The sequence below is a fragment of the Dysidea avara genome, chromosome 1 (genome assembly GCF_963678975.1).
Source record: "Dysidea avara chromosome 1, odDysAvar1.4, whole genome shotgun sequence".
NCBI classification, from domain to species: Eukaryota; Metazoa; Porifera; class Demospongiae; order Dictyoceratida; family Dysideidae; genus Dysidea; species Dysidea avara.
Window position 1 is genome coordinate 40,615,367 of NC_089272.1, and position 72,089 is coordinate 40,687,455.

The 72,089-nt window shown below is 37.9% G+C and overlaps 1 protein-coding gene across 1 annotated transcript; it reads left to right on the plus strand.

Annotated features, from left to right (window-relative positions):
• Nucleotides 1-6,179: 6,179 nt before the first annotated feature.
• LOC136264500 (uncharacterized) lies at nucleotides 6,180-50,175 on the plus strand. The gene is made up of 8 exons (XM_066059260.1): nucleotides 6,180-6,297; nucleotides 10,531-10,638; nucleotides 21,133-21,246; nucleotides 23,026-23,071; nucleotides 39,368-39,410; nucleotides 41,997-42,044; nucleotides 47,921-47,947; nucleotides 49,965-50,175. Exons 2-8 carry the CDS (start codon nucleotides 10,557-10,559, stop codon nucleotides 49,968-49,970), a joined length of 366 nt encoding a protein of 121 aa, XP_065915332.1. The 5' UTR covers nucleotides 6,180-6,297; nucleotides 10,531-10,556; the 3' UTR covers nucleotides 49,971-50,175.
• The last annotated feature ends 21,914 nt before the right edge of the window (nucleotides 50,176-72,089 follow it).

Consider the following 72,089-nt stretch of genomic DNA (forward strand, 5'->3'; position numbering starts at 1 on the left):
CAAGGTAATTTGTTTGTAGCTGAACTATCTATAAGGTGATTTGTTTGTAGCTGATCTCTCTGCAGGTTGATTTGTTTTAGCTGATCTCTCTACAAGTTGATTTGTGTGTAGCTGATCTCTCTGCATGTTGATTTGTTTGTAGCCGATCTCTCTACATGTAATCTGTTTGTAGCTAAACTCTCTATAAGGTGATTTGTCTGTAGCTGATCTCTCTGCAGGTTGATTTGTTTGTAGCCGATCTCTCTACATGTAATCTGTTTGTAGCTAAACTCTCTATAAGGTGATTTGTCTGTAGCTGATCTCTCTGCAGGTTGATTTGTTTTAGCTGAACTCTCTACAGGGTGATTGCTTGTAGCTGAACTCCTTACATTGTGTCTAGTTTCTAGCTGATGTCTCTACAGGGTGATTTTTTGTAGCTGAACTCTCTACAGGGTGATTTGTTTCTAGCTTATCTCTCTACAGGTAGATTTGTGTTGATTTGTTCATTGCTGATCGCTCTAAAGGTTGATTTGTTGCAGCTGAACACCCTGCAAAGTGTTTTGTTTGTAGCTGATCACTCTAAAGGGTACTTTGTTTGTAGCTGTACTCTCTCCACAGTGACTTGTGTGTAGCTGAATTCTGTGTAACTGAATTCTCTAGAGAGTGACTTAATTGTAGCTGAATTCTCTACACAGTGCATGACTTGTTTATAGCTGAACTTTCTTCAGTGTGACTTGTAATGTTCTGAATCTCTATAGTGATATATTTGCTTAACTCTCCACATCGTGACTGTCTTCTTACTGAACTGTCTATAAGATTAACTGTTTGCAGCTGAACTCCCTACAGAATAACTTGTGATGTAATAAAATTCTATAATGGAATAAATAAATTAGCCGAATGCTCTATTAGGGTGACTGTTCTATTAGAGTATCTCGATCTCGCATTTGCTACACGGAGTTGGCTTTCGAATCACAACTCAGTGGTTTGTAATCCGATTCTTCTGTACTACTGCAAGGACTTTCAATGAAGATTATTCCAGCTATACACCGATTTTAAGCTCATTGCTCTAAGCGGTTTGCCTAGTAGGCGTGAAAACTAATACTTTTATATTTATAAAAAATCGATCGCGTAATTGTGACACAGGTTGGGGTTTGTGTCATATCTCCATGGTCTTTATCTCGATTCCTTTCAAACCACCAAAAGGCACTCCTACGATGGTTACTCCATCTACATAGCAATTTTCAACTCATTCCATGAAGCGGTTTACCCTGTAGGCGTGACAACAAATCGATCTTGTTTTACGCGAATAATCGGTCATAACTCCTCAACCATTCATCGGATTTGTACCAAATTTGATGCTAGGATTCGCCTTTGGACTCCCTTTCTGTGTGCCAAATTTCAAGGCGATCGGAGTACGCGTTTGCTTGTTATAGCAATTTTTGCAAGTGTGCGAAAAGACGAAGAAGAAGAAGAAAAAAAAAACGAAACTTTGGCAGCTTGTATCTCGGAAATGGCTGGAGCGATTTCCTTCAAATTTGGAATGTAGACTCCCTTGGCTGGTGGGCAACTGTGTAGCAAATTTGGTTCCAATCAGATAAGTGATCACCGAGATACAAAGGTGTGAAAATGACGTTTTCGTTCTTCCTGTCAATATACTCACGGTGTGGCGCGCCGGCTTCTTGGGCTGCACGACACACTACCGTGTGTCTTGATACCTTACTATAGTGTTTCCCTGGTTTAATAGTAGGATAGGTGTCATTGTCTAGGACCCTTTCCATGCCTCTGCAACCTATCTACATTCTTATGCGATTAAATATTTTATTCGGTTGCTGTCAATGTAACTTGTAATATCTCCAGTATGCACCAACTGTTGCATACCTATATATCTCAATGGCTGTCACTTTCCACAGGCATGCTCCATACTCAGGCTTATGCATGTTCATTGGTGGTTGCATGCAGGTAGGAGGCTGGGTGCGTATATCCATACCAAGGTTGCACATCCCCTCTCCATGTACATATAATAATACCTTACAATAGTGTTTCCCTGGTTTAATGGTAAGATGGGTGTCATTGTCTAGGGCTCTTTGCAAACCTTCCATGCCCTCTGCAACCTATCTTTAAATATTTACAGCTTGTTTTGAAGTACATACCTCTAGTCACTTTCCTTCATCAGTGCATAGTGTTTGTGTGCTCAAGAGTTCTCTTGTACTTTAAACTTGAAAGCATCTGCCTACAATATAAACTGCTACATATCTATGCGAGTTATGCGATCAGTGATAACCAATGTCTAAAATCTTTGCAGGCTTATGTACTACATATGTAACCTCTTTAGCTCTAGTTGCAAGTTTACTCGTGCTTACCAATGTCTGTGTGTGTAGTACTTGGCTGTATTCAAACTTTGAATACAACTGTTGTTGCTGTTTATGGGCTTTTACGTTTATGTTCTGCTTATGTGCTTGCACAAAAGAGAAAAAAAGTTTTGCTGCATACAGTGCATAGTGATATTTGCAGACTCACTTAATGCTCACTATTGTGTGTACATTTGTTGCTGCATACAGGTAGCTGACACTTGCATACAATCAATTGGCAGACCTACTGTGTACATGCATTCATGCTATATTTACACACTCCTTTATACTTATGCTATACTTGAACACTCCTTGGTACTCATAAGTTCACAGGCATTAGTCCCTGCTGGTCCTGCAACAACTCTCTTAGTAAGATACTTACCGCTATCGGTACACATACAGGCTCACTTAGTTGTATGCTCTTTTGTTATTGTCATAATTTCTATATACCATTGGGATGTTTCATATGCTTCATGCATACCTGTGCTATGTGTGGTTATTATAACTAGCTACAATAATATAACAGTCTGTGTACTATCATAATTTTTAGATGTGGAGTATGGCAAGTGGGGAGATTTAGAGGAATTTGGGTGAATTAGATGCGAGTTATGTAGCTGTAATGCTTTATCAATTGTTGCCAATATTATTGTTCATGACATAGCTTTATTGTTCATGACATAGCTTTGTCTGTCATTTTGGTTGCTAGCGATCAATTGCTGCGATTTGATGTGTCTTAGCAGTTTGCTATCATCACTTGCAAATGCCATGTTCATTCATCTACCCTATTTATGGAAGAACGTACTGCCAGCCCTATGACTTCCTCGGTTGCCCGTTATTCATCCAAACTCATCCTCTCTATATCATATAATATATGATCTATATATTGTCATGTCATGCATGATCTCATGTACATATAATCTCATTTGCTATTATGGTTTCATTGTGTTCTTGTTGCATGATTGTTGAACTTGTGTATTGTCATGTACACTACTGGTTTTGTTGAAATTTGTTATGTGATTAGCATTAGGAAAAAGAGTAGACAAAGTAGAGCTTGGTGTGGTGGAAGGTGGATAGCTAGACAATCTACTACTTTATGCCCTATTATTATGTTAGCCACAAAGAATTGGAATCACAACAGTATTGGCTTAAATATATAATCAGACGTTAAAGATTTACACACATGCAAAATTTATACACACACACAACACACACACTTCCCATTATGTTGGACCACAATGTACGCCATCTATCATACCTTTACTTCCAGCTATCTCGTCTACAGCATATCTTGGAGGAGTTTTTGCTCATTTGATGATCTCTCTTCAGTGATTTTTCTGGATATGCCATACCTGTGAATTATCACGCAGTCACGTACTGAAACAGTGACAGGTATGTGCAAACTGCCTTATGTTTCTTATCTAACCATTCTTTCAGCTGTGCTTTTTACCACTTCTGCTTTGGTTGCTCCTCCAGGTGGCGACTGTAGTTAAGACAGTAATGTTTACAGTTGACAAATGTGAGACTTACTTATGGTAACTGGCATTGTCCATTACAATCAGACAATTGGCTGGTAATGCTGGAAGTAACTTTTCTTGAAACCATCTTTCGAAATTCTCTGCATTCATTTCTTAATAGTAATTTGCTGCAGATCCTTTCTTAGCTTTGAAAACCCAATCACAACCTGAAACAACAACGGCATTTACTTGTTACTTCACACCATAGAAAATTACCGGGAGCCCATCCATCTTTGCCACCAGCATGCAAGATAATAAGGCGCTCTCCTTTATCTGATGGCTTGCAGTGCATAACTTAAGTTAAACAGCAGAAATTTGAAATCACTTGACCAACTTGATTCCTCCTACAGTCACTCCCAGTGGTCTTATCAGCCACTACCCAGGCTCTGGACCTTCCATTGTGTGCATTAGCCCAACAAGTACACAACTGGTCTTCTTTCAGTTCTGTTGTGCCTCATTCGTCTTAAATATTTATGATGCTAATGGACTATGCAAGCTGCTATGAGTATACCCTGCATATATGTGTAGTGACATTAAAGCACAAACAATGCTAACCTAACCTCTTGTCATTAATCATCCTGTACTTAAATCCCATATCACTCAACACCCTTTTAAGTTATGTTCTCCTCCCAGAGAAAACACCATCATTCTTAAGTTTGGCCTAAGACAGAGTATGTGACAAAGGTTCCAGTGTTCAAAAACTTACCAAAGTCTTTGAGAGTCATAGATTTTCCTTCCTTTCGTACAATGAATGGCTCTTACACCAGGTGGCATCTCAGTCAAACGTTTGTACTTGATTACAATTGAGTGGGCTTTTGCTAAGTGCATTTTGTACCTTTTTCTTGGCATAGAAAAACTGCCTTTCTTGCAGTACTCCATTCTATCTCTTACATTGGATATCTTTGAAATCTCTGCATGGCGTAATGTATGCCAAAACCCAGCAAAGAATGTATTACGAGTGGCCTTCGAGATTCTCTCCTTGATGTTGACGAAAACTTTAGACTTCTTCACTTCTTGCTCAAACTAGTCCCATAGTTTCATAAGTAGATACTTCATTTGGCTGTTTAACCTCTTTCCAAGCGGGTTTTGCTCTGCACTCATCGACACTGCACTGGATGCCATATTCTCAACAATTAAGTGCACGCCCATAACTTAAGCTTATGGATAAATGCGTCATTAACATCATGTTCAAAGTCTTTGATCTTGCATGGCTTCTTAACCAACAACCCAGGGTCCAGCTCAACGTGTACATACTATACGTGTGTTTTTTAGTTATTGTTTTTTACTGTGAGTAATCCACTGGTACAATCATCTAACCGGAGCCACATAGCTAATGAACCAGATCTTGAAAGTGATTCATGATCACAATACCTGTTTTTTAATTCAACACGCTGCATTCATATGTTATACAATTTCCACTATTACTAAAAGCCTTGTCAGCAAGAAGTTGTCCTGGTATTCAAATGACATGCTAATTTATATTTGTATTCAAGCATTTAACACATGAAATTATTTGAAATATACTGCATTGTACGTAGGCTCTATCCAGTTTATATTTGGATATTCTAATCCTGGTCTGTGGCTCCTTCAGGTGAGTTGGCAGCTGCCACAGGAACTGAGGAAATCCTGTGGTGAATTAACACGGATCCATGCACCATTTCCAGTGTTACAGCTGAGAGATGGCATCTACAGGTTACACTTGTCATGATCCACAGTGAAAGAACACAGCATACTTAATTATATGAGCAACTGGGAGCCAACTCATGGAATAATTTTATATATAGCTACTGTACGTAGACTCAATTCAGTTCCTAAGTTTGGTCTATGGCCTCTTAAGCTGCCACTGGTCATGATCTACAGTGAAAGAACACAGTACTTGTAAATTTTGAACACCTGAGAAGATTTTACATGCATGCTACAGGCTGCTCACATCGCACTCGTAGTCATGTGGCCAGTTGCTGCCTTTATGCGTGTGCGTGTTGAGTTCACGTCTGTGGCAATACACACAAAACGCAGTTATATTTGAGTGATACTGTACCAACCTCATAATCCTTGCTATTAATATAGATGCTTTATAGATGAATTCAACATGTAAATGATCTATGAAACAATCAAATAGAACATGTGGTAAATTTGCTACATGTACACTTTGACAGGTGAAGGCTAGTAAATTTCTTAGGAGCTAAAGTAGTATCTAGTGGTGGTACAGTTTGTTACGTAGTTTGCTACTTTTTGCCAGGTTCACATTTTTCTGCATACATGTAAGGATTTTGGGTATTGTGTATTATATGTATGTACCAGTACATGTTTCATTGTAGATCCTCCTCCACCTAAGGAGTGTTTTGATAAGACTTGGTGCATTATTGTTGTGGTGTTATGCTGTATACTGGGTGGTAGCTGTATAATTTCCTGTACATCATCTTCATTCATCTTTATTTGTCTGAGGAGAGAAGAAGGTAGAGCATATACTGCTATATACATTTCCAAGTGTATGTATATGTCACACTTAGTGGAATAAAATGTGTTGGTTTTAGTTAATAGCATGTGAAATCTTAAGATTAATACTTAATATAAAAATAAACTTACTCTGTAATTACATGTATATATCTTATCCCTATCTATACTCAACATACAGTAGCATGTGTGTTGGAATGTTTACAAGGATAGTATTATTTTCATCATGCCATTACTATAAGTTAATGAAAAATCTTGCATTATCAAATGCCACGTACTGGGGATTATGTACACTATTTACGTACTTCATGATATTTAGCTGATTTTAAACTTTGTAAAATGTCACTGTTTAAAGTCATTTCACAGAAAACTGACTGATAGATCCATACATGTATCTATCAAATTTTGAGGTACATGAATTAAGTGAAATGTGAGACTGTGTGGCAAATTAGGGCACACTATAATAATAATAATATATGTAAAAGCATAATCACCCATTTAGACTGCCTGTTGTTCTCTCTTAAAATATAGCAGAGGTTTGATAAGATGATGCTTTGTATCAGTCTAATGATTCACTATATTTCAAAGCATTTGCTTTGTGGTTTTCCCTTGTTTTGCACATGACCATAACCTGCTGTCCTACGCATATATCAACATTGTATTAATTACTTTGGTACCACCTTTATACACTGTTCATGCAATGTTCATTTCTCACACACTCCTTTGTGATATATATCCAACTTCAGATAGTAACCACAGATTAACAGTTGACTGTATTATCAAATTGAAATTGTTGTATTAGTTGATAATCAGGAGACTGTGAAATACCCATACTTTTTTTTTTAAATAATGAATACCGGGATCAAAAATGCCATATCATCCAGTACTAGAACCAGGCATGTATCCCAATGTTGGTCTGCCCACAGCCAGTTTGTGGCCAGCTGTGGGCATGCACGTAGTGTAATATGAGTTCACAATCCCAATTAAAGCCTGGCTTTTGGGCCATAAAGAACACAAAAACAAAAAGAAAGAGGTGTGAAAAAGGGTGCAGCCTTCAATAGGCTGGGTGAAAAGTTGTGAAATCAAAGATAACAGCCAAGAAATGTGACCGAATTTGGGAAAACCGTCGATATACGCACAATAGTACTTTTGTAATAAAATGCATTTAAAAATTATGGGTAAAAAATGCAAGCTCCAAAAAAAAATATTACTCAAGTTTTTATTGCCTCACTGGTAAGCGAATTAAGCCTCTAATGGATAAATCCTGGGCATCATTGTGTTCGCCTGTTCATAGGGAGTACAAAAAGCTTTGTTTCATCTCCACACACGAAAGGATTTCAAAGTTACAGACGTTTGTTTATGTTGCGGTGACAAAAGAATTTACCGACGATCGCTTTCAGTGAATTTGCCTTCCTTCTCGAACACAGAAGCATGCCTGTGGAAAAAACTATACCTTGGTGGATGCACAAATTCATGGCGAATACAATAAGTGAAGAGTCAATTCCGTACGTCGTTGTATCAGTAAGTTATGATGGTTTATGTAAGCGCCTGTAGATTCTTTTCTCGATAGCTTCTGTACATATCAATTTTTTGCTTGTCCGGCTGTGTAGTGCTGTATTTCCAACGTTGCTTAACTTAGGAAGCTGAAACTTAGCTAGTCTATTCCTCTGTCCCTGTAGAAAACAAAGAACAAATAAAATGCATTTTGAAAATTGTGCGGATATCGACGGTTTTCTAAAATTAGGTCACAAATGGTGTATTATTATCATTTATTAGCATTCAGTCTTTTCTTGGCTGCTACCTTTGGTTTTACAACTTTTTTCACCCAGACTATTAAAAGCCACAACTTTTTCACAGCTTGGCTGTTTTTGAATTTGCACAACTTAGTCAACTGGTTTTGCATTTGCAATTTATTTGATGATCCATACCAATTGTACGTACATGTGTACTGTAGATACATTCTTAGGTACATTTGTACATGCATACATGCGTAAGTACCTGTGTATACGTACTAGTGCTGGGACGAATGTGAAAGATTCGAAGCTTCGTCCGAATGTTATGTAATTCGAATAGAGATACACGTGATTCGAATCCATTATCCATTATGAGTCACGTGCGCATTGTTTACAACCGAGTAAAACGCCATGGCATCTGGTTCAGGCGCCGGCTTGGATTTAGGTGACTCTTCCCGGCGTAATAGGTCGGATGTGTGGCAGTACTTTAAGAAGGACGGGAGCAGAAATGTTATTTGTACTCTTTGTAAGGGCAAGTTTGCTTACCATGGCGGCACGTCAAATTTACGGGACCACCTGCAAAGAAGCCATTCCACTGCGTACGCTCGTGATTCTGGACAGCCCAAGATTGATTCAATAATGAAAGTACAGAAGTGTAGCCCAGCGCGTGCGAAGATTCTAGACAACCTGATAGTTGGATTGACCGTTCACGATTTACGACCAGCGAGAATGGTTGAAGGACGGGGATTTCAAGAGCTAATGGAGTACTGTGAGTCTGGATACACTGTACCATCACGGAAACATATCAGTAAGCTTATGTTCGATCGATACACAAGTGGAAAAGCATTACTCACTGACAAACTTCAATCAGACGCGTTCTCACTCTCCCTCACCACCGATATATGGACGAGCAGTTCTACAGAAGCTTACATTTCACTTACTTGTCATTTCCTTACTTCACAGTGGGAATACGTTGATTGTGTACTTGCTACAAGATCATTTCCTGACCACCACACAGGAGAGAACATTTCTTCTACTATAAAGGAGGTGCTAGAATCTTATGAAATTGCTGACCATACAGTCAGTAGTATTGTACGTGATCAAGGATCAAACATGAGACGGGCCACTGATCTGTTGCGAATTGAAAAAGGATGGGCCGGAGTGAATTGTTCAGCTCACATCCTGCAACTTTGCATTAGTGATGGATTTAAAAATAATACATCTATTGATAGAGCTCTTGGTGCTGCCCGTAAATTAGTAGGCCATTTCCATCACAGCACATTGGCAACAGCTGAATTATACAAGCAACAGTCTCAAATGAATATGAATCAACAAAAACTCAAAATAGATTGTACAACGAGATGGAATAGTACTCTATATATGATTCAGCGTTTAGTAGCTAACAGGTGGCCAGTCTCTGCTGTACTTTCAGATACTACCATTACAAAAAGGCAAGACCGTACCCTCGATCTCACAGTTCATCAGTGGGTTTTACTGGAAGAGTTAGCTAAATTGCTTGAACCATTGGAAGTAGCAACCGTTTTCTTTTGTACAGAAAGAAAGGTGTCAATATCTTGCATTTTGCCAATAATGCATAATGTGTTTACTAGCATGGACAGTGAGGAAGGTGATTCAGCAAGTATCATTGCATTCAAGACAGCTGTTAGAGAATCCATCATGAGAAGGTGGAGCTTGGATGGAATTGAACCGGATTCACCACTTGTGTTAGCTGCTGCGTAAGATCCTCGATTCAAGAGCTTGAAATTTCTTACAGATGACTTGAAACAATCAGTCAGAGAAGAGCTGTTGCAACGGAAGGATGCTGATTGTGGAAATTCCACTTTTCAGTGTGTTGCTGTCAAAGAGAAGGCGCCATCTGAAACTCCACCTGCAAAAAAGAAAAAAACAGCATTGGATATATTGTTAGGAGATGACAATGACTCAGAGGGCTCTGAAAATGATACAGAACTTGAAGAATTTTTGCTTGAGAAGTCACTACCTCGTAATTCTGATGTAATGGTTTGGTGGAATATGAATGAGCACAGGTTTCCAAACCTAGCTAAACTTGCTAAGGTTTACCTTGGCATACCTGCTACATCTGCCTCTTCGGAGAGATTGTTTTCTAAAGCAGGAATCATAACAGCTAAGCACCGAAATTGTTTAAAAGCCAAGAATGTTGAAGCCATTGTTTTCTTGAACAAAAACTCAAAGTTTCTTAACCAGTAGGCAGTAGTTACTTATTAGTTAGCTGTATTCTTCAAGTTCTTAAGTTGTAATTATGTATAGTTTTGTATAGTACCCTTGACTCACTTACAGCTTTGAAACAGTTTTAAAAGTGTTTTGTTATATGAAATGTAAGAAACAAATAATTTGAACATTCGTTTACTTTATTTATAGAATATTCAAATGTAGAAAATTGACATTCGTCCCAGCACTAATACGTACATGTATATGTAATGATTAAAGTGCAAAATTATATACATATGTGTACTGTTTTTGTAGATTCAACCATTACTATTAACATCTTTATGGTTACAATTGGCATATTATCATTTGGAACAGCAATTCCAGTGTGGTACATTTATGACAATTGCATAAGAAACAAAGAAGGTATTAACTTTAATAATATGCATTGGGTTGATATTATTAGTATGTACATATAGAACATACTGCTATTTTTGTAGCTGCACTATAGACTGGATTACATGTATCAATATTTACATTTCAGCCTAAAATTAACTTCACAGCCTTTTCTGGGTACGTTTGGTAATTATGATCATCTTTGTCCATATTAAAGCATTACTGTGCAATTATGGGTCAGCAGCAACTAACATTGTGAGTTACAATGAACATGCAGGTCCTAAGGGTATCACAGGAAAAGTTCAATTAAGCGATTTTACAAGTATTTTAATGCTGCTGCATTGTTTACAGACTGTTTACAACATTTACTAAACATCTAGAGGGATAGGCTTCACTGTAGGTTGGCTATCTTAGTGGGCATGGTCCATATTTGAAAATGCAGTGAACCTCCAGTGAATGTACTATAGCACTAGTTCTCACCTTAATACAGTGTTTCAACTCATAGGATGGCAAGGGTGACAAATTCTGTCCAAGTGCTGTAGAATCCAAAATTGGACACATGGCCTTCATCACGTGAGCAATAATAAACTCCCACAATTGATTTTTCAGCTGGAGTTTTTATTACAAAAAACTAGCAGCACTGCTCCCACATCAAGGCCATGGTACTTTTAAAATGTACTATAGCCAGCCATAATTTAACTTAAAAATTTAACTGTAAGTAAGATGGTGTGTGTCATTTTTGTGTTATAGAGTTTAGTTTTACAAGGCATGCATGTGATCCAACTTACTGGATTATGCATTTTCAGTGTTTGCGTTTTGTAAAACAGCTGCGGGTTTAAAGGTTAAGGCTTTATAGTACAAGTGCTGAAGACCTGGTCCTACAGCCTGTTTAAAGGTGTTACAGAAAGTGTGTTTGAAATGTTACAGAAAGGAGAAAAAAATCCATGACTGGACTTAGGCAGCCTTGATCCTGTAGCCATCCAATTTACACTACACATGGCTGGCCATAGTACATTTAACCCTTAAACCTGCAGCTGTTTTACAAAGTGCAAGCACTGAAAATGCATAATCCAGTAAACTGGATCGCATGCATAACGATGTACAAAAGGCCATGACTCGACCGTACTTCGTCATATCAACTGTTGCTTGGTGTCATGTTACTCCTCACATGATGGCGATTCAGTTGATATATAGATATCACATGATAACGTCACTGTCGGACGAGCACAATGACGATACGAACGTGGAAGGATGCAAAATGATTCAGCGCGTCGTAGTGGGTGAGTTCCTTGTTTGTATGTTGAAAGTTTATATACAGGCAGATAGCTTACTCTTTGCCAATTAATAAAATCTGTTTTTCTAAGCAATCAGATAAACGCTTCATGAGATATGCTTGTTTGTAAACACCTATGTAAATTGGCAAAAGTATTGTGCATGTTCAATTCGTTTTTATCGAATCCAGTTTTCTGGATTATGCGGGTTTAAAAATTAATAAATAAATACCTCTGTAGTTAGGTGGCTTCATATTACATTGCAAGTTATAAGATAACTAACTGTATAATAGTCTTTTGCAAAGTTTTTAGTAGCTGAAAATTGGTCTGGCCAAAGCTAAACCAGGTACTTTTTCACAGTTCAGCTGTTTTGGTCTACTGTGGACTTACTACGGGCTCTATACAGTCTTTAATTTTCCATTTAGTATAAAATGTTTATCTCACATGGATGCAGATAAAGTCCATGTAAAAACAGCCAAGCTGTTAAAGAAAATGCAGCCGTCAAAAACCTTGGTAAAAAAAGTTGTGAAATCAAAGGTGATGGCCAAGAAATCACTGCAGTACGGCTGTGATGAAGCTTTGAATGTTTCATGGGTTCAAAGGTTAAGTAAACTTCGAATTATAAAACCACCCTTCGAAGTTTCGTAGTGCATTCATAGCCTACGAAAAGATTACAAATAAACATCGGTATCTTCATTGCAGCTGCTTATTCATCCATGTTCATCTCTTCGCCATCAATCTTCGTGTGTCACACCCACTTTTATCCATCGAAGTTTAGCTTACAACCGTAGTTGTAGCCTTAAAACACCTTATAAAGTGATAGATAAAACATCCTTTTAGCCATTAGTTGGTGTTTACCTATGGATGATTGCAATATAGTGGACACGCCCATTTGCAAAATAGATCGATAGTGTCATTTAGTACTGCTGCTATGCATTTTCCAAATGCTTACAAACTTATTAAATAGAATTAGAAAGATATAACTTAAGAAAATTTTGCATAAATGCAAGAAAACTCATATAGCTAACACTGGAGCTTCGAATGTTTGAACATTTTCTGTAACAACTTTAAACAGGCTGTAGGACCAGGTGTCGTACAGACCTTCAGCACTTGTGCTGTAAAGCCTTAATAAATAATAAAAAATAAAATTAAAATTTTATTAGCAAATATTTGAAGGTAAATTTCAATATTCGTTCCAGCTCTACACTGCAGTAATTTTACTGTTAATAAATTTAATAATACATGCACAGTCATTGTTAAAATTTATTATCATTAACATCATTGTGGTCTAGAGGGTAGGACAAGCTCATGTGAACTGGTAATGGAATTACGTAAGGTTTGTAGCACTACTGCTATATATTCTTAAAAGAAACAAATTCTTCTACCTCTCTATAGAGATATATCCAGCACAGATGATTGTGGTTGCTGGATAACTGCGGGGACCAACAGAGGCAAAGTGGTAACTATCATGTGTTGTTATTTCAGAATGCTGGTTTCTTCATAATGGCTTTGTTTTTCTTCATGAAATTCGCACTGTCATGAAGTGCAAACACAGTAGAACTCGTAATAACTTCATTATAGTTCTTCATGGATATTTTGTATGGTAACCATTGGCTCATGTAAAATATTTTCAAACATCACTGAATTGCATTGGGTAATATATATCAGTTCTCATGAGCTGGTCCTGCCACCCTAGTTTCCCCTTTCTTGCAGCTTGGGCTGCTTTTGCAGGGATTCACTTCTTTTTGTATTTCAAATGCATCAAAGCTAGCCATAAAACTGGCTTTTAGGCTTGTTTTTACCACAGAAGTCATTGATTGTACCATAGATTGGGAAAATTCTGAGTTATAAAAATTTTCGTGTAATTAAATCTGGTGTGATTTAATTTCTAAATCAAAGATGCATACTATTAAAATAATTTAATGCAGAATTTTTGGATGTTCAATTCACAAGTTGATGCAATCAAGAGGTGACATGGACGAATGAGCAGACATCAAGAATGCCACACATGGTATGAGCAATGCAGTATAGGTAGCAGTCCTCCCTAAAGCATAGTTACAACTTAAAGCAGTTAGGGAATGGCTAAGCACAATACTGTAAGTTACTGCACCATGATGACTAATCTAGGCACACATTGATTCCAAGATTAATTTTGTGTATATAGCTACATATAGCTACATATACAGTTAGTGTAGTGGGTATAGTACAAGAGGTAACCAAGTCACCAAGATGCTACTAGCTGTGACAAGCGTAAAATATATCTCCAGCTACATAAATGTAGCTACATTCTGGCTAGCCTTTTACACTAAACACTGAATGGTTGTGCATCCAGGGGAGTAAGATTATTAATTCATAAATGGCTCAGACCACGAAGTGGTTGCGAGCTATTTGGAATTGTATGAAGAGGGTGAGGTCGAGCATATCAATGGTGTATGGCCAGTTTTCATTCTCAACAGCTATGTTCACAGCTTTGTGCACCTCCAGTGCAAAGTAAGAAACCCACAATTGAACCCCAAATCGGTCTTTGAGTAGCTCGACCTCACCCTCTTCATACAATTCCAAATAGCTCGCAACCACTTCGTGGTCTGAGCCATTTATGAATTATATTTCAGAGGGCTCAGTCTCACATATCAATGGTGAGGCTTGTAGCTGCAGCCAGATGAGAACACTGCTCTACCGAAGACTGAGTCCTCTGGTGGTTTATTGTAAAATCTTTGGAACACTGATTCTGAGGACCAGTTGGCTGCCTTCAAGATGTCATTTGTGGTTATGCCTACATTGGCAGCATTCGATGATGATGCACTTCTGACTGAGTGTGCGTTGAAAATTGTTACATCAATGCCAGATTGTTCTAGCATTGACTTAAGCCAATGAGCAACTGAGCTAGAGGAGATTGGCTTGTATGGTTTAATAGTAGCTAATAATAGCCTAGTTTCTTGTCCACGGATGGATTCAGTTCTCTTCTCATAAGCTTGTAGAGCTGAGACTGGGAATAAGGCCAGATTACTTGGAAATGAGAGGAAGAAAAAGTTAGCTATTTGTGAGCCTTGCCTGGACTGCTTGGCTAGGCTACTAGGGTAAAAACAGACTCCGTCTGATTTGTAAGCTCGTCTAGATATGTCTAGCTGAGATACGTCTGCTGACCTGGAAGGGCGGGTAAGAGCCAGCAGCAGAGACAAATGCTTTAGTGGCATCTTGTTGTTGTCTCCCAGAGATTCTATGTGGTTTAGAATTGCCTGGACACTCCAGGTGCAGGTATACCATGGTAGCGGTGGTCTGATATTAAAAATACCTTTGGTTAGCCTAGTGATGATTGGATGCTGGCCGATGTTATGGCCATCAACCTGCTCATGTACTGATGAAATAGCTGATCGGTAGGCATTAATTGAGCTGTACTGATAGCCTTCCTTGTATAGGTGTGCGAGGAAGTTTGCTACATTTGCTACAGGTCCAGAAAAGGGATCAAAACTCCTTTGAGAACACCAGCTGTGCCATTTCCCAAACAAGGAGTCATATGATTTGTTTGTTTTTGTCCTCCATGATTTGAGGAGGAGTGTCATAGCCTCCTCTGAAAGTTGCTGGTCTCGGTGAGATGGGCCACACAGCTAGATTGGGCATGGTGAGAGTTGGGTGAAGGGTGGATGTTATCTCCACCCCTGGTGGCATCCACCTTGAGTAGTCTATTAGCATTCCCAGAAGCATTGGGAACCATGGTTGTGCCCTCCAAACAGGTGCAACTAGGACTATCTGTGATTGTTGTGCTTGAACCTGAGCTAGAACTCTGCCTATCAGGTTCCATGGTGGGTTGGCATACGCTTTCAGTCCCTTCCAAGACTGAAGGAATGCATCTGTTGCCATAGCATACGGATCTGGCCGCCAGCTGAAGTAATGTGGGCACTGAGATGTCAGCCTCGTAGCAAACAAATCTATCCCCAGAGGCTCATATTGAAGGTTTATTTGCTGGGATTCAGTTTCCAGTCTGTCCTGTCTGTCGTTTGCCGAGATTCCGCATCAGCTATTGTGTTTTGAGCCCCTGGTAGGTGCTGGGCTGTGATGTGTATGTTCCTCTCTAGACACCACATTCACAACTGCCTTGTCTGTGCTACCAGGTCTCTGGAGGCTGTTCCTCCAAGGTGGTTGATGTAGGCCACCGCTGTGATATTGTCTATCCTCTCAACAGGATGGATATTCCTGTTCTGGATTTTGCAAATGTCTGGGTTACCAAGGTAGCAGCCAATAGTTCGAGGTAATTGATGTACATCCTGCATTCCAATTCTGACCAGGCTGTTCTCTGGTGATTGCAGGATGCTCCCCAGCCCTGTAGGGATGCATCCAAGTCTATGGCGAGGTCCATCTCTCTCTTCAAGATGGTCCTGCCATTCCACCTGCCCATGTTGGTGTCCCACCATTCTAGCTCTTCCAGGCAATCCTGGGGAAGGATAACCTGTGCTTTGTAGTGCTGAGAGTTCCTCTCTAGGGTGTTGGATAGTGTCATCTGTAGGTGGCAACAAAACAATGGGGCTGGGGGAATGACACAGCTTGTTGCATTCATCATGCCTAGCAAGCAAGCTAAGGAACGGGCTGTCATAGTTCCCAGCCTTGCTAGTTTACGGGCTTCTGTCCGTATACTTTTCATTTTTTGTGGGGGAAGGCATAGCTCCATATTTGTGGAGTCTACTGTTAGACCTAGGAATTCAAAGGTTTGAGCTGGGTTCATAACAGATTTCTTTCTGTTGATTGTAAACCCCGGGTTTTCTAATAGGTATGTCACCCCTGTTAGGTGATTAAATAATAAATAATGTTTGAGAAAACCACAAGGCCTAAGGCTTCGCACTTACCGGGAATAGAATCCATGTTGTATGAAGAGACAATCATATAATGGGTGGATTTTTTAGTGGAGATGATAGAAACCGTATGACTATTCTATTTAACGCCGATCAAAACAGCTAGCATGTGACACCCACTACAATGCAGTTAATTGACCAGGCGGATTCAAACAGCGATCTAGACGAACGAACTACTGATCATTTGTTTTTGGAATTGGTGCCAGCTGGCACACCAAGTCTCAAGTCATGCCAGCTTCCAGTGGATGCGCTCCACATATAGGCAAGTAATTAAGGCAGCCACGCCCAACACAACAACATGAAGGAAGTTCACCATGCCAGCTGCACAAGACCAGGAAAAAGATTAATAGCGGTATGTTTGTTTGTGTTATTTTGTACTTCCACCTGGCTTGCTAGGCTCTAGTTGGCTTGGCTACCTCTAGTGTTTGTAAATATATTGTAAAGAGCATGGTATGTTTTAATGCTTTCTTGTATTGTACATTTTGCCTTCACCTAGCAGTCTCCTGGCTTATGGATGGCTTGGCTGTCTCCCTTTGTTGGCTTGCATACAGTATTGTGTATCATCTGCATAGTATCTCCTGTATTGTGTATCTCCTATGTTTCATCTTGTAGTATATCATGTTATCACTTTAGGATATGTGGCCCAGCTCATATAAAAAAACTCAGATAACAGTTTCTAGTGAAATAACCTGCTTCTTTTATCATTGACGTCTGCTCTTGGAAACTTCAGCAGCCATGCATGTCTTAATCCAGTACCCTGATTCATCCTCATTAAACATTATGATTTTAGGACTGTTTAATGGATGTACAAGCTTCATTGCTTGCAGGCATGAGATTCAATATCAATACCATAGATATGAGAGCATGCACTTGCACCTCAACTTGTGAGAATCATGCAGGGGTGGTGACAATGCATTATGTGGTCTTCCATGGTCAGGTATTCAATACAACGTAATAGTAGCAGGCCCTCACAATTGTAATTGCATAATTATATCACTTATGTTTACTGTATGTGCATCTTTTCCATCCACACACACTGTGCTGGTCATGCACTGTTGTACATGATCCATTTGTAGATTGCCCCAATGGTGGTTGTACTTGGTTGTATGTGCCCCGGGCCTAGTAAATCTGTAATAATAACATTATGATGATTTGATATGAAATTATCCACTGTGATGTTTTGTGACATGTATCTATTTCACTGAAGGACATTTAAAACCCCTTTAGAAGCCACCATAATGGTGTGTGAGCATCTGGTAGAATGGTGCAGATTGCACTTCATTGAAAAGTGCAGGTTCGATTCTCCAAATCAGACAATTTTCTTTCTTGATTTTTTGAACCTTTTAGGTACACCTTTTTAAAGGCTGTTCAACTGCTCTATTAGAGTTGCTGACTGTTCTATTAGAGTATATAAATCTTTTAAAGCGGAAATCGGTCGGCCATCCCTGACCGGTTCAGTAGGTAATTGGGCGGTCTTCGAGCTAATTCGTCAGTAAATGTCCGATGGCCGACTGTTATAATCCACTCTGCACATAGGTATTTCTTAGTAAGCTTTGCAACATTTGGAAACTAAGCACTGTTGTGACTCCACCATTGTAAAACATTAGCACATGATTTTAATTAAATAGTCATTAAATTCTTCTGCTAATGAGCTCTTGTTACTTTGGCTACTCTCATCATCATCTTCTCCTATTAAAATCTCTAATGCCATCTTCGTTTTCTTTTTAGGAGGCTGTGACACAGCTTGTGAAGTAGCTTGACTTGATTCTTCCACTATCTGGCAATCTTCAGTAGCAATTGTTGAAGCAAATATTTCTCTATAAGCAGAGTATGCTTTTGTCTTTATTCGGTCACTCAAAAACTTTAATTGATGATATCGAGGGTCTAGTATGCTGGCGGAAACTGCTAGACTCTGCTCTTCAGTGGCATTTTCAACATCAAATCTGTTTTGTATTTCTAGGGTCACCACCTCCTTGAATCTTTTTACTGCAGGAAGGTCATTCTCGTCAACTAAAAGGTGGTTTTTCAGTAGCCCATTAATCACAGGGTAAATCAGTGAACAAGACACAATCTCAGTTTCACAAAATGCAGTTGTGGCAATCTGCAGTGGCTCAAACACTTTTACTATTTGCTCCATCAAATTCCACTGTTCCTCTTTTAAGTGCAAGTGTTTATATTGGCTTTGTGTGCCATGCTCATCATAAAAATACTACATAAATTGCCCACCTATGCTCAAGCAGTCGCATTAAAAAATGTGGATTTCGAATGGGTAACAATGTCTTGTAGCAGTCGATGCAGCTGTGGCCAAGGAACTATGGCTAACTAACTTCCTACCAAGTGAAGACAATTGGATCAAAACATTAGCATCTAGACCCTTGTTAACAGCAAGTTGTAGGCGTGTGCAAAACAAGGTACAGTAAGTGATGAATGTCCACAGCTACTGACATATTTGATGCATTGTTGGCCACTACACCACTCACATGCTCATCATCAATGTTCCATGTCTCAGCAATTTCCTGTAACCTCATAGCAATGTTGACACTAGAATGCCTTTCAGGAATTTCGCAGGTGCACAGTACTTAACTCTGGATCCTCCAGTCGTCAGTAATGTAATGGGCAGTGATGGTTACATAAGCACGACTTGTCCAGATATCTGATGTTAATGTCATCGACAACTGCTATTGGACGAAGGTCTAACATGATGAATCTGATAGAGCAGAATTTATTTCCTTAGTATGGGACAACGAACATTTCTTCACACTCGGGACAACTTCTAAAGGTATCTGCTTCATAGTACGTAAGTCCATCCGCTTCTTCCACTTTGCCCTCTTTTGCTTTGCTGTATTCAACTGAGTGCTTGGCTTCTAAATGATGAATCAGGTTACTCGTCCCACTTGCATACGTTAGCGCTGTGTCTGGACAAAGAGTGAATTCTGTGTCTTACCATCTCTTTGATGTTCAATTAATTCGAAAAACTTCCATACTCCCTCATGCCATACATAAATAACAGAACCTCAAACAATAACCACACCGTTAACAGTGCGCACTAATAATAATTGCGCATGCATATATGAGCATGCTTGTAAATGTTATACTATTTACCTATTCGAATAATATTGTAACCAAGTGAATACCCAAACTATTTGAATATTTGTTTCAGCTCTATTCACAATAGCATCAAAACAAAGGAAGATATCAAAAATGTGTCTTACAAAAAGTTAGAGCTATAACAGTTCTCCTTCCCCAACAAACTTAGCTTTGTGGCTTACAGCTACAAGGAGAAAAAGTAAAGCATGTAAAATATTGAATCTACTGGATTACTACATCATAGAGCAAATAATTCTCTGGCTTCAATTTCCATTTATGTAACCACAATGATTCTACCTGTCCAAATTTCAATGACAGACCAATCCCACATAAAGTTAAGACATCACAAACACAGTATACAGCTTTTGGCAACCTATGATGTCCACATTGTCCAACACTATATGTATGCAAGAAAATCATGTTTTCTATTCTCCTGTCAATATACCCGTGCGACTTTCTTGGCCACACAATCTCCAGTTCCAGTGTGTTAGGTTAGGTTAATCCAAAGGCTGCAGCACATGTTGCTGTCAGACCTTCTGTGCAGGCCACTGTAAAGCTTTAATAATAACAATGCACTACCATGTGTCTTGATATTGAAACACAGTCTCAGGTGCACATCTGCAACTAGTCACATGCCTGGTTTTAAAAAGTACAGCCTTATCAATACCTAGTTTTAAAATGGTGAAGTTTTTAGAAAGCAAAAGTTGTGAAAGCAATTGCAGCAATCAAGGAACAGCTGCAATGTCCATAATGTTTACCAATGTGACATGCCAATGATGCAATACGATGGTTGATACATGAATTTCCAAGCAGGTAATAAAGTAGGCCTTATAATGCTTAACATAAAGCATGGAACTTGTCATATGCCCCTACTTCACATAGCAGATACACATGTTAGTCTGGCTATTTTAACTCTGTGCTTTCATTTTAATTCGTTTACAACCACAAGTGGTTTTAGTTCAGTGACTACATACACTAATTTTTAGCACACAACCACTGTAACAAATTACAGCATTCTTTCTGTATAACTCTTCAAAGTTCTTGTACAAAATTAGCCCTAAGCATATGAAAAGACTAACAGCAAGTAAGTGGAAGAAAATGAAGAAACATTTTGAAGACTTGTGTCTTCAGAATCTGCTTCCTTGGAATCAGAGCACACTACCGTGTGATGTCATAATGGAAAACCATTTCCATGTATGTATGCATCATTTACCATAACCTGACTGTCTCCACCATGAAACTGAACTTACATTGTACATAATTAAATATTGTGTATGCTATCATGCATGCATTCATACAATCAATATGTTGTGTACATGCAGATAAGGATTCCTCTAAAGATAAGAGATGCTTTAACATCCTTTCAGTTGGATCATGTGGCTTCGTCTACGTTCTAAACCTATTATTTGATAGGCCCTCAAAAATAAAGGATAGAGGTAAATCACAATGTTCTTGAGTGTATAACTTGTTAAGTATAGTTGCAATAATGTGATTGCTATACTTGTGTTAGTGGTACAAGTATATTTGATTATGAATAAATGTTGATTTCTTTTAAGAAACATGGTGTTAATATTGCAAAGTTTGATAGAATAAAGATTAAGCTTTTTATTTTGTTTCAGCAGTTTTATCGTAATATCTCAACTAACTCATTATATTTTTCTTATTGCACAATGAAACATGCCAAAGTAAGAATTTTCCCACATTGCTACAATGCCAAGTAGGTATAGCTACTATCATCTCTTGTCACTACTTTTATTGTTGTAACTGTGCTTTGTTTCTAAATTAACAATTTTTAGCTTATTTACTTTTTTTGAATAGTATAGCTATAAAATACATGTTTTTTTTTGTTGCTTTTTTAAAATCATATCTGATTGCCTGTAAGTGTTTTCTTGTAATGCTGTATTTGATATCGAATGGTGTTTTTTGTCATGTATGATATATGGTGTTTTTAGCGGTGCCTGTCACTATAGGTGGAACTCTTACTAAATAGTACTACCATACTGTTAGATACTTATTGTTAACTTTTTCATACAATGTAATTATGCTTTATTACATCAAAAGAAAGAATGGTGCAAGACTTATTAGGCTATAAATCATGCTATTGCATGTATCAACTGTTTCATATTTACTATGAGGCTAAGCAAGTATTTTGGATTTTGGCTATGTACAGTATGTTCTGCCTGCTACATACGAGAACATTACATGCTTGTGCAGTACACGATCCACTAGTACACAATACACAATCATTTGGGTTGCTTTGAAGGTGCATTTGGGCTTTATTACATCTAACCAATCTTCCCAATTTGTTACGAAGGAAATATATTTTGTACTTAAACCTTAAAGCCGCATAGGTCGATATATTAGCTTTTTAAAAAAAGCACGTAAAATGCATAAAGAATACAAGTAACGCATGCTTAAAGAATGGCTTGTAAATAGCCAACACAGACAAGCTTGTCTAATGAAAACCTTATATCAATGGAAGGTTTATTCAATGGGCTATTTAAACAAGTAAAAATAAGTGTTATAACAACAATTGCTTACTTGAGTAACTTGTTATGATGCCACGAAGAATGGCATTTGTATTTCCTGTTACTTCACATGCATTGCGTTGGTAGCCATTTATAATAATGTTTGACTCACGTGAGCTGTATATGGCATGATTTGACATTGAATGGAGAATCAAATGGTCTTTACCAGAACTCCATAGGACACATTGAGCAAAAGTTATCAACCGTTTTCTGAAGGTATGTAATGAATGGTTTTCGTGTTTTGTGACACCTTGTATTCATGGCAAGTTTTGGCCTTATGCTTTCACCAAAGGGTAAAACCCTAGGTACTGTTTTATTTCTTATTACATCATGGATAGAAATTGCATAGCATTAGCGCTTAGTGTACGGAAGTTACAGCAGTTTGTTTACAGACATACATTACAGCCGAAATATTGGCCTATGCATTTTCAGTGCACTTTGATTAATAATTGCATGCGGCTTTAAAGGTTAAGGGCATACAAATAGCACTGTCTGGGGAATTTTACTCTAAGCAGTATCCCAGCATTGCTCAAAGCAAAGACATTCTACTTGGACTGTGACAGCAAAGAGCATTTGTTGCTTTCAAATACTTTGGGTTTGGTTACTGCTAGACAGAACCTTTACTTATAATATAGATACTCATACAAATCATAACAGTACAGTAATTTTGTCATACTATTATTTTAGATGCACCGGATTCACAGAACATGCCATTGCAAGATAAAGATACTAAGTACGTATGTATTTGGATTGTACATGCGATAAATAGGTTGTCATATTTGAATTGTTGCTTATGTATGGTATGTAACTAGAGATGGGCAGCAGGATTAAACCTACATCAAGTCATCCATATTATCCAGGTCATTTGGGTCACATTTTGTCTGGGTCATGTGGATCTTATCCATACTATGTACAGTGTTGGGGTAGTTACTTTCTGATCATTGTTCGTTACTATTACTTACAACAAAAACTATTTACAGTAGTGGACAAAACAATGTTCCCATTCCACCGGCATTTAACATTTTGTACAACACCTCCCGTTGGCGTAGCATTTCCGTTTTGGCTGGCGTTTTGCAAGCGTTTCTGTTTTTGCTAACGTTTGGCAAACGCATTATAATGGCTAGCTAGTTCATGTGTCTGTGCATTCCTACTGTATGTGTGATTAACTAATAGAGTCTTCGAGAGCACCTTCAGTGGGACTGGCCTGTCAGAAAAGGCTCCTAGCTATACAGAAGACAAGGCTACCGAAGGCGTGATGTCAAGCTGGACTGAAAGCCAACATGCATACAGTGTACAAGCATAACATAATACACTATAAAATATTTTGTATAGCATATTTTTAACTTTCCAGGGTGTCTGTATGAGCGATTTGCGCCGAGCGAGTTGGCACTGTCAGGCGCTGCTTAAGTTTGGACCCCAAGTACTATTTACTAGAGTATCCACAAAGTTGTACGAGATACAGAATGTGTAAAGCTAACCTGGAAAAGCCCAAGAACAAGCTGCTCAGTCCGAGTCCTGATTCGGGCAGCTGAATGGGGGTTTAAACAGTAAGTAGACTACTACAATTTACTGAAATAAGCAGATAACCATAGTTTCAAGAGATTTTGTCTCGGGGTTTTGTGAAGTGTGCACTGATATGAGCTGAGCTACGTACAAGGAACTATTCTGAGATAGTAGACTTATAATAGGTGATACATACAAATATTATTCTACGTAACATAAAGGCTTTGATCTCTGCTTTTATCGTCTTCATCAATGCCAGTTGGCTCTGGCACTGCTCTGCTGCTGGCAAAGTAAGTTGTGGTTATCTAGCTGGATAAAAAGAAATGGACACACATGGGTAAGAAACAAGTTTACTGTGCAGACTGCACCGTGCGCCTGTAATAAGGTATAGGCTATAGCTAGCTAATTAATAACAATAATTATAATAATCTTTGCTACTGCCTAAAGCAACATTGTACTGCTGTAGTGTAATAAAGGATATACTTCTTTTTGCTAGTGTTGTGCTTTGTTTTTGTTAGGTGATCTTTAAGCGTTTTTATTTTTACTTGGAGTTCTTTAAGCATTTTTGTTTTTGCTTGGCGTTCCTCAAGCGTTTTCCCAAGCATTGTGTTTGCATTCTTGAAGCGTTGCGTTTTGGAAAACACTACGCAATGGGAACTTTTTTTTGTCTGCTACTGTAGTTACAGCTACATATTACTCATAAAGTAACTATAATTATACAACCAAGTACTAAAGATAATACGATATGCAGTTAAACTTACATCATAAATAATGAATAAATAAATAATGTTTGAGAAAACTACAAGGCCTAAGGCTTTGCACTTACCGGGAATAGAATCCATGTTGAATGAAGAGATAATCATATAAAGGACGGGTGTTTTCGTAAAGTGATAGAAACGTATCGTGATTCTATTTAATGCCAATCAAAACAGCACATGACGGCTACTACAAAGCAGTTAATCAATCAGGCCAATTCAAATAGCAATTTAGACGAATGAACTATTGTTCATTTGATTGCAACAGCTGCACAAGATGGCAGTATATTTATTTGTATTGTGTACTTGTATATTTTTCATCCTTACACCCTAGTTTGCTAGGCTCTGGTTGGCTTCACTGTCCTTGTTTCAGTGTAAAATTGATGTTTGTATTGTGGTAGAGGAATGTATGTTTTAATGTTTGCTTGTATTATTTACCTGTATTGTACATGCATTTTGTACCGTTCCAGGCTTTCTAGCTTGGCTGTCTTACCTGACTGGCTTCCAGCACCTGGCTTGCATACTCTATATTCTACAGTATATAGAGTATGCAAGCCAGGTGCTGGAAGCCAGTCAGGTAAGACAGCCAAGCTAGAAAGCCTGGAACGGTACAAAATGCATGTACAATACAGGTAAATAATACAAGCATGTTATGTGTGCATAATTATAGCATGTACACATCACTGTGCCATTGATGAACTGCACTTAGCTACTGGTGGCCGTAGTTAAACAGGGGCTTGGTTTGGGATTATATGCTGACTGTGCTGGCCTTCACCACCTTGTTGTGCATAGCCTTATTTCTTGACTGAGTCATCTTCAGAGACATCTCACACCTGCAATGTAGAAAAAAAAGTTGTGGGTTTACATTTTGTTTGCATCATCCTTCACCATAGCTGAATAATTTCCATCTTTGATGTTGCCAATAATGTATTGCTACATACAATACTACAGTAATGTTGCTAAATACCGGTACAATAGTGGTGTGGCAATGGCACGGTGATGTGTACACAGTAAGTATACATACAAAACGTACAGGAGAGAGCTGTACACTGGTGACCTCTAGTTACGATGGTACTATTGTGTTATATCTGTCACTATTGTTTCATATTGGCTTGATTTGGGATCGCATGTTGATCATTCTTTAAACCACCTCATTGTGCATAGCCTCACCAGGGGGTTGTCATGTTGGTATATGTACTTGGTTGTATGTAACTCTGTCCTAGTTATACAACCAAGTACTAAAGATAATAAGAAATCCAGTCAAAATTATGTCATAAATAATGAATGAGATTAATGTATGCGAAAACTACAGTACAAGGCCTACAGACATGCACTAACCGGGGATAGAATAGCCATTGAATGAAAGCACAAACATATAAAACTTACCCGTTCTCGTGCTGGTGACTGAAAAGTCATGTCATTCCATTTAATGCACACTACAAAACTAATTAAGTCAGCCACGCCTATGCCAATACTATGGAAGCTTTTCATGCCAGCTGCACAAGACTAGGAACAAGATTAATAGTGGTATGTTTGTTTGTATTGTTTACTTATATTTTTTCTTCAATCCACCTAGCTTGCTAGGCTCTGGTTGGCTGGGCTGTCTGTTTGTAAACAGTGTGGTATGTTTTAATGTTTGCTTGTATTGAACATTTTGCCTTCACCAGGCTTGTTGGACTCTGGCTGGCTTGGCTGTCTTCCTTTATCTAGCTCAACTGGCTTGCATATTCTAACAGTACAGTATTGTGCATCTCCTGCACGTTGTGCATGCTGTAGTGTGTACACATCACTGTGCCACACCACCGATGAATTGCATTTAGCTACCGGTGACCTCTAGTTAATACTGTGCTGTATATTGACTACATAGCTGAATAATATCCATCTTCGGTGTTGCCCTAAGGTATTGCTGCATACAATGCTACAATAATGTATAGTTCTCTCCTGTATGTTTTGTATGCATATGTACTGTGTACACATCACTGTGCCATTGCCACACTGATGATGTACTGGCACTGGCCTCTAGTTACGATGCCACTATTGTGTTATATCTGTCACTATTGTGCCATATTGAGTTGATTTGGGATAATAATTGTTTTGATCGTGCCTTCACCACCTAGTCATGCATAGCCTCGCCAAGGAGTTGTCATGTTGGTGTATGTACTTAGTTGTATGTGACCTGGTCCTAGTAATAATAATAATAATAATACTATTATACAACCAAGTACTAATGATAATAAGAAACACAATTAAAATTGTGTCATATAATAAATAAACTACAAGGCCTAAGGCTTCGCACTCACCGGGAATAGAATCCATGTTGTATGAAGAGACAATCATATAATGGGCGGTGTTTTTGTGGAGGTGATAGAAATGGTACAACAATTCCATTTAACACCGATCAAAACAGTTAGCATGTGACGCCCACTACTAATCGACGAGGCGGATTCAAATGGCTATTTAGAGGAGCAAACTACTGTTCAAAAGTGTTGCCAACTGGCAGGATTAATAGCGGTATGTTTGTTTGTATTGTTATATTTTTTTCTGGCTTGCTAGGCTCTGGTGGCTTGGCTGTCTGTTTGTACTAATATATTGTAAAAAGCGTGGTATATTGTTTACTTGCATTGTACACTTTGCCTTTACCTGACATACTATGTTCTGGCTGGCTTGGCTGTCTTCCTTTATCTGGTTCACCAGGCTTGCATACTCCTACAGTATTGTGTATCTCCTTCAAGTTGTGTATACATATAGCATCACTGTGCCATTGCCACACCACTGATGAACCGTATTTAGCTACCAGTGACCTCTAGTTTATGTTGATACTGTGCTGTATATTGGCTACACAGCTAAATAATTTTTATTTTTGGTAATGTTGCCAATAATGTATTGCTGCATACAATACTGCGATAATGTATAGTTCTCTCCTGTATGTGTTGTATGCATACACCATGTAGCCATTGCCACACCAATGATGTACCGGCACTTAGCTACTGGTGGCCTCTAGTTACAATGCCACTATTGTGTTATATCTGTCATTATTGTGACATATTGAGATGATTTGGGATCATAATTATTTTGATCGTGCCTTCACCACCTAATAGCCTCGCCAGGGGGTTGTCGCATTAGTGTACGTATGTACTTGGTTGTATGTGACCCGATCCTAGATAATGATAATAAATATTATATTATGTACTTTGTGCACTGCCTTAAAGGGGAACCGAAGCCAATTTTTAAAAATTATTTTTAGTTACAATTACTGTATGTGAGATGTTCAATGTGTGTACCAATTTTTATAGCTGTGCTTTGTTTCCTTACCTCATGTTTATACGGCTTTTTGAATCTGGGAATTCGATATGATTTGATGCGCTTCAAATCGATGCTCACTGTTTACATGTACCACCGTAGATCGGATTATATCGAAACCCACAATGATTCCTTTTTTTTGTTTCAGTTCGAGCTTCAAGTGTCAACACTGTAGACATGCCATCGGACATGCAACAGCTGTCACTGATTGTGAGTGAATTTTTGTGGATGAGAAGAGGAAGCTTTAATGATAGCAACAGAGCAGTACAGGTACTGTGTCATCGTAATGCCAGACAGAAAACTACATTCCTGTTTGCCATGCTGCTTCAAGCTGCTGTTTTCTTCCTGTTTGGAAGGCAGAGCAGGAGTGTGCGGATGTTTGTGAGATTGTCGACATGGTGGGATGATGTGGTGCTGAATAGCTTTGGTCCTCACAACTGGAGAAATAATTTTTGTGTCGGTAAGCAGACATTTGATTACCTATGCCAAAAAAGTTGCAGCCACTCATTGAGAAGCAGAATAGAAACATGAGGAGGCCAGTGTCTGTTGAAAGACATGTAGCAATTTTGTTGTGGATACTAGCTACACCATCATAGTACCGCACGGTATCTCATCTGTTTGGTTTAGCTCGATGTACAGTGTGTGTCATTGTGCATGAAACTTTCAGAGCTATTGTACAGAGCTTGCAGTTAGTGTACATCAGCTTTCCGACAGAGTTTGAAAACTGAAGGTTTTCAAAGCAGATGGGACACACAATGTGCAAGTTCTGTTGATGGAACACGCATACTAATCACACCTTCTGCCATGAACCACTATTACAACCGTAAATGTTGGTATTCAATTATCACACAAGCCATTGTTGATCATAATGGATTGTTTAGAGATCTCTACATTGGTTGGCCAGGCAGTGTCCATGATGCACGTGTGTTTTCCAACTCTGCACTATATAAACAATGGTGAATTACTTCATGGTGATGTGTTAGGGGAAGAACTATTCCGGTGCATCTAATAGGAGATTCTGCATACCCCTTATTATCTTGGCTAATAAAGCCATTCCCACATTGTTCAACGTTGTCACAGCAGTGAAAGAATTATAATCTCGAATTTCAAGAAGACGAGTTGTAGTTGGATGGCATTTGGAAGGTTGAAGGCAAGATGGAGAAGGCTAAGTAAAGAAGATTGATATTTTTGTTGGAAATGTCCCATACATTATCCTTGCATAACATTTGTGAAATTCATGGTGATGTTTTTAATGATGAATGGATGGAAGAATTGGAGTTGACACAACCTGATGCTGCTACAATATCAACTACTACCACAGATGGTGGTACAGTGAGAGATTTACTGGTTAATTACGTACTTTGAAAACCATTAAGTTTTTTAATTACATCATCTTTCAATCAGTATACACACAAATCACTGTGAGTATATGTAAAGTTCTTGTTGTTCACACACATTAATAATCATCATCTATGGGACCATAGTACATTACAGCTGATGGTGCTGAAGGAGGTGATGAACCATGACCATATGGCGAGTAACGATTTTTTCCCATTCCACCTTGAAAGATTTGTACCATGCATAGCTTGAATTCACGTTCTTCCCTTCTTTGCTTCTCTTCAAATTTCATCCTTTTCTCTTCAAGTTCAATGAACATCTTGTCACTGTCTCTCAACCCATCTGTCATCACTTTCATTGCTTTTGTCATAACATCTTCTAACACTTCACCCTTGCTTCTTTTCCTCTTCTTTCCTTTTATACCTGCCCTGTCTTTCTTAGCAATGTCTTCTGTGTCTGCATCTATTCCAGAGCCACCACTATGGTGTGAGGGTGGTGTGCCACTGAGAGAAGCAGTACCGCTTTCACTTGGGTTATCATCTTCTATGCCATCAGACTGCTCATGCACACTGTCACCTTGCCCCTCTACATCTGTTACATCACTGTTGCATTCTATGGGCTTCAGTGTTTCTAGCAAAACAGGTGGGTGTGTGGCTGGTCTAACAGCCAAAATTTCATCTAATTTATCGAAATATTTCCATTCAATTCCCCCATTTCCAGTCCCTTTGTTGTTGTCTTTGATCTTTTTATACTCCTGGCAAAGTTTTTTCACCTTTGTTCGACATTACTCTCCTGTCTCGTTGACATTGTGCTCCACCAAAAGTGTTGACAATCTCTCATAAATATGCTTGTTTCATTTGCACCCCTCAAGCTGTTCTTGAATTATTCCCTCTTCACTCCAACAGCTGATTAAATGTGAAACACTACAGTTCACCACCATATCTTTTAGCGCGCTATTTATGGGCACTCATGCTCTAGTAATATCCTAGCAGCGCATGTTTATGTAGTGTTGGCTATTGATTACAGTCCTACTCTGTCATTTATTTACTACATTTAGAGAGCAAATTGTTAGAGAAAATGTCCATATTGGATCGGCTTTGTTTATCGGCTTGATAATATTATTTTATATCGGTTATCGGAATATCGGCTAAAAGTCGTATCGGTGCACCTCTAATTGAAATGGCTAAGAGCAGTAGTAACATTGGCAGCGGATTATAGTGATAGCGAAGATGATGGTAATAAATCAGAAACCGGGATAAAAGAGAACGAGCAAACTTTACAGAGCACTTGGGGACGACAAAATGGTGCAAGTGCATGAAATGTACACCCATGCCCAGTGGGATTGAGTGCCAGTGTTGTCGTGAAATGGATGAACTTGAGGAGCGTCTGACAAAATACACAGACCACGAACAATTTAACATGGTTTGTCTGAATAACAACGTCCTTTACACAGCAATGGTCACCATGAAGATGGTACGGGGAGATTCATTGCGACTTCCGTTGTCTAACAGTCACAGACTAATAGCAGCCTTTTACATTGATAATTAAAAGTATATGTAACACTTTCACACCTCAGATCAAAGAAGCCGCCCAGGCTACATTTCATATGTAGCCGAGCTAGCCGGACTACATACAAAATGTAGCTGGTCTACAACTGTGCAGTGATTATATAGACGTTGATGCTGAAATCGATTGTGGGGATCGATCAACACTCACGTGATTAGGATGCATGACTTGGATTTCGCTATGAAAACCACTCAGATGGAGAGCGTTTTGTATCCTTGCCATCCTACAAGTTGAAAAACGTTGGGTTAAGGTGAAAACTAGTGCTATAGCTTATTGATTCGATTGTTTCCGTACATTTTCGAATACGGACACACACCCATCATGAAGCTACCACTCTACATAGAGTAACCACTCTACAAGCAAGCTTACCTGTGTAGGCCTTTAGTGAACTGCATAAGTTTCCCATAAATGATTCAATAGCACTGATTAAAACATTAAACTCGCGTAATGGAAATTCTCCATGATATCTCTAGGATATGTCCGTTTATCATAATGTACTAGCTGCTGACCCATAATCGAAAATTTTAGGTATGTGTATATAATACATCCAGTAGCTGCACTCGTATTGGCTTGGGTGATTGATTGCCCTGTATAGGCGGCAATCAATCAGCCTAATAAGTGTTACATATTACCTGTAACACGGGCATTCGGGCTTTGCCTGATATGTATACCCTCATGCCCATGTTACAACTATTACTTGTAGATCTTACCGATTGACAGCTTTTTGACAGTTTATCCACTGGACCTACAACTACCTGGGTAAATGAGTACGTAAAGTAACTGTGTTGCGGTGGCTATAAGAGAAATGTTTCCTGAGGCAAAAAATATTTACACTGGATTTAAAATAGCAGATTTATAGAAATATCTGTTAATTAAAGTATTGTCGACAAAAATATTACGAGTATGGTGTGTTAATTACTGTGAAATTTGTTGGTCTAATGTCTGAGTTGGAAATCTAGATAGGTATTTTGCAATAACTTCGTCTTTCAGTGGTTGTTCTGTAGTTGCAATGTTAGTGTGTCTGTCCTGAATGCATGAGTCCGTAAGTATAATATATCTTGTAGCATGTGAGTAAGATGTGTGTAGTCTTTGCCTTGTAGTATTGGCTTAGCTACCCATGCATTCCTCCCTTTCAGAAAAACAATTTTATATCTGGCTTTGCCTGTGAGATAAATCCACAATTTAATTACAACGACATATAACACCAAATACCTGATTTTGTAGTTGCTTGTTTATAGTTATACATGTGGTCTAGAATAGCAAGTTTAATATGAGCTTGCATTCCATCATGCTGAAAATTAGTGCTGTACACCTACAAAATTTTTGTCACTAGTTAATTGCCTACCAATAATTGGCAATAACTGGTTAATTGGTTTGTGTGTGTATATTGGCAGACATAATGTGACTCAACAAGCCTGCTGGAAAGTTTAGGGTGGTACTAAAGTGACCCATCAACATCCTGTCTTGCAATAACAGTTATTACAATCACATATTTACACATTCTTTGAGGTTATGTTATGATGTTAACACTTGTCAGCAGGGGTAATTTATGGTTTACCAAGTGGGTGGGCAATAACCAGTTTAAAGGTTTCTTCACCTTATTGGCTGACCTAGACAACACTGGTTAATAACCAGTTAATTGGACACCAGTGTACAGCACTACTGAAAATGCTGCTGCTTTAGGCAGTATTTCAGCGGTAAGGAATGGAAGACCTCCAACAAGCCAGTCTGATGGAAACCAGTTAATTTTGTATTATCCCACAGCACTGTCTACTGTGTGCAACACTTCTGGGTCGCAGCCATTTCTTACTGCGTTCTTCTTCTGGAGACAGTGTTGGATGTACACGTTTTGGGAATAATGCATTAGAGTTCTTGTCCCACTCGTGTACATTGGTATATGGTGTACAGTTCAGCTCAAATACAACTTTGCACATGCATGGAGTAAAAACGTGTGCGACTGAACACCAGAACGCGTGTAGCTTAACATTGCACGCATGAGAAATAAAATTACACGTTACATGCCACGTATGAATATGCATAGCACAGACTAGTGCACTCATGTAAATTCTCCAACGCTCACGCACTCTATCCAACACAAGTGCACGTGTTGGTTGTTAAGTTGGCATGCTACTGTACAGTTGTATAGCAATTTTTTCGTATAGTAATTACACTGGATATATGATCGTAATTTAATACGTCACCGAAAGTGCATACAATATACAGTATATTAATGTACCAAAGCTACGCTGTATTATTGTATTATGTTTACATTGCTATTGAAGATAGGTACAAAGCTTGCTTACTTACTCCGTCAACCTAGCTGTAAGCAGCAAAACTGACGGTGATACACAGTAAACTCTTAACTTAAGAGGTATGTAGCTAAACTATTAATTTATACTTCTTCAACATTTCGTTTCAGGTAATTTTAACAGAAGTAGCGATAATAACGGAGCCTTTTGAAGCATCGCTAACTTTGAAGCTGTTTAAGTTGAAATGCTGAAGCTACAAAGCAAGCCGTGGACTACTGAACTGGCATATTATACTGGAAACTATATACATTGTGCATATAGTATTATTTACCTGATAGAACTTCAACGAAGTATTCTGCTCACAGCACCCAGCAATGGTGCTTATTATTAGAAAATGTAATGACAAAATAAAATAGATAAGCCATGATTCTTTATACAAAGTAATGAATATACTGCAACTATCACAGCACAACTTTCACAGCACAAAAAACCCAGTGCTTCACACCAGTGGGTTATTGACAGGAAAAAACAACATTAATTTTAATGTTACGCATTTTCAATGTAACATTAATTTTCTATTGTTGTTATTGACATACCAGTAAACCTGTATACCTATCACAGCACAACTTTCTATCCTATAACAAACTTAGCCATGCAGTATACAAGGAACAACAAACTCCATAGAGGAACGAGTGAATTTATTAGAATCACTTCAGTTGGCATAGTGGGTTACTGAGTTGCTATTATGACTTGTAGCTGGCTACTACTACAGTACATTCTTGCATTCTGTGTTTATTAAATGTAATAGAAAACTATATTTTTAATAGTTTGATTGATTGTTGATCGTTTCTATTTATTACTTGCTGACAGGTCTCTCAGTGTATTTAATTAATACAGGTAAGATCAGTGTAACTACATGGATATATTACTAAGACAATTATAATCATAGCTATATGTAGCACTTTACAGTGTAGTTCCCTTGGGATTGTATTATCCAGCCCTAGTTCGCGCAGCTTTGAAATGCAACAACTGTAGCCAGTTTAAGTGGCAATAGCAGTCAACAGAGTTGGGAGTAATGCATTACAAATATAACGCGTTACATAATAATATTACGTTTACAGTAACGAGTAATATAACGCGCTACATGACAAAGTAGCGAATAATATGTAACGGATATTACATCTGGAAATTGTAACTAATGTAATGCATTACTTCCTTTTAAGGCGCATTGTATCCAGGCACGTGATTGATTGCATTTTGGGTCCAGACAAGACTGGAGATGGCGTTATAGGCATGGACAAAGAATGATAGTGTATGGAAAGTTCCTTTGAGGCCAAGATACAACAACAAAGTATGTATTTGTGGCTGAACTACACCAGAGAAATACGTTTCTCACTCGTGTTACTTGTAGTTGTAGACTGGTAGCTTGTATTTAGAAGGTTGGACTTACTTTATAGTTTGTAACGAACAAATGTAATATGTAGTATTATTACTAGTTATAGCCCTCAGAGTAGCAAGTAATATGTAACTTGTTACTTTTTTTAGTAAGTAATATGTAACTGTAGCGCGCTACATCGCATAAAAGTAACGAGTAATATGTAACTAGTTACATTTTTAGAGTAATGACCCCAACTCTGGCAGTCAATGCAGCCTAAGACTTGAATATCCTTCTCTTTCATTACCGATGAAACAAAATATGTGATACTGTAAAATAGCAACACATTATAATTGCAGTTCTAGAGGATGGGCTAGGAACTCCGGCTAGTGATACTGATCCGGACAGAAGCTGTAGCTACCTGCAAAATATAGAAACAATGTTAATATGTACAAGTAGCTACAGTAGCTATTACAGATTACATAAGTTCACAGATACATTATGCTTTGGTGTGCTTCGTACTGTAATTACAGTGTACAAGCATAATAAAGTATTACAATGTAATAATGGTGAAATTAGAACAGCTTAATGACTAAACTACGCTACGTCAAGATGCGTACTGTACATGCTACAATACAAGAGTCATCCATGAATGTGTGTAGCCACAGTGTACTAATGCAACCACACGTGCTCGTGTGGCCACACGCATGTGAAGAAGTATACATGCGTAATGGGTGTGAACATCTGTTTCACACATGTTGATGCGTGTACACGAGGCCAAGCTTGCGTGTGCGTGCTTCAGCTCACGCATGTGAAAATCACGCAAAACACATGTGCTGTGAAGTTATATTTGAACTGTACTATACAATAGATTTCCATTTTTTCACAAGTAGTTGTTCATCACCATTGCAGCTAGACCACCACACAAGTGATTAGAAATAGACTGGATCCATGAGATAGGGCTGACCACAATGCTTTGTCTTCGCCTTCTTGCTTAATTTTGTAACACTTTTAGCCAAGTGTTACACATCATATTGATGTTCGGTATGGGGGTAATTGGTTTTCATCAGGGATGCTACACCAGTGTGTCTGTCTGTAGCTATGGTAGAGATATCAACATGTTCTACCATTAATTTGTCAAGGCATTGTTGCAATCCTTCTTTTTCCATAGCTACTGAACTACCAGTGTCAGTACACTGCACTAAACTGTAGTCTAGGATTAAGTTCTAGGCGGAGTCCATAAGGGTATATGTGCAATATTTAGCACTATAACCAGGACTGTCACAATGACCATCACCAGACAGGTGTAAATGGCTCCCCCCTTAAGTGTTCAACTACAGCCTCCCGTTGCCTTGTGTAAGTGGTGTGCACAACAAGATACACATACTTTTTCTGAAAGTCATAATATCGGTTTTCACAAAACATTGCTAAATTTATCACATCTGCCAAATTAGCAATACTTATGAAGGTCAGACCACAGAGAAGTATAGCTGCAGCCATCTATCTCCAGCTATGCCACCGTCATCCTCCTGGATGGTCTCCCTCATACTGTCATCCAGATGGTATGACTCATCTTTCTCTTGTGCCCTCCTAGATAGTCAGTCAACTATTAGCATACATGTAATACAAAGAGTCTTACATTGCATTGTCATCAAAACTAAAACTTGCTGTGGACTGTGCAGGTAATGCTGGTTGGATAGAAGAAGCAGCCAAGAACATCTTAGCCTGCGTGCCAACATCTATTGGTGGTACCAGCTCTGGGTAGATGTTGACAAACACTGCCCAGGATAAAACTGGCAAATCTAAAGTGTCATAATTAACAGTTAATTTATAGACAATGAACGTTAGTTCTCATCACACTGTACTCCAGTATTAGTAGTGGAGGGCTTTGGCTTTGGCCTGCCCAAGCGGGATCAGGTAACAGCTCCTCTACTATGACACAATGCTCAGCCATACTTGCTCTGGCCTCACTAAACTTCCTACACTTGGTAGGTATAGAAAAGGTACACACTGTAGGGACAGCATCATCGTGGAGCTCCAGCTTGTGCTCAAAACCCTCCAGTTTAGGCTTCTTAACGAAGTCATCCTCTTTGAAATAGTGGCTACAAATGTGAGTGTTTTTATCTTCGATAGGTGGATCCACCAATTTCAGCTTTTCGAGCCACTGCCAGGACACTTACATCAATGTGGGTACTGGAATTCACGAAAACCTTATTTGTTTCAACAAGGCAAATGATGAAAAATGATGAAAGCAAATGATGGCAAATGATGAAAGCTAGTAGCCTTAGGAGAACAGCATTGGTTGTTGTCGCAGTTTATGGCGATACAGTAGACAGGCATTCTGCTCAAAACGTCAATGTAATACCAATCCAATAGGAAAGTCTTTGCATTAGGATCCAGTGACGTCAAAGCCACAAAAAGCATGGCATCCGAAAGGGGGGATGTCAGCCAAACTTTCACAGTTAATTCATTTATCATTATAGCATTGCGTTTTAATTTCTACTTCAGTTCCCCTTTAAGCTGTCATGTACATAACTACTACCTTATCAAATGACCGATTGTGTTGTTGGACAATATGTAATTCTTGGTTATAATTGTATTCAAGAGAAAGTAACAGTATTTTCTGGTCATTAAACTTCATTCGTTAGTTCAAAGTGAGCTTCATTAGTGCTTAATTACTTTGTTGTGGCTAGGCGTTACTCAGTGGATCAATACCAAGATTACAAACTTTGTTACTTGTAGTACTAAATTTCTTAAGATCTGAGTCAATACAGTAACTTTGTTACTTAGGTAACACATCACATTTGTAAGTAAAGTAACTTGAGTTATATTACTAGTTTTTATAGCATATTTTGTTATATTACTTAGAGTTACCAACATTAAGTAAACAATGCTGCATTACCCCTTAATAAGGCAATAATTAGCCCGAGTAGATATATCTAAGTAGATTTGATATCAATGCCATTTTTTTGTAATGTGTGTTACATGCTTTGCCTAATTCTAGTCACAACAATCATTAGTATTAGGGCTGGGACAACTATTGAAATTTACCCTCGAACATTCAGGTGTTAGATTTCAAGTTACAGGTTTTCTTGTATTTATGCACATACTTCTGAAGTTAATAAGTTTGTAAGCATTTGGAAAGTGCATAGCAGCAGTACTGAATGACGCAATCGATCGATTGCAAATGGAAATGTCCACTATACACCAACTAATGGCTAAAAGGACATTTCCATGCATTATCTATCACTTTATGAGGTGTTTTAAGACTCCAACTATGGTAGCAAGCTAAACTGCGATGGTTTAAAAGTGGATGTGGCACATGAAGATTGATTGCAAAGAGATGAACATTAAGATGAATAAACAGCTGCAATAAAGATAACAGCTTTTATTTGTAATTCTTTCATAGACTATGAGTGCATTATGAAAGCTTCGAAGGATACTTTTATAATTCAAAGATTACATAACCTTTGAACCCACAAAACGTTTGAAGCTTCGTCCCAGCCCTATTAGTAATCATCACTTGTTTATAAAAATAATTTTATCAATAAACATTACTAGTGAGCATTAATTTGACCAGAGCTGCATGAGACATAGTCTAAAGAAGTTATGTACCATGAAGCCACCTAACTTCAAAAGCGAATTTCAGGGTACATATTATATCTTTTGGCCATGGTACTAAATCCTGGCTGGCTATGGTACATTTTAATGTACTAATGCTTTTATGTGGGAACAGTACTGCCAATTTCTTTATATAAAAACTCGAGCTGAAATTGATTGTGGGATTTTATTATTGGTCGCATGATGAAAACCATGCATCTGATTTTGCATCCTGCAACACTCAGATGGAAGCGATTTGTCACCCTTGCCATCCTATGAGTTGAGAAACATTGGTTTAAAGTGAGAACTAGTGCTATAGCATATTCACAAGCGGTTCACCCCATTTTCAGATACGGACCACGCCCACTTTTAAGTAACACAAAATAAACACTCTACAGCGAAGCCTACTCCTATAGTTATTTAGTAAATGTTGTAAACAGTCTGAAAAAATGCTGCAGCGGCTTTAAAATACTAGTAAAATTGCTCAATTGAACTTTTCCATGATACTCTTAGGACTTGCCTGTTCATGTTAACAAACGTAGTAACAATGTTAGTTTCTGCTGTCCCATAATCGAATTTTACAAGTTGGTCTATATAATAAATTCAGTGGTCAGTCTCGTATTGGTTTGGGTGATTACTCACCCATGGGCTCTTAGCCTGCAATTGGCATGGTACATATCAGTTGTATCACATACCCTCATGATTTGCCTGATATGTACACGCACATTCTTGGGCCTGAAGCTTGGTTGTACATATCAAAAAAAAACCATAATACAACTATTACATAACACAATTCAAGTATCTTAACTATTTAGACACCCAGGGAATGGTGAGGGTAAATAAGGGTCCACAAATAGCAGGGTACCCATATACTGTAAATATTGTATGAATGGTTGATGAGAAGATTTTGTTAAGTCGGTGGGACTCAATATTGCTGCTAAAGCCGATGTGATATACTGATATACAAATAAACATTCTTGAAAACATTGTGCAATGATATACAGCAATTGGATTGGTTAATTCAAATCAGTACACTTCTATTCACCAGTGTTTCAACAATCTTCGTAAAAGAATCTATAACTTTGCCTGTGTTCTTAATAATGAATAGTGTATATGGCCAATTAGACTGCTGCATATGGAAGTTTTAATTTCTTATGTGATCACTGTTATGAATTTTCAATACTTGATTTTACTGGGTCAGATTTGAGTCCTTTCCAGATTCAAATCTGAATGACACCCATGAAATAAATAATTATATGTACATACGTATGTGCAATGTAAAATATATGTATACATCTAATGGTAGTGTGCCATAAATTTTAACCTTGTTAATCTCCATGTAGTAAGCCTGTACGCTCTGCTGCAGAAGAGCAGGCTTTGTACTCGGTAAGAAATTACATGTCTTAACCCTGATAATATAGTTGCAGTGTTTTTGTGTTGCTTTAAAAGTGCTGCAACATTCATAACCATTATTGCCACGGCTATACCATTTTGCAATCAGTGCCATTTTGTGCTTCAAGATTACAGATATTTATACTACAGAAATTTGAATAAAACTCCACGCATATGTGAACAGTATGAGTAAAGTATTCTAATTATGTAAACATTATTTTTACACATAAGACACTTATTGGACTTATATGGGGACTGTATGTATGTATTTCGTACACACATTTTGTAAGTATGTGTGTGTTATAAGACTGTACAATAATGAAATCATAGCATTGCAATTCATTGTCACTATAACTGTTTATGTGCACATAAATGCTTAATATATAAATACATACTTTTGTTAGTGTATATGGACTTACCTTTGTGGTACTAACTGTATTGTTGGCATTGTAACTGATTGGCATTGTAAATGAACTGTAAACACATTTCCTTATGAACTACTTGTTTTCAGGTTACCCTCCTTTTATACAAGGTTTACAGACCGCTTGCAAACAATCTAATGAATTTGTCAGGTAGTTAATGTGTTAAATTTAATCAAAACCTGTAATACCAAGACAAGTCAAGTATGCTTGCATGGATTTATCAGCCACACTATTAATTAGGGCTGCACCGATTCTAGTATCGGTATCGGGCCAATACTGCTGTTTTCATGAAGTATCGGAATCGGCCATTATGTTGTTGCAGATACCAATTCTTATCACGTGCGAGAATAAAACTAGCACAGTGGACGCCTAAAAACATCAAGTACAACACTAATAGTTAACTACCAGCAAAATTGTACCGATCTATGCCGAAACGTATGTGTGAAAACGCTTTACTGAGAAAAAGATCGATATACTTTAATAGAACAGTCAATAACTCTAATAGAGCAATCAGGTAGAATTAAGTGACTGTTTCAATATTAGAATATTTTGTGTTTTTGTAAGCACCATTATGATATTATCTACACTTCTCCAGAAGAATACTGGAATATCCACTGGTTTGAATTTCAGTGACTTCTTTCTTTGTGAATCTTGATTGGCTACTTCATTATAAACATGAACCATACTGAAAACGTGTACAAGAATACCATGAAATGCACTATATAATAAATGTGTGCACTATGAAGTAGCTACTTTAAGGTACTTGGTATCGGTACTTGTACTTGCAGATACTTCCCAGCTGAGTACTTGGTATTTGAAGTATCGGTAAAAAGTGGAATAGGTGCAGCCCTACTATTAATTTATAAGAATTTGTATTAGCATGAGAAACTTTTCAGTACACCTGTAGTTGGGATTTGTTTCTGTCATGTTGTAGTGTTTACTCCAGTACACACAGCACATGTGTACATATGGCCATGAGTCTATCTGACAAAAAAAAATGTGTTTCAAGAACCTTCAACTCTTATGTACCTTTTTTCTTTGATCAACGTGCCATTACAGTAGGACCTCGATTATCCGAACAGTACAAGTGATTGTTCTATAGAGTATTTCGTCATTAGGTGAACATTCTATTAACCCTTAAAGCCACACGCAATTATTAATAAAAGTGCACTGAAAACACACAGGCCGATATATTGGCCGATATATTGGCCGTAATGCATGTCTGTAAACAAAGTGCTGTAACTTCCGTGCAATTTGTACCATTCTATCCGTGATGTAATAATGAATAAAGCAGTATCTAGGGTTTTACCCTTTTGGTAAAAGCATTAAGGCCAAAACTCACCATGAATATACAAGCAGTCACAAAACACGAAAACAACTCATCACATACCTTCAAATGGTCGATAACGTCTTCACAGTGTGTCCTATGGAGTTCTGGTAAAGACCATTCGATTCTCCATTCAATGTCAAATCACGCCATGTACAGCTCACGCGAGTCAAACATTTTGTTATAAATGGCTAACAATGTGATGTGTGTGAAATAACAGGAAATACAATCGTCATTTCTTTGTGGCGTCATAACAAATGAGCGTTTGTTGTTACAAGCATTATTTATACTAGTCTAAGTAACCCATTAAATAAACCTTCCATTGATGTAAGGTTTTTCATTAGACAAACTTGTCTGTGCTGGCTGTTTAGAAGCCATTCTTTAAGCATGAGTTACTTGTATTATTTATGCGTTTTACGTGCTTTTAAAAAATGGCCGATATATCAGCTCGTGCGGCTTTAACGGTTAAAGTAAGTGTATGTTCTATTAGAGTAGTTGAGAACTCTGTAAATTAATGAATGGGCTTCATTTATCCAAACAAATTCAAATTATCTAAACACTTTTGTGAATGAATTGGCACACAAGTATTTGGATAATAGAGGTCCTACTGTACTATGTGTCCTACTGTACTATATAGTATATCACAGAAAACATAAGAATTACGTGTACTAATGTAAGAGGTAACTATTTATCCCATTTCCAAGTCATGTAGTGACGTACCGTACCATCAGTTTGTTTAAGTTTAAAGGAATAGTGTTTATAGCAAGGGTAGATTTCATAAGGTTAACAGATATAATTTTTTTTTACTGTATACGTATGTATTTTATACAGTATGCTAGGACCGGGCCCATTAATGTTGTGATGGAGGGAGGCAGTTCGGTAAGTATAATAATATGAATCATTGTACATACTAGTGGAGAAAAACACTGCGTGGTAATTTTTTGATAAAATATAATCAAACCTAATTGACATTCAAAGGTTCTTTGTATTGATGAATATATGTATCTCTTGAATCGTTAAGTAATTAATCAATTGTTATAATTCACAGGTTGTTTTTTTTGCTTTTTTGTTACAATAATTTGTATTAAGACACTATAGTATTGACTGTACAGTCCATGAGACTGCTTACATTAAGACATACAGTATGTGACCAACTGAGCAAAATTCCATCATTTTCACACATTTTTGAAATTCCATTTCCTTGATTCTCTGTTATCTATAGTAAGAAAGGAGTGAACAGCTGAAATTTTAACCTTTATGTTGAGTAGTGTTGGCGTTATAGTACTACACAGTTGGAACAGCAGTAAATTTGATTGTACAGTAGCTATACAGTTAGTGAATTACAGGCACTTAATTTAGTTGATCATAACTCACACCTGAATCAATTGGCTCAATCTCTCTGGCAAATTCATAAGTATAATGCTTTCCCCATGTGCACAAAGAAGAAGGCCATTTCAAACAAAGAAATGACAATGATAAACTTTATTTCTTGTGCTTCGTAAATAAGCACCCTTAACCCCCTCACCACCAAATTTGTAGAGGCTCCAATCTACTGTTTCTAAACTGCTATAACTTACACACCATACCATATAATTCTATAAAACTATATATCAATTTACTCACTATAGAACAAGGAATTTGATTATGAAGTTGTTGTTTACACACAAATCTATTATATAACTTTAAAGTATGAAAATCGATCTAAGTGAAACCTAACGTGAAATTTCACTACTTTACAGGCTAGCACTGTTTATAATAATACAATGAACATCACTAACCTGTTTACAGTTGAAGCGATTATCTCTAAGGGGTGGTCCACAATTTTCTGCTTTTTTGCAAGCGTACAAAGAGTACTCTTTTTTCTAACCCCCTCCCCCAGCCCTAAATGTTGACACACATGGATGTATTGTATAGCAGACCAAACACATGGATACTTTTTTAATATTGCAAAATTCATGTTTGGTATTTGTTTTGTCTTTTAGGCATCTTATCATTTTGATGCTTTTGAAGCTGATACCCTGAAAGAATCATTCCTACACACAGCGGGCATTAGTACCTGATGCACATTTGCAAATGTGTACATACACATTATAGAAACAGTTCTTTGCTATTTTCAGCGTGTTCATACAAAACCATCCCAACACTGGCAGTAGCAACAGTAGTACTAGTTTTTGTTGGGTATTCACCGTAGTCTGAGGTGGACTGGAGTCTGGAGATGTGGGTACACTCTGCAGAGACAGGTTTTCTCTATAGGCAACCCACAACTACCACAACTATGTAGTGTAAACAAATTAGTACCCACATAATCCAGCCTCCCATACCCAACAGTATTCCTAAACCCACAACAACACCTTCTGCAGGTAGAAAACAAAGCAACACTAGTACTGAAGCATTGTAGCTACAAGCTATTCAGTTGTAACCGTTTATCAGTGTTAATTGCTAGAAAGAGAAAGAAAAGTAAGTGCTGTTATAAAAGTATATAAAGCCTGTAGTATGTGTTATCACGCTGATAACCGTCTTACCTGTAGATTCAATGAGCTTTATCTTTCCTTTAGCTTATATAAAGCTTCTTTTCATTGGTAGCTAACCCCAGCTACACTTGGCTTGGGCCCATGCATTAACAGCATCAGCTCGCTTTAGTCCACCGTTTATAATTGGACACTGAATAAGTAGCAGTAGAGGGAGCCTTATCACTACATTCGGATTTCTCGCCAACTCATGTGATCGACATTATTTAAAAAGCGTACATGCAATTTTACCCCCTCCCCCCTAGCGTACGGTTTGTATGCTCGCGGAAAAGCAGAAAATTGTGGACCACCCATAAGTCTGATTTTCCAGCATTTGAGCAAGTGTGCATGCGCATACAAGCATGAAGTCACTGTTTTGAGACATACAAAAGTAGCAACATGCCACTCCAACCTATAATCCCTCTCCTTACTGTTTCTCTTTATTAGTAGTGCCATTATCACGTCAAAGAATCCTTTACAATGCTTGTTATCAACACTCCAAAAGTACGCAATTGCATCATCTAACCGTGCAATAGTACACGAGAGACCGGTTATCCTTGCTCCTGTCCACTTAAGGGCGTGCCCACTACAGGATAAGCGCAGGGACTACTAAAACACTCGACTGAAGTTACAGAGTGTTTAGAATGTGATGCTACGGGCATTTATAATCGAAACCGCCATATGGCAGTTGTGGCGGTGAGAGGGTTAATTCACCTGTCTTTTACTATACAAATATGAAACAAAAATTTTCTTACTTTCCGTGAACAGGAAAATCTGATGGTGCATAGGTTTTACTGATTTGACTTTATTTTGTTGTGATTAAAATGTGCATAAATTTTTATGTGGAACACATACAGTTTATTTCAATACATTTTTGAGCAAAATAGTATTTTGTGAAAATGACCAGTTTTCAGCTAATCACATATTATTGATAGCCAAGAAAGCAGGCACTCTATAATAAATAGGGTAAAATAAAATGTACTCATACATAGTGTCTTAACTACTTTTTTTCTGATTAGACCCATTTGTATTTTGGAAGCGTATAAATTCCTTAGATCCTTTTTATGTTTATTTTGCACACCAACACTGTTAGCGTTGGCAGCGCATCACCACCTGAAAATTAATTTTGAACCTGTAAACAATGGTTACAGATGGAGTAATAGCTTGTTTCTACTAATTAACGCTACATTTCTCTGTTACAAGCAGCCATCAAGAGTATTAAGGTACAACAACTACATTCTAAAAATATCTTAAAATAGAAAAAAGTACCTTAACGGAATAGACTTACGTAGACACCAAATATAATGTCAAATATATCAACAAATCTAACCTATACTGTATGTGTGCCAAGTTGTTGTTTTTTTTAATCACCAAACCCATAGTCTGCTTGCCTGACCACAGTCACAAGGCTATAGGCTAAATGATGCATTATGCAACTGCCATTTTTTGCCACAATAAGTGCTCATGCTGGTACTACTGGTAGAATGTATGTATACATTACCTACGCAATAGAATTGACCACGCTGTTATGAACTACATGTAGCTGGACCAATAACAATCGAGTGACTCTCCCCTTATCAATCTAGCTGGTCAACTACACTGGAGGGACACAACCTTTAATGATCTAACTGTACTTATAGCAACTGATCATAAATTGCATGCCTCTTATTGGTAGCATAATGAAAAACAAGGCATGAAAAGACCACGCCCTTTAAATATCACATATAGTCCAGTTGTCTGCAGTCCAAATTTTACTCTAATAAAGCAGTTACCATAATATATGCCCCCATACAAATATTATGAACCCTTGATAATACAATAGCCAGATTGTGAAATAATATTGCACACCTTTTAAGTAGATTCAAGCATTAATCAAACTCTGGTAAGTTTTTTTGCTGTTGATTTTCAACAGTTTCACTCCACAGTGACTGTTCTAGTAGAGTATCCCGACCCCACCTATGTTGCTGTTACTTCTTTGTTTTTCAAACCATCATAAAGCACTGCTATGATGCCAGATGGCTAGCCTATGTACATACCAAATTTTAAGTTATTCCTATAAGTGGTTTACCCTGTAGCTGTGACAAAAGTTTGATCTTTTTATGCGAATAAACATTCATAGTACCATGGATATTTATCAGATTCAAGGCAAATTGAGTACGTATAAATTCACCTTTATACGTTTAAAGAATGGTTTCTTTGTAGCTGAACTCTCTAAAAAGTAACTTCTTCTAACTGATCTTTCTACAGAGCAATTTGTTTCTGGCAGAATTTTCTACAGGGTGATTTCTTTACGTTTTTTATGTATACCGAATTTCACGGTAATTGAATCACACGTTTGCATTTATAAAAAAAAACTATTTTTCCAAGTGTGCAAAAAACAAATCTAGCCTCACAGACCCCTTAAGAAGAAAGAAAGAAAAAAAAAAAAAAAAAAAAAAAATTGAAACTTTGACCACCAATATCTCACAAATACCTGGAGGAAATCTGTTGTGTGGCCTAGGACAAAAAAATGAAGTGCTTTGGAGAAAGAACTATGCAGGGCATAAAAGCTTTCTTCCTAGCAATATACACGTGGTGTGATATTCCGGCCTTCTTGGCCACACAACAGCACATTACCACATGTTTTGATTTATCATAAAAGTCATAAAGTTTCCTTTTGCAGTTTGCCCTTTTATTACAATTTACACTATATATTTGTAACAAGTATGGGATGGATATACTCAAATAGTAAAACAACCCTGATAGACCATTCAATGACGAAAGCACAACAGTTGTCAAATTCTATAGAAAAGAAAAGGAAGCCCCATAGCTTTGGGACTTGCAAAAGTGATATTTATACCAAAACAGGCAAAGTGTGAAAAGTGTGGTTTTTAAAAGATTAAGGGGCACGCTAATAATTCCTATGGCTTCACAAGCAAAAATCTTGGTTTTTTATTGATCTGTGCTTGCTTTTCATTCCTTTTTGTATCAGATGTGTTTAGTATTTTAAGTACTTGATCAAATGAGCCATTAAACTCTCACTCAGATTTGCACTAAACAGAATTTCAATGTCTCAACTAAAACGTATTTTATTTATCAGGTGGAGAACAGTATCTATGTTGGTTTTACAGCTTCATATAAAATCAGGAGCTTATGAGCTTCCGAAGGCAGCAAAGGAGCATGAATCTGAGTTTCATGACGAAACAAATTACGTCACTGTGTTTGTTTTAAGTCACGCGCAAATGACGCTCCAGCCACACGAAGTAGAGATGAGTTCGCCACCATCGAAGAAGAGAAAGACTACTCAGCCAACTTTACCATTGCCACGTGTCACTGGTCACACATAATTTCATATATGGCTTCAAATAATGAGATTTTACTTTCCTTATATGGAAACTAATCGGTGATTGATTTGGATTGTGATGGTACATGATAGGCAGTATAAGTTTCATGCTCCTTCACCACCTTCGGCGGCTCATAACCTCCTGATAAAACACATAATTTTATTCACAGAAGCCATAGTACATAGTTGCTTGCCCCCTTAAGCATTTAAGTAATGCTGTTAAAGTGATTTCATTTACACACCTTTGATTTCACAATTTTATTAGGGATGGGATTAATAATTAAATTTAATTACTTTCGAACATTCAAAGCTTCAGTGTTAGCTTTCAAATTACAGGTTTTTTTGTAATTATGCATATCCTTCTTAAGTTTTATCTTTCTAATAAGCCTGCAAACATTTTGAAAATGCATAGCAGCTGTACTGAATGACACGATCAATTGGTTGCAAATGGTCGTGTCTGCTATACTGCAATCATGCATAGGCAAACACTAACTAATGGCTAAAAGGACATTTTCTGTGCATTATCTATCATTTATAAGATGTAGTAAGGCTACAACTATGATAGCAAGCTAAACTGTGATGGTTAAAAGTGGGAGTGGCACATGAAAATCAATTACGAAGAGACAAACATTGATCACACAAGATGAATAAGCAACTGCAATAAAGATAGTGATGTTTATTTGTAATCCTTTCGTAGGCTATGAGTGCACTGTGAAGCTTCAAAGGATAGTTTTAAAATTCGAAGTTTACTTAACCATTAAACCCATGAAACATTTGAAACTTCGTCTCAGTGTTTTAACCCTGGATTTTTTTAAGGCCACATCTTTTTACAGCTAGGTTTTTTTGAGTATAGATTTATTTCTTGATGGTTTGTGTTAATTTTATAAGTATACATGTACGCATAACATGTTTTTTTTTTTATGTAGACTCGTCCAGGTGATAAACCTAGACAGGTAGGTATAAAGTTATTACATTATTACAGTACAAAAAATGTGTGAAATATTTGTATTAGTGCTTTAAAATCAGAAATACACAGCTGGCCACAGGCTATCTGTGGGTTTACTTTAGTTCCTGAAATTTATTTTTGGAGAGCCATTTGTTTGGTGGCATATATCATGTGTGACTATACGTTCATGTGTATTTATTAAAGTTTTTTTGTTGTTAAAATCAACTTGTGCATGAAACCAGAGGGAAAAATATGTGTATATATATATATATATAGCAATTTTAAATACAAGTGTGACAACCTCTGTGTGTGTGTGTGTGTGTGTGCGCGCGCGCGCGGTTTGGAACAAGAAGTAACGAACAGCAGATGTTACCATGAAGAACCTTAGAAAATACATGTTTGCCTTGGGTTTTTTTTACTAGAGAAATGCCTACATATGTACATATGTACATATGTGACAAAACCATTGATATATGCACAATAGCACTTTTTTAATAAAACGCATTTAAAACTATGGATAAAAAACGCAAACTCTAAAAAAAAATTATGCAAGTTTTTATCACCTCACTGGTGGGCAAATTAAGCCCCCAATGGATAAATCCTGGGCATCATCGTGTTCGCCTGTTAATAGGGAGTACAAAAATCTTTGTTTCATCTCCATGCACGAAAGTATTTTAAAGTTACAGTTGTTTGTTTACGTTGCGGTGACGAAAAAATTTACCAACGATCGTTTGTCAGTGAATTTGCCTTCCTTCTTGAACACAGAAGCATGTCTGGGACAAAAACTATACCTTAGTGGATGCACAAATTCATGGCGAACACAGTGAGCAAAAATTCAACTCCATACGCCGTTGTATCAGTAAGTTATGATGGTTTATGTAAGTGCCTGTAGATTCTTTTCTTGATAGCTTCTGTACATATCAATTTCATTGCTCATCTGGCTGTCTAGTGCTGTATTTCCAATGCTGCTTAACTTATGAAGCTGAAACTTAGCTAGTGCATTCCTCTGTCCCTGTAGAAAACAAAGAACAAATAAATTGCATTTTGAAAAATTGTGTGGATATTGATGGTTTTCTAAATAGGTCACATATACAAAATAATCTTTATTTTGTATAATCCAATACTTTTTAATTTCCCAAAGCCTTTAGGCTACTTTTTGCATGTTACAGTCTCTACTGACAATCTATATGCAGGCAAATTTATGACCCACCGAAGTACATATAATGTCTATGTGATATCTAGATGGTTATAACTCTTTCACGGTTAAAAATAGCATGCTGCAAGTGGCCATTTTCCATACATTGCCACTGCAGAGAGCAATAGTAGCAGCCACAGAAATTCATAGAGAGTTTACTGAAATGATGGATTAGTAGTACAGATGCAAAAAATTTGAAATTCATCTGCGTATACTGTTATGCTTTACACTGCACAAGCATCTAGTACACATATTTCAGTGGCAGCACGAAGAACTTAGTATTAGACCCATTGAGCATTTCTATCACCTGATATCCAGTCAAATGTTTGTTCATTAGTACCATCCAATGGAGGTATGACATGAAATAATCGCCACCAGAAAGAATTCATATTAATTGCAAACTTAGAATTTTTTAATTGCGAAAAGGTAATGTCTCAATAGACTTTAAAGGATTTTAAGGCTTCTTGGACACTCTGCTTCATTCTTGGCAATGCTCTCTCCCATGATGGCTGATTGTCCTCTATTTCGTATGTCAAGTTATTTATCACATGATGAAGTCTCCAATAGACCATGTATTGAAGTCAAACAATCGGAGTTCCATGGGGTTGGTTACACCATTGAATTTAGTATTAGAAAGGTTTTCAATTAGTGCATAGTTTAGTAATACCCTTCTGAAATAAGTTCTCTGTATAAATTTACTCTATGGCTCACGTGAACCGTGTCGTACCTCTTCTGGATACCATCTTTTAATTTGTATGTCAGATTGAATATGTACACATACCATTTTGATTGTGTCATTCCATGATTAAATGAATTTCATTTTCCACAGACTTAAAGGAAGGAAGCCACAACAAGGAACACTATTACATTTGCATAGACATGTTATGTTTGAAATACTTGCATTTAGTGTGGAACCCATAATATTATGCATATGTCACACATTTATTAATTTTGTATATGCACACATTAGTTAATCATGTATTCGGATTATTCCTGTATGGCTCCTAGTACTTCACAGATAAACAAAGAGTGTGTACATACTTGGTTGTGGAACAAGGTCGATACTAAATATTAACAGTGTCATAGATTTTCTTTCTCTTAAACCAATTACAAGTTGCTTGGGCCACAGTTAAGCTTGTACTTCAGGAGACAGGTGTACATTGAATGTGCGTGCTCTCATTTCTGTCCATGGAAGACCGTTATTTGCTAACTTATCAATTCAAATTTGCAAGCATGCCCATAGCTTTTACAGCAACTCTGCTTTTCTAGAGCACTTTTGTATTGCCCTACATTTTATACAGATTGCATATATCCAGTGAAATATATTATGAAGGCCTACACTGTAACAGGCACCAATATTGCTAACACTTAAACCAAAAGTAAGTTAAATATTCCAATACTAGTCACAAATTTGCAAAACTTGACATTATAGTGCATGTCCAAATTTCTGTTACAGTGTAGTGGTACAATGCACGAATATTATGGTCTTTGTAAATGCTTTGATCTTAGCATTAACAGATAAACCTGGATATCACTCAAGAGGGGTTAGAAAAAAAAGGCCCATAACTCAACGTACAGTAGGAGCATGTTATCAGTTCCAAATTTGTACTAGTAATAGCATGGGTAGCAGTGAAATTTGGGATAAATACCACTCTTGTTGAATTGGAAATGGTAAATTTCCAGTACAACACTCGTGATATTTATCCCAAATTTCACTGCTACCCATGCTATTCCCAGTTAATACCATACTTGCTGCATTAGCTTTGCTATGTTTATGCAATTTGTCACTATGTACTAAACACGCGTCGACACTAATTGGCGCTACATTGTTAACATAAATTCTAGCCAATGAAATTGCAATTACAACTTTTTCACTGCTGTCAGTGAAATACGGGATAAATTTCACTGCTACTATTGAGACTTGTACGGGCAGTGAAACAGGTATGGTATTAAGACCTGATATTGTATAATGCAATGAAAGCATCGTGTAAAAATTGTAGGTCAATAGCATAATTATTACTGAGTTACAAGCGGTTAAAGTTGAAGAATTGGATGTGTGTGGAAACCTGGTTTTGTCAAATCTGGTCACTTACTGTATATAGCAGTCACTTTTGTAATAACTCTCACTAATATGCTTGTTTTTGCACAAATTCCAGAATCATTTTGGTAAATTTAAAAAGAATTGCCAGAAAGAATAATTGGAAGCTAAAAGCATACCAGTAATAGGCTCTTGCCTTAGCTACTTAGAACAGTCACCTTGTGTTGAAAAGTGAAATACTCTAATGGAGCATTCTCTGATTAAAGTATTCCAAGATAATTGTAACAATGTTGTTAACCTAGGAGCATAATGCCAACTTTGGGAAATTAATTAATTCCTGAAAGCATTTTGAGCATATTTGGCTCATGCCTAGTAAAGACCTTGGTATAATCTTTCACCTCCAACTTCAGTTCCACACAATACCATAGATATTTCTACTAAAGCTGATCATTTGTTAAATCTTTTGACCATCTAGACTCAGATATATACTAGTCAAATTATTTGTGACTGATTTATCCTACACTAGAATCAGGAGGGGATGTATAATAAAATATTGTACAAGATCAAAATGCTCTAATAGAGCAATCTTTCAAATACTTAAATTAACAGAACAGTCAACACATACAATGTGTAGAATCCTCGATAGTTGCTGAATATAAAAACTAGCATCTGCAGCACTATCCCATGTATGGGCATACACTTAGCCTAGCTGCTAAGAATATTTTGCAACTGAAATTGCACATGGTCTTGCGTTTACCATTCTTTATTATCCATATTAATTTTATAATGTATATAACTCATGACTACCACTTATCTAGGGACCCGCCGATTATATAATTCTGGCATATAAGGACCCGCCGATTATGCTGGCATAATAATGAGCATAATAGGTGCCTGAAAGCATTGAGCATAATGCTAGCATAATAGGCAGATACCATAAATTAGAAAAAGATCGATATACTCTAATAGAACAGTCAGAATGCTGACTGTTCTATTAGAGTATATCAATCTTTTCTGTGACAAGCAAGGATTTACAGTCTGTACTTCAGCAACTTACTGTTTACCATAAAAAATTTACTAGAAAAACATGGGAATCGAGGTATAAATATCGACCGTTAATTTAAGCATAATAGGCAAAACTGAGCAGTGCAGCATAGCATAATAGGTAAAATAAGGAGCATAATCGGTGGGTCCCTACTTGCAGAATAATGAGCATAATAAGCGACTGAAAGCATTAGGCTTAATGCTAGTATAATGGGCAGAACACTTGTGCATTAATATTACCATAAATTCTTGCTGATCAAAATACGAAAAAGGTCGATATACTCTAATAGAACAGTCAGAGAATAGTCAGACAGCTGACTGTTCTATTAGAGTATATCGATCTTTTCTGTGACATGCATTTTATTATTATTATTTAATGGGCTTGTAGATGCCAGGCAAGCTAACTTGCCCGGCTAGGCCGCAGGCCTTTGAAGGTGCCCATATCTAGATTGCTTCCAAAAATTATCCAAGCGCAACTTGAAGGTTGCAACTGTTGGTGCTGAAATGATAAAGTCAGGTAAGGAGTTCCATAGATTAACTATTCTATTTGTAAATAGTTCTGCCTAATAAGTAATCTTGATCTTTCTTTAAAAAGCTTAGGAGAGTGGCCCCTGGTGGTAGCAGTATTTAAAGTAAAAAATGTAGATGGGTCCAAGTCATAATGTCGTTTAAGTATCTTATATGTTTCAATCATATCACCCCTTTGGCATCTGCAATACAGAGAATAGAGATCCACAATTTCAAGAGGCTTTCGTAAGTTAGGTGGGCTAATCTGTGAAGGTTTTTAGTTGCACGTCTCTGAACCTTTTCAAGGGTGTCGATGTCTCTGGCCAAGTACGGACTCCAAGATTGCACGCAATATTCCAAATGTGGTCGAACATACATCTTATACAAAAATATAAACATATCAATAGAGTCAATTCTAAAAAATCTCCTAATAAGCCCAAGAACCTGTGTAGCCTTGACTGCAGCTTTTTGGCAGTGTAGAGATAGCTTGAGATCACTTGTGCACCACACTCCAAGGTCCTTCTCCTCGTTCACTAGTTCTAGGTCAGTAGATACATTTGTAGTGCCATCGTACATGGTGTATGATGCAGGAAGAGAGTTACCAATCTGCATTACTTTGCATTTGGCTGCGTTAAACCTAAGCAACCAAACACTTGACCATTGCATTAACTTGTTGATATCATGTTGCAGTTTAAGGCTGTCATGAAAAGATTTGATGACCGAGTATATCTTGGTGTCATCTGCAAACATCTTCAAATTACTCTCAATGAGGTCAGGCACATCGTTGACATACAATATAAATAACAAGGGACCCAAGACTGAACCTTGAGGTACTCCACTCTGAACACTAACCCAATCTGACTGAGACCCATTAACCACTACTCTCTGAAAATGATTTGTGAGAAAATTGGATAACCATAGGGACAAATTTCCACGCACACCGTATGCTTCAAGTTTAGAAATCAATCTACGATGTGGTACAGAGTCGAACGCCTTACTGTAATCCAAGTATACCACATCAACCCCATAACCCTGGTCCACCGCACTTGTCCAGTCTTCAAAGGTTTCCAACAAATTAGTTAAACATGACTTGTTGCACACAAAACCATGTTGCTGATGGTTAAGAATGTTATTTTCTAAAAGAAAGTCAAATAACTCCGTACGAATAATAGATTCTAAAATTTTAACCACAGTAGATGTCAGACTGATTGGTCTATAGTTGGTAGCCTTAAACGTAGAACCTTTCTTATTTACTGGTATTACGTGGGCTTCTTCCATTCGCAAGGGAGATCTCCACTAGCCAAGGACTGATGGAATAGCATGGTTAAAGGAGTGCAAAGTGTATGGGCACAAGCCTTGAGAACATTAACAAGTAAGGATTTAGAGTCTGTACTTCAGGCCTTCAGCAACTACTGTTTTCCCATTAAGTGCAAATGTACTATATAGAAAAACATAGGAACCGAGGTATAAATATTGAGCATACTGTGAACATAATAAGTAGGGGGATTGTGCTTTCCAGAAGTTAAAGCTGTTATGGACTAAAAGCATTTTGTTGTAGGTGTTTTTAAATCATACTGCTTTCTAAGTGGACTACAATGATCAGAGCTGTATAGGAATAAGTGTAGGGACTCACCGATTATGTTCATTATTTTACCTAATGCTATGCTGTACTGCTCAAATTATTGCCTATTATGCTAAAATTAATGCTCAATATATTCCTATACAGCTCTGATCATTGTAGTCCACTTAGAAAGCAGTATGATTTAAAAACACCTGCAACAAAATACTTTTAGTCCATAACAGCTTTAGCTTCTGGAAAGCACAGTCCCCTAGCTCCATATACCTAATGTTATTATTCTTGACCGATGAAAAAAGCTAGTTCAGCAGCAAAGGGCCATGCAATTGCTACCAGCTTTTAAAGATGTGTATGTTGTACAGTGAGAGACTGTCCACGCTTCATCTACCATGTCTACCCCACAGGTGACAGAGGGGAGTTGATCCAAATAATAAACTACTTGATAGCTAATTATAATTGTACGTAGTTCACGTTATATGCCTACTCTGCCACAAGGGGACACTGTTTAAGCATCACTCAAGACTGAATTGTAGATCTAATTGTTTTTAATAGGATAATTATTACTGATCAGAATGCTTTGCTTACATTAATTGTGTAGTTGAAACGTTAATTTGTCTAAAGATAAGCATCCAGTCCTTTACAATCCCTTAGGGGACGTCCCTTAGGGGACCTGTGCAAACTAACATGAGTTTCAACAATACAGTAGGTGAACTAAAGCTATTTTGATGCTTAGGTTAGAGTTCAAATATGACTATATCACAGGTAACATTATGAGTGCACCCATACAAGTTGATCATGAGCAATGCTTTTGCCTTAGACCCTTGTACCATAACTGTAATAACTATAGTTTTCGTAGACTTGCAATAATGGTACCAATTTATCTTCCAGTTAACATTCCATGGTTTCCAATGGGGGGGATCACTCCCATTGAAGGGGGTATTTGGATTCTGCCAATGAGACTTACAAATCTAGGAATTGAACTTATGAAGGGACTTTGAGAAATCAGTAGGCAAGTCCCTCCATGACCATGATCCCTGTAAAGAGGTGCTGGTGATTGAAACACTATTATAAAAGGTGGTTTATGTAGATACCATCCTGATAAGTTGACAGTTCTCTCTACCACTGGGGGCAGGGAGGCACCTGCATGATGGCTATGTAAATGCCAAGCTTTTTAGTTTGCATGTGTTAATCTGAAGATCAACCAGTATGGTACCTTCCTCCCACTCAACCATCTACATCAAAATACTGAGTAGGCATAACTGGTCACGTCCAAAGGATAGAAAGTTAACTCCAATGTGCCTAGACAATGGAGAAAAGTTAATGTACACTGGGGAATGCGGAAAGCCGTGTGTGCTAGAAAGGAGGGAGGCAGCACAAAAAGTGGGTGGGAAGTTTTCTACTTGTGTCCTGCACATTGCAGACGGTTTGCATAAGTCCCATTTTGAATGGCTTTATCACATGATCCACTTGCCTGTCCACAACACTGTGAACAAAACTCAGGACCAGATTTAGGAGCTAAAGAGCTCTTGTCCAGAACAGCGACAAGCAAAAATTCATAGCACTGATACTGCAAAACTATAGTTAATATCCAGTCATCACTAAGTTAATTGTACAAGCATATGGATCAAAACTGTTAACCTTCCATGACTAGCAAATACTTCACATTGACACTACTTCAAATTGACAAGCTGCTACAAGTTAGCACTGTGAAACTGCAGAACTCTGATACTGCAGCACTCCACTATTACAGCACTAATTATAGACCTAGCAATGAAGGTCAACCAGACTTGTGTAGCTTCCCTCGAACAATACCAGAGACAGGTAGGTAACCCATGGGAGGTTAAGTCTACCCAAATTATTCAATCATGAGTAGGGAAGTGGGATCCATAAATACGTGAATTTCATTACCCTATGAAATCACTAAACTTGGGAGAGGAGGGATTCCACTTCAGACATGACAGAGGTCATCATACTAGGAGGTAGGCAGAAGCTAATACCTTTTCCAGCACTGTGCCTTCAAACACACAGAGTGCATGAATGGCTACAACCTCTCAATTAAACCTTTTTAACCAACGGTTAAATTAGCACTAAAATAGACACTGGAGCAGAATGATGCCACTGTTATCTCAGATACTGACTACAATAAAGACACAGATGGTCCACTGTCTACTTGCAACAAACAGTTGAGTGGTACAAGTCAAGAAGCTCTAGATGTTTGTGGCCAATTCACCCAACTCCAGTATCAACCACATGTCATTCGTGGCCTGCACACTCCACTACTGGGAAAACTAGCAAAAAAAGCCCTGGAATTGCTGACATTTTTGAATGGGATTAAACTGGATGAAATCATCAGGGAATTTCCAATACTGTACACTGGCTTAGGAAGGCTTAAAGACAGTCACACAATAAAGCTAAAAGCAGGAGCAACCCCTTATGCTCTTTCAGTGCCAAGACAAGTTGCAGTGCCACTGCTTCCAAAAGTGAAGCTAGAGATAGAACGAATGGTAAAGATGGGAGTGATCACAGAGGTGATTGAACCAACTGAGTGGTGTACTGGCATGGTGGTGGTGCCAAAACCAAGTTGCAAGGTGAGAATTTGTGTTGATTTGACAAAACTGAAAGTTAATGTGTGTTGAGTTACCTTCTTTAGAAACTACTCACTCCCAACTTGGAGGTGCAAAGTATTTTTCAAAAGTTAGATGCCAACTCAGGATTTTGGTAGATAGAAATGGACTCAGAGTCATCCAAACTGACTACCTTCATCACACCATTTGAGAGGTATAAATTCAACAGACTGCTATTTGGAATAACTTCAGCCCCTGAACATTTTTAAAGGCGAATGAATAAAATTCTAGCCGACACAGAGGAGCTGTTTGTCTTTTTGACAATGTGCTTGTGTACAGCTCGCCCCAGTCTGAGCATGATCAACGTCTGTTGACAGTTCTGAAAAAGTTCAGTGATGCTGACTTAACACTCAAAAAGGAGAAGTGTGTTTTCAGTACAATCAGTATCAAATTTCTTGGTCAACTACTTGACAATAAAGCTGATCCAGACAAGATCCGAGCTATACAAGACTTGAAATCTCCTACAAACGTGAGTGAGCTTAGATAATTCCTCGGAATGATGCACCAAACCTTGCTGATGAAACCAAGCCCCTGAGAGAACTCTTGAGCACCAAGAGCCATTGGAAATGGGATACGTTCCCAGACCAAGCCTTTAAAAGACTGAAAAATTTCTTAAGCTCCAGTAAAGTTCTAGCCCTTTATGACCCATCACTAGAAACTATTGTTTCAGCTGACACATCTGCTTATGGATTGGAGGCAGTTCCAAGTTGATGGAAGGCTATCACCATTCAGAGACAGAGTAAAGGTATGCCCAAATTGAAAAAAAGCCTTGGCCAAAACATGGGCATGTAAGAGGTTCCAAGACTACTTTATTGGGATCCACTTTCACTTTGAAACTGACCATAAGCCTCTTGTACCTTTAAGAGCTTGAATGAGATGCCTCTCAGAGCTCAATGTTTCAGATTACGTCTCATGAGACACCAATACTCAATTCACATGTAGCTGGCAAAGAATTATGTACTGCTGACACATTGTCGAGAGCACCAGTTTGTAATCCTGATCCTCAGTCAGAACAGCTTCAAAATGATGACACAGCCTACATTAATTTAGTTATTGACCATTTACCAGCTACTGAGAATAGACTAGTCGAAATTCAAAAAGCACAAGAAGAAGATCCTATTTGCTAACACATCAAATTGTTTTGCCAAAATGGGTGGCCAGAGAATGTGAAGCTAGAAAAACAGTTAAAGCCATATGCAGCAGTCAAGTTTGAACTGAACATTGTCTGTGGACTACTGCAGAGAGGAAACCGTATTGTTATTCCTTCAAAGCTACACTCCGACATGATCGAGAAATTACATGCAGGCCATCAAGGCTTATAGAAGTGTCGAAGATGAGCTCAATACTCAATGTGGTGGCCTAGCATTGGCAAAGCTTTAGAAGAGAAGTCTTCAACTGTCCAACCTGTTGCCAATGCTGTACAACAAAAACAGAGCCTCCCATTCCAAGCAAATTACCAGACTGACCATGGCAGAAAGTAGCCACAGACTTATTTGAATGGCAGAAATCACACTATTTACTTGCTGTCGATTACTACTCTCGCTTCATAGAAACTGCCAAATTGTCATCAACTACCTCAACAAATATCATCAACCATCTGAAGAGTATCCTTTCAAGACATGGAATACCTGAAACCGTAATGTCTGACAACGGACCACAATATTCGTCTGACCAGTTTGCAGAATTTGCCAACCACTATGGGTTTTCACACATCACTAGCAGCCCTAAATATCCACAATCTAATGGAGCAGCTGAATGAGCAGTACAAACTATTAAAGACCTTCTGAAGAGAAACAAGATGCAGAATGGTGATATGTACATGGCATTGTTGGCTTACAAATCCACACCATTGGAAAACGGCTTAAGTCCTGCAGAGCTACTTATGGGCTGAAAACTTAGAGTAACTGCACCAGTGATACCACACCAGCTGAATCCAAACTTCCTAACAATTCTCAACTGAGTCTGAAAGAAACCCAGTAGTGAGAGAAGCAGATGGAGAACTACAACAAATGACACTGTGCAGTAATTTCCAAACCACTGAGAAGAGGGATAAGAGATGGAGAAAAGGGGCACAGTAGTCAAGCAAAAAGGAACTCGTTCGTATCTATTTCGAGCAGATGATGTTAGTGTGCACCAAAGGAACAGAAAACACCTTAGCTGGCTTCCTAAATGTGCTGATGAAGAAGTGCCACCTTCCCAACCAACCCCTGAATTAGTTTTGATACTGCCACATAACTTCCCAAGTGATGCAACTTCGATGTCATATCAAATAGAGTATTATGTATGTGTGTGTGTGTATGTAATTATTAATGATATAATTGTATGTATGCATTAGGCATTTACAGACATTAGTTTTTGTACCTATAAATATTCTGTATTGTTGCTGTATAGTTACTTGCTTATCATTTGTTATAATAATCCTGTGTGAGTTAAACATTACACCTTAAGTAGTTAAAGTCTAAGTAGCTAAAGTCTTTGAGCAGGCTGTAGGACCAGGTGTCCTACAGACCTTCAGCACTTGTGCTGTAAAGCATTAATAAAAAAATAAAAAAAAAATAAAATTACAAACACTATTATCTCCCATTTGCTAGCTAGCCAACAGCAACTTCAGAAGGCGAGATTTACTTTGTTCCAGACTTTTCACTTACTGCAGGTCAGAAGGGCCAAAAAAGCTACAATGATCCTGAACTAAAGCCCTACCAGAATGTCAGACACAAACTCTCATTCTTTATGATCAGCTATTAATTATGGAGGAAGAATAGTGGTACCATAAACAAACCCTTCAGAAGATTTTGCACTGGTATTGTATATGTTGCCTCAAAGCAGTTTCCTCAATTTGGTGGACAAGTAGATCTATGTAGAACTCTTTATACAACAATACCTTAAAAGTGTGAAATTGACTCCCAACCCTAGTGTCTACTCCTTTACCAAAGGAAATAGTAGTGGTCGACTTGTTCAGCTCAATGGCTTTTTAGTTGTGGACTACTTCCCAAGGTATCCTGAAATGGTAAGGCTCAATTCTAAGCTATAATCTCTACCCTGAAAGCAATCTTCTCTCACCATAGTGTTCCTTCAATACAAATAGGTGACAGTGAACCACAATTTGATCCTAGTGATAGAAAAGAAATGCCAACACTTACATATCAAAAGCAGCTTTCACTACCCACACAGCAATGGTCTGGCAGAAAGGTCAGTGTATATAAAACATAAAGTCAAGACTGGCATACCCCCAGACAGCCAGCCAATTGACTATACAATAGCATTATAATGGTCTTCAACAACAAAAACAAGAACTTAAAGGATAAACAGAAAAAGAGCTAAGACTGTCAACATCCTGTAACACATTATTACCTGACGATTCATCAGTCAGCCAGGTTATCCCTCCATGACAGCTTAGCAGCATGTTTTGGGCACAGCCAAGTCCAAAAATGTCTTCAGACCAATCCCAAACCCTTCCAAAAAGTTTCTATAAAATTTTCATTATTTTTACAGAATGTTATGTTGACCGACTAACTAACTGATGCCTCCAGCAAAGCATAACTCAACAATGGATAAGGCTATGCACTTGATTTCTTCACTGTTTAAGGTGGCTATGTCAGGCCTGAGTCAAACATACTCAACATTTTGTCCAAAATGCTTTCAGGAATTTCCCAAAATTCCACGCACTATGCTCTTTCGGTTTTCCCATTATGCTTACATTATGTTCCTAGGTTAGCAGCATTTTAAATTATTATCTTGGAACAATTCAACCAGCAAATCTCCTATTAAAGTACTTCACTACAAATTTATTATTTTATTAGAGAATAGGAGCTATGTACAATGCAGTAGAGTAGTTTCCACCTGACCGCTCTAATAGGGAGTATTGATCTATTTTCATGGAATTTAAGTTCCATAGTTTGAAATATCCACCTAATATGCAAACATTATGTTGGCATAGCACTTCAGCCTATTATGCTTTTTATTATGCTAATATATTTGACTACCCGTGATTTTTTTAATATTATTATTAAAGTTTTACAGCACAAGTGTTGAAGGTCTGTAGGACACCTGGTCCTACAGCCTGCTCAAAGACATTAGATACTAAGACATTAGCTACTTAAGGTGTGTTTGAAAAGTTGCAGAAAGGAGAAAAAATCCATGACTGGACCTAGGTAGCCTCAAACCTGCAGCCATCCGATTTACGCTCGAACGCTTATAGGAGTCTACCAGGCGGTCAGGATGTTTTCTCCTTGATATTTTCATGTAATTATATCCATAGGAGTTCTAGAGAGTGACTCATTATCTCTAATTATATAAGTACCCCAAGTAGAACCAAATGGACACTAGTTAATTTATTAGGATCAAGAGTACATAATAATAAAAGAGAGAGTGTCCAACTCTCAATATAGCCCTTACAAATGCAAGTTATCAGTAAACTTTAGGATATTCTTGTTTTATTTATTGGGGCAAGCCTGCACGAGCCCCACACTAGCAAGAGATCTTGTCATCATTTGTTACATGACAAGCTAATGATTAAATACAAAAAAATCTTACAAGTTCTTAAGGTTACAGTATATTTTAAAATGCGTGGGAGGAACAGAACCTGCAAGCAAGGTATACATAATTTCCCCCAACTGTGTTGTGGAAGTAATACAACTATTTGCACTTGTTTGTTTATACTGCAGTACAACAACTGTTCTTGGGTGTGTGGTCCATGATAGAGCAATGTTTTTCAAAAATACACCACCAAAAACCAAACTAACAGGTTACTGAATCCCTATAATTTTGACACAAGTATCTAAGCAACTAAAATATCTAGGTCCTGTGGAAGCGATATTTTAAGTAACTTGTTTGTGAAGACGTTTTATTAAACTTTTAGTAGTTTCATCTAGTGAAACAAACTCTTTGAAGGGAAGAAATATGCCAATCTCTGCCACTGGGAAGAAATATGCCAAAACGCTTCCACATGACCTAATAAATCTAACGTACAGTATCACCATGCCCCAGAACTGCCCATAGAGCCTACAAGTTTTGCTGCATTTGGCATTGGAAAAACATGTTAGTGACAGCTGGAGCTGAGCGATGTATGGGCTGGCTTATACCTGTCTTGCTACAACAACTTGTAGTGTTCCACCTGCCTCAAACTACACTGTAGTGACATAAAAACATTAAATATGAAGGGCTTTGTGTTCACTTTAAACTTTCATGCTGCTAGACTCAGTAGACTGGTTTATGGCCTTCTCAAAAGTATTGATAGGCATTCAAAAATTTGAAAGATTGCTTGTGACTATACCATAACCTTAAGTGTCACAAAAGACTATGATAAAAAAACAAAGTTAAGTGGTGCTATCAAACATTACAGAACAAATTATGGTACGGAACCCTGATGCTACCGGTGCTATCAAACATCCGATTGGTGCTACCAAACATTACACGATAAATTACGTTACGAAATCCTGACGCTACTATTGCTATCAAACATCCGGTTGGCGCTATCAAACATCCAAATATGGGTTAGTGCTATCAAACATCCAAATATAGGTTAACACCACAACAAATTCCTAAAAGACATGTACTTATAATTTTAATGTATAATCGTCAGGGCCCTAGGAGAATGCTGAGATTCGAGGAAGATGGAACGTACTATTGTTGGGCGCTCCTCTGAAAGTCATGATGACAGACGTAGACAAAGGAATAGGGAACTGTACAGACAAAGACGTGACAAAGAAATTTTACAACAAAAACAAGCAAGAGTAGCCGGACAGAGAGAATACCACAGACAGAGAAAAGCTCAGATGACACCTGAACAACATGATAGTTTACTGCAAAGAAGAGAAAGCGGGTATCACTGGAGAAAAGTATGTATTGAGTAAGCCCTTGCATCATAGTGATACTAAGTCAATTGCTACTGATCAACATGGTGACCATCAAATTCCCTCCTTTGACTGAAATCATTGTATCACAATAACAAACACAAAAGAATCACAATCAACACATGATTCATCACTGAACACTGTCAAAACCATTACTGTACACTCCTTCACCACCGTCACCGAATACTCCATCTTCTACCAACTACTGCCATCACATGCAATATAAATTATATTACAATAACGATTTCTTGCAGTAGTCATTTCTTGTTTTTCAACTCACCATATTGCTCAATCTAAAATGATTAAAACATGTACATTTATACCTTCCATGCATCACTGTCATGCATTACTATCTATGTGACTCCTCAGGCTCGCCCTTTGATGTTGTTAGCATCTGTCCAGTAGTCAAGTGAAAGGCTTGTTGATTGGTGTCAATGGGACTGCACAGCAGTGACTTCTACTGAAGTATATATACTGTGTCTCTTGAGCTGTGCCCTTGTTGTAGATCAAAGCATTTAACACGTTGGGTGAATATACAGCTTGTTGCATCATCACTTGATTCAGTGTGTTTTGGGAGTCCATTCCAGCAGGACACTCTCTCTATTTTTTATTATTATGTATTCTTGCCAAGATGTGCCTTTTCACCAACCACAGTATATATATATATATATATATATATATACGTACAATACATGCATCATGGACCTCCTCTGTCTTCCAGTTCTTTTCGCTGACAACACAAGTTGTCGATTTGCGATAGCACAATACTGCTTCCCTGTGGCTGTGTTGGTATCTTGCCTGTATTTTGTATCTTGCGTAGTGACTAGATTGATTGCAGAGACTTTTTTCATATTGTTCTTAATTTGTAATGCTGTATAATGGACTGAAATAGGTGAAAGCGATGCATAATGGCCACCATTCAATTTCGAGTAGTTGGGGCTTGCAAATCATCTGTATTTTTCGTGGTGACTGGATTGATCGCAGAGGTGCTTTTCCCACTGTTCTTCATTTGTAGTGATGTATAACAAATAGTAGCTGAAAGCGAGCATAATGGCTATAGTCAGGGTTGTAAACCTTTAAAAAAGGCCTTTTTGTGCACTTTTGGATAAAAGCATGAAACTTGGCAAAAAAATTGTGTGTATGACAAAGATTATTGTTTGATAGGGAGCCACCTCAGATTTGACCTTTGGTGACCTTTACAGGCAATTTAATGCTCAAAAACTGTCAGTTTTGTCTCTATTTCATGTTTGTCTGATCCAAAATCCACAAACTTGGTGTCCAATAGAAGCATTTGCCCTAAAGAATAAGTTGGTTTATACAGAAAGTCTATAGCTTATTCTGTTCTAAAGTTACAATGATTTTTGTGGTAAAATATGCCACTATTGCCTCCTGCCCATGCACAATTTTGAAATATGTACAGAAAGAAGGTTTAGTTTTTCATTACTTTATATTTTTTTATTAAGGCTTTACAGCACAAGTGCTGAAGGTCTGTAGGACACCCGGTCCTACAGCCTGTTGAAATTTGTTGTGTTTGAAAAGGTAGAGAAAGGAGAAAGGAGAAAAAATCCATGACTGGAATGACCTAGGCAGCCTCAAACCTGCAGCCATCCGATTAATGCTCAAACGCTTACAGGAGTCTGCCAGGCAGCCAGGATGTTCAATTTCATGTATACGTATCCATAGGAACTCTAGAGAGTGACTTATTATCTCAAAGTACCCCAGGTGGAACCAAATGGACATTAGCATATTTATTAAGGCTTTACAGCACAAGTGCTGAAAGTCTGTAGGACACCTGGTCCTACAGCCTGTTTAAAGTTGTTACATAAAGTGTACTTATTCTGTATAACAATTTGACATATTAAATAGGCATGATACTTAGGGATAGATCAATTGACTGCCATGGGTTACATGCCCATGCAGGTCATTATTTTGAATGGCGGGTTTATGTACGAGATACAATTTGTGTAAATTTTGAAAATTCTTGATCCACTAAATTTTAACTGCATGTTTTTGCATGAATTAATTCACACATTTCGGCTAAGCTTTCTGGATTCTACTTTTATTGAATTGTCATAGTGAAGACAAATGCTTGTGTCTTGTAGACTAAAGTTTGCAATTGCAGCAATTTCTGCTATGAACTCACAAATATATAGTATCACTAATATTTAGTATCTATCACTGAAGAATATTTGAAACCACCCTATACAATAGCAACTCAGTATATTAGTGCATATCATACTATATAAGCATTGTTTCTTATTTTTAAAGCTATCACTGTGAAATCTCTCTAATTCAAAATCCATATCTAAACCAGAATATCTCTGTAATCTGACACCATTTGCTGTACCAATGAAATAAGACTTTGTCTGTTTGATATTGCTTGATAATCCAACATCCCCACACAGGTGTTTGAGCAAAATAATGGGTGATATGGTAACTGATATATAATAGGAAAATTCTACATAGGCAACTAAACTAAGTAAAATTGATTTATTGCTCATACATACCATATATAGGTACTGGTCATGGTGCAGGTTTTAAAATCAAAACATTTGTCCAAACTTATAGTGTGACTATCTATGTTGTACATTTTAAAATAAATTGTCTGGAATGTCCAAATAAATTCTCTGTTTCCCGTCCTGGACTCAAGCATATTTACCTGTGGGTGGGCAATTCATTTCTATTATTTCATTATAATATTGGCAGCTTTTCAAGTCATTATTTGCATAGCACAACCATAAAAGTCACATAAAAGCATGCTTAAGCTTGTTCCTTCCCTTTTAAGTTGTAAAAATAGCACAAAGTGCTGACTTGATAGCGCTGCTGACACTGGCTTTTACTGCGTCTGTCAGTATGCAAGAATAACCGGAAAATAATGGAAGAATACGGAATAATGGAATAGTTAGAGCTGACAGTAAGTAGATGCAGGCGGTGGACAGGAATCAGAGAATTTATTTGGAGTGGCCTAAGGCCCCGCACATTTTTTTCCTAAATCCTCTGGACCTATCCTTGTTTCTTGTATTCAAAACCTGGGAACATCCTTGATGATCGATGGAACAGGCAGTACAGTGTTAGACTACTGGATGTGTCCAATAATAAAAGAGGCTTCACTGTAGTGGAGCTCCACAGATGTTATAGCAAAAAAACACTATTCCTATAGCACACAAGTAACAATATTTTCAAATCCACTGAGTAGCTACATATTGTAAAATTAGTGACATGCATGCAGACCTTCAGTTCTGGTCGCTGTAAAGATAACATAAACATTTAGATACCCAGAATCTACCATTACAGCTCTCAATAGTCACATACTACACATTCGGTTCCCAACTGTGTTTATTAATTGTGACACCTTCTTACAAGTGTCCTTCTATCCTTTCATGCCTTCACCTTGGACTTCACTCGAAGTTTTCAGCGATCAAGTCACGCCAGTCAGCGTTGTGAGATGACAGGCGGCCCGCAGGGAAGAAATGTCCATCCAGGTAGGTCTCGTCTCACCGGCAACATCTTTGAAGACGACCAATTGCAACACACTTAATACAGAGGGGCAAATAGTTTCAGTATGACCTTTTCCTTCTCCACAAACAATGTTGCTTTCCGTAAAACAAAGATAAACGGTAAGTTCACAAAACATGAAAAATTTTCTAAGTCAGAAGTGCGTCCAAAAAAAATTCGCCCTGGTCAGTGGGGACCCTGTATTCCTTGGAATACAGAATAGCGGAATAGCAGAATTATGGAATAAGCGAAAATCACATTCTAAATATTTTGTTATTGTTTATAGCCTCTATAATGTTTTAATATACATACCTCATCTCGTAGAGAACGCAATCACTATGGCACCGATCCTCGGGGCGATCTTTAAATAGGATATCAGTGTACAAAAATATTCACTCTAACTAAGCTAAACTACTGTTAAATACACTTCACTACATAATCGCTAGAAAACTAGAAGTTCTTTGTGCTATACTTGCTCATACCAGCTGTCACACATGAGCAGCTAGCTAGCTAACTGGCCAAATAGTTCAGGACACCCCCTAGGTAGCTACCCTGCATGCATCATGGAATAATCTGACCTTTCTTATAACTCTGTTACCATTTCCTAAAGTGTTTCAAATAAATTCGGAGGATAATACTGCTTTCAGCTCCCAAAACCAGAGCTCCAACCTTGGCTCTAACACTTCGTATATAACTCTAATAAATCTGGGTAGTTACTCGTGTGTGACAGCTGGTATGACACAAAGAACTTCTAGTTTTCTAGTGATTGTGTAGTGAAGTGTAGTTTAGCTTAGTTAGATTGTTCTAGAGTGAATATCTTTGTACATATCCTATTTAAAGATTGCCCCTAGGATTGGTGCCATCGTGATTGTGTTCTCTACGAGGTGAGGAATGTATATTAAAATGTTATAGAGGCTATAAACAGTAACAAAATATTTAGAATGTGATTTTCGCTTATTCCGTAATTCTGCTATTCCGTTATTCCGCGGAATACAGGCTCCCGGGTCAGTGGGTCATCCAGGTCAGCAGTAGTGACCCGGTTTCAGCGCTGATATACAGCCCCGATTGATAAGTGTGAGTCACAGCTCCACAGACAGCTCGCTTCCATAAGTCTATTTACCATTACCTCTTGTGTCATATATACACCTCTAGTTATAATATATACAAAGTTCTACGAACTATAATAAAAATAGTCAACACTGCTACATTTGACTAATTTGGTTGATGAATAGATGAGATAACATTTGAAATTTTATGGAAAAGGCTCACTTCCTCTAATAGAATACCTTAGGACTTTTGATACATTATAGAGCATGTTTTTCTGTACTTGGGGCTGTTAAAATGCTTTTGTTGCAATAAAGACTATAATGGCTTGTTGTCACATATCAAAACTAGTCTGTACATTTTGTCAAATGAAGCCATATGCGTATTTCGTTTTTTCAATACATTTTGTACGCAAAACACATGTTTTTAAAGCGTAAAGTTTCATTACACCTTACACATTAGACTTTTCCAAAAAAAACGGCTGGAATTAACAATTTCTAACCTTTAGCTTTCTTTTGTTCAATACAATTTTATCACAATTCAACCGGGAAGTCACTGCTCTTGGAGGCTGAAGTCCGTTGATTGCAAATAACTCCCATACATTGCGTATTGATGATTCCGCATGGCTCAATTATCGCGATGATTCTAAGTCACACATGGGGAAATCCCCATTAAAACGGGTAGCATTATTTAGAGCAGTCTAGCAGCAACAGGTTGGTGTGAAATTTATGTGGATTGCGACAGTATTTGCCAGTGCTCTCGTGGGTTAAACGTTTGTAACAAAAACTCCATATATTTGAATGGACACACGAAATACCTACTTCCCAGAGAGCTACTTTTCGGATGCTACTCGATGCAACAGGGGTTCTAGTGGACTGAGGTTTGTAGTAATGTATTTTATATCAAGTAGGAAGAGAGATTCTACTAGTAACTCAGAGTCCAATTTTCGTATACGCGTAATTTAATTTTTGCGGTAAACTTGACACAAGTTTTGATATGATACAGCTTCCTATTAGATGGGTTTCTGGCCACAGAAAACTGGCACCACAGAACTGGCACCACAGAACTGGCACCACAGAAAATGTGTTAATACCACAGAAAACATTCTATTGCTGTAAAATAAATTAACAGGCAGCTAAGGATTAAAATAAATCTACACAATAAATAATTATTAACAACTATCCCAAAGGCAAAAACCACAGATAACAGGTTTGGGGATTAAATCACCACCTAGACTGGGGCTGTTATTCACACTGCAAGAGGTATCACTCAGGCTATTGCTATAGGTTGATATGTGACTGTGGTCAAACTCTAAGTCAACGGTCATAGCCACAAAATAGCTCTTACAGTGGGTCAAAGGGTCAAGACGAGATGGAAAGTTCAAAACCCACAGTCAAAAACTATACATAGCTATTATCAAGTTTACAGAATTATACGTAACTCAAGGATCTCCAAGATGTTTCAAAGCTCAAACAGGTATTTCACCGTGATTGTAGTGATTTTCTCTCCCAACTGCTGGTAGCACGCACCAAGAAAATAATATATGGGTTACAAGCCTTCAGTGCTGGTCACTGTAAAGTGCTAATAATAAAATAATAAATAATAAAAGCGCAGGTGTGTATTGGAAAATAAGCAGAGGTCAAAATTCTGACAAGAAACGCTTAAGCCACAGGTCAAAGACGATATACGCTGCAAGTCAAGAGTCAATGGTGAAAATTTCCCCGGTCAGGACTTTGACCGCGGTCACAGATCTACGTGCAGCGTGTGCCAACGTGACACCCCGTTGCACTGAGATACGCCAGATGTAAACTAACTCCTTGGTTCAGCACATTTTCTATTTTTCATGTAGCAATACAAGTGTAGCTCACCAAAAATTCAGTACATTGATACAACTAATGTGTTTGATTCGGTTGTCTCGCGTGGACCAGACCTACTTTTTTTCCTTTCTTTGCAGTGCGGCCCACCCACAACACAAAAAGAGAGAGAAAAAAGTCGCGGTTCTGGTCTACGTGACACTAAAAATAGCCACTATAAGTGTAGCTAGTCGTACCGCTTACCTGCCGTAAGTTGAGGCTGTAGCTAGGTCAGTTGCCGGGGAGCTTAAAGACGCTAAACAGCTAAAATAAATATACAACAAATAACATTAAACTAGTACACTTACAAGACGATCCTTGAAGATCTGTAGAATTACTCGTTCTCGATATTCATAATGTTCGTATTAACACGGCGCAAACACACCTTGTCATCGCGAGCGCGTTCCGGATATGCATTGCGCGCCGCTTGATTTAATGGTATTACCATCACGTGAGTCTCAATATTCGCAGTCCAACTGAAGCTTAGTGGATGGATCCAGTCTATCTACTTTGTTTTGTAATGGGCCCCGGATTTCTTGACGAATAGCACTGTTTCGCGCGCCAAACACTGAGAGGCTCTTTCAAAACAAAGTACAGTTTGCGCTTAGCTACGTGAAGCGCTATCTAAAGATCTACTGAGCCCTAGTGAACTTCAGTGTTTGCTGGATTGCATTACAACTATTTTAAAAAATCGATTGTGGGATTGGCTGTCTTCATTATTGTCCAGCTGTGATGCTTTCAAACTGAGGCAAGGCGAGAAGCAAGGGCACTTTACTTCAGTGCTTTCTAATATTTCATGACAAGGGAAGTCTTATTTCTATGATATATCCTACTTCAGCTGATTCTGCTGACACGGGAGGGCGAATTTCCGACACTAATTTCCAAACTGCAACTAAATGTCTACAAAGAACGCTGCATCTCCGAGTAAACAGATAGGTATTGACAGGAAAAGGCATGCTAATTTTACCCCACCGAATTCTAAGAAGCAAAAGGACAAGAATAAAGCTGTAACTGAATCAGAGGATATATGTGCTGTGTGTGACAAGCCTATCTTAGAATGGTCAGAAACTAGTGATGGACAGGAGGCTATATTGTGCAAAGGTCGTTGTAATGCCTGAATGCATCGAAAATGCAGTGGACTGTCTTTAACCTTATTTGATATTCTTAGTAATGAATCAAAAGAACCTTTCTGCTGCTGTCACTGCATGTTTACACATCAAAGAGATGAAATCAACATTCTAAAGCAACTTGTTGAGTCTTTGACTGAAAAACTTTCTAGCTTAGAATCCAACAACTCTATCAAGACTAACACAACTTCCGAAACTCCGAATTTAATAGAAACTAACCACTCCATCACAATTTCCGAAACTCCAATAAATAATTATAATCACCTTCATACTCCTTCCTCCAGTCTTGTTGAACCTCCCAAGGCAAAGTCTGATAAACTGTTTAATGTGGTCATGTGTGGAATCAAAGAATCCCAACCAAACAGTTCAGAGTCAGTAAGTGAAGTCACTAGGTCTAAGTCCTTGAAATTACGTTAGGTAATCCTAAGGCTGCAGCACATGTTGCTGTCAGACCTTCGGTGCTGGTCACTGTAAAGCGCTAATAATAATAATAAGCAGTGGCATATCTATACCCGGGCCTACCAGGGCCTGTGCCCTAGTTAATTTGACTTGTGCCCTGGTAAATGCTTTTCATCATCAGTATTAAATTACCACAAAACATTAATGATTGTAACACAACGATTATCCATGTCAAATCAAGCCTTTCTTTCCAGAGGCGATCTTGTATTGGTTTCGATTGTGGTATTGCCAATGTAAGGCACTTAATAGAAAGATCACGTGACTACCAACTGCAGCATCGTGATAGGGACTGAATGAATGTTTCATAGTGTGGTGGAGCACCCATTCAAGTTGGGTTTGGATTAAGTAATGTATAGTCAATTGCAAAATTATGTGAACAGACGCGAGCAAGTTTTGAGACATGTACCCCCTCGTGGCTGTGTGGTGCTTTGGTAGATGATAGCTAGCTACTGACTAGTCAAAGGTATGGAGTACTTGTTTAGTCAGTGTATGTTTTCATTTATTCTATTTGTAGGTTGACTACTTTAGTCCACAGTTGTCACGTGACCGTATAAGCGCCTGGTGCTTTAAATCCAAGTTTCCTCCTAGTCAAGTATTATGCATTGCTGTATTGTATGTGTGAAAAAGACGATAGTAGTCAACGTCTGTGTCTAGTGTTATGAGTTATTTTGCATGCCGGTATAGCATATAGATAGTGATGCACAACACATTTTAGATGCTATATTGATGTCCATATGAAGATGGGAATGTGTATGTGGCTGAGTGGCTTGCCCACCCAGTGCCCGGTTAAAGTAAGAAGTCTAGATATGCCACTGATAATAAGACATGACATGGAAGCCATGCAAAATGTACTCACTAATATTGATCCTGCTCTCTCCAAGTCGATCATCAATTATGGATTTCCATTGACTGAGAAAATACAATACCTCCAACCCAAAACTATTGAGACTCGCGTGAAATTCCAAATATGCAATTAAAGTATTAAATCGGCAGGCGCACATGTCCTTACCTCCATATTGGGGAAGTGGTCTAAAGCGAGTCGACCATTTGATTGTCATGAATGCTACGTTGAAGACTTAGACTCGATTTGACAGAAGCATTAGGCTATTAGGCCACTCCAAACAAATTCTCTGTTTCCCGTCCACCGCCAGCATCTAGTTACTGTCAACTCTAAGTATTCCATATTCTTCCATTATTTTTCGGTTATTCTTACATACTGACAGGCTCAGTAAAAGCCATCTTGAAACAGTGTCAGCAGTGCTATCAAGTCGTTCATGTTTGTGCTATTTTTGCAACTTAAAAAATCTTGAGCATGCTTTTATGCAGCGTTTTATG

What these genes read in the sequence shown, in the direction of transcription:
- LOC136264500 (XM_066059260.1), top strand. Translation starts at nt 10,557, where the DNA reads ATGGTTACAATTGGCATATTATCATTTGGAACAGCAATTCCAGTGTGG. An exon ending in TTGCATAAGAAACAAAGAAG is followed by an intron (nt 10,639 to 21,132) that starts GTATTAACTTTA and finishes GTGTACATGCAG; the next exon opens with ATAAGGATTCCTCTAAAGAT. An exon ending in AAGAGCAGGCTTTGTACTCG is followed by an intron (nt 39,411 to 41,996) that starts GTAAGAAATTAC and finishes TATTTTATACAG; the next exon opens with TATGCTAGGACCGGGCCCAT.